The 72,089-nt window shown below is 25.7% G+C and overlaps 1 protein-coding gene across 1 annotated transcript; it reads right to left on the bottom strand.

Annotated features, from left to right (window-relative positions):
* Positions 1-2,047: 2,047 nt before the first annotated feature.
* Positions 2,048-44,481, bottom strand: LOC129618917 (trypsin-2-like). The gene is made up of 6 exons (XM_055533946.1): positions 44,327-44,481; positions 11,867-12,181; positions 3,581-3,762; positions 2,785-2,882; positions 2,587-2,728; positions 2,048-2,434 (listed from the first exon to the last, which is right to left on the bottom strand). Exons 1-6 carry the CDS (start codon positions 44,479-44,481, stop codon positions 2,220-2,222), a joined length of 1,107 nt encoding a protein of 368 aa, XP_055389921.1. The 3' UTR covers positions 2,048-2,219.
* Positions 44,482-72,089: the final 27,608 nt, after the last annotated feature.

The raw sequence follows: 72,089 nt of genomic DNA on the forward strand, positions 1-72,089 counted from the left end.
GTATTACTACCGATTTATCTATACATACTCGCATATGATTATGTGAGAAGTGTTCATTATGTAGATACATTTTGTTAATTAACGTACATATACTATACATTACACATATCCTTTTTTATTTTATGACCAAATGCTCTACATTTAAGTTCTTAAAATATTTGACACATACTTATATAATTATTTCACTAACGAAAGATTTATAGAAGTTTATATATCCAATAAAGCAAATATGAACATATTATAGAATTACTACATAAATGGGACACAGAATATTATACTCATATCTTAAAATTTTTCTAATTGTTGATGTTAATAGAATCTACTAAGACAAATTTATTAAAGGCTGTCTCTTTTCATAGAAATCTCAATTTAGGTCAAATGAAAGTGTAATCACGTTCGTTGCAGTTTGAAATTAAATTTTTAAATTAATTTAATAATATTTTTGCTGCGCATATTTACATATTTCCGAATAAAGCGTATAAACAGACTGATTCAGAAATTAAGTACCGAATCGCATACATAATAGTGTTGAAAATCAACGTCAAAACGGCTATATCTCTGAGATATGCATTTTTGTTTGTAATTATTTTGGGACACTCTGCATGTTACACAATTTTTTTTTGCAAATTGTGTATGGTTTTTTATTTATAAGAAGCAAATATGACATTTTTTGAAGTAAAAAAATAGTAGATTTATTACTGGAAATCTACATAGAATAAAAATTGATTTATATGTATGTAAGTACACACGTGATATACGTTCATATATGATTGCGTTTAAATTGAAAAGAAAGAAAAAAGTTTGAAGAGTTACATTTAAAGCACGTCAATAGATTTTTTTGTGTACAAAGAACGCTAAAAAGTTTACATGAATGTATGTATTCAAATATATTCAATTATGTTTCTATTAATCAATTACAATAAAAAACTTTAAATTAATGATCTGGTACATGTTTATTGCATTATCTTTCAGTGACGGGCGTAAGAATTTTAAAAAAGATCAAAGTGACAAAATCATTAATTATTAATATTAAAACAAAGCTTCTGTAATAAAAATAATTTGCTGGAAAAACTTCAAAAGGTTTGAAGATTTTATAGGTCAAATGCTACTTCCTTGCTTATAAACATAAGCGAGGAAGTAGCATTTAAATTGTTAATATGAAAGGCAAATAAAATTTTAAAAATTTTTAAAAGTATGTAAAAATTAAGTTCTCTTTTTAAATTTTATTTTTTATAAACAAATTTTAATGTTATTAAAATTAAATAGCTTAAGTATATTACAGTACACCCTTACAACTCAGGTATGAGTCGCTAATGAAATTTTTATCGTATAATACTTTATTGCGAGCAGTAAAAACAAAAAATTTCAATTAAAACTTTATTGTTCTTTTTTAACTAATTTTATTTATTTCAGGTATTGGTATTACGTTGTTTCCTTACATCGCCTAGAAAAAATGTGAGTTCTTAAAACACTTTATCAGTAATTTACATATACCTATATATGTACGAGTATGTAACGTAAAAGCATTTTAATTATCTGTAAAAATTGAGCTGCTTAAGATTTACATACCATAGACAGAGTGTTAATTAATTTTTGAGAGCAATTCAAATTACAATTATTTCTTTCATCATTTTAGTCATAAAGAATAACAGAAAACTTAAAATTATTGTAAGTAACTAATAAAGAAATTACGTACTTCTAAAATTTATAGAAAAATAATGAACTTTCAAAGTAATTTCGATTAGAAAATCAATTGAACATGTTGTATTGTTAAAAATACAAGTCTATTATTAAAAATATAAGTACAACTGTAGGAAAGGTAACACAATATAAAATTAATTCTCTCTATGTTGCCTCCGATTGCATACCTTTTAATTTAAAAATTTGTCTTTTATTTTAAAACTTAATATGAAGGATACTAGTAGAAAGAATCCATTAGGTCCATTAATAATTTTTATTCTAAATTAACATAAAATATTTTATTTGAATTGTAAGTTTTGCTAATGTATTTGATTTGGTCATAAAATATTGGCATTAATTATTTTTTTAATTTGAAATTTAACAATCGATTGCAATTTTTTCTTTTCTTTTGGTTTTACTCAATATTATCTTTTTAAATAAATTTTATTTTAGAATTTTCAAATTGAGATTTTGTTATTAATTACAAAAGTATTTAACAATCTTAATATTTTCTATTTATTTTTTAGTTACTTATGCTTCTAAAAATTTACATTTAATAACAAAGAAAAACAAATAAAAATAAACAATGAAATTCGACTGAAACCTAACATTCCAGCTGAATTTTTTTCAATCCAATCTTTATAAACTGCAACATTAGTATAAACTCCAGGGTAGCCTATTATTCCACAACCTTTACCCCACGAAACAATTCCATTGATAACACCATCGAAAATAACTGGGCCCCCAGAATCACCTAAAAATTTAAAATTGAAAAGATGAAAAGTTACAAACTATACAAAATAACTATAAACTATACAACTATAAATTATACAAAAATTAATGGGGTAGATGTGATTAATTCATTGACACATAACATAAAAATAATTCTTGAGCATTTTAATTTACCTTGACAAGAATCTTTGACTCCATTAGCTGCACAAAACATACCATCCGTTATTTCATTAATTAATTTGTAGGCATCCCTACATTCTTGATGATCTACCAAATTAACGGTGGCTGTTAATAAATACTGACTGCCTGCTGATTCCTTTAAGAATATTCAATTGAAAAATAATTTTTAAACTCTAACATGTGTGTTATTACCATTTCTGTTGCACCCCATCCAGATATAGTAAGAGGTCGTCCAGTGGTCAAATCATTTCCAGTTCTGGTAAAGTTTATAGTTTTAACGTTTGCAGTAACTAAAATTACATACAAAGTTTGTAATAACTTAAAAGTTGTGATATTTTTAAGGTAATATAGAAATTTTAATTTTAAGTATTTAGGTGTAAGTTTAAATTTGTACAATATAGACTGTGAGTTAAAGAACTTTAAATAAAAACTCTATGATATTTAAAAGAATAAAATTACTTCGGACTTTCTTTAGAACTAAATTCGCTTTTAAACTGTCGACAATATAACCTTCATAGATGTGAGATGTGATCAATAATTACTTTATTTAAAACAACAACAATTGCCTCTGATTAAATGTAATAGGAAAAATTTCAATCTGTAGATCTTTTCTTAAGATTTGATAATTCTATCTAAATATATTGAGTTTCATAAATCTCCACCTAAATATATAGGATCTACCAATTTGAGTTTTCCTTGGGATTTCTGAACGGTAAATCGAGTGCTAACGCAATTTGCATTATAAACATTTATTTTTTTAGAATAAAATTTCATTTTTGTAGAAAAGGAATGAAAGAAGAAAAAAAAACAAGAAAATTAAATTAGATTTACAAAATTGCAATATTCAAACTTGATCACTTTATAAATAGCGAAACCTAAAATATAGCAACTGAAGTCGATGAAATCAGTGAATCACAAAAATGTATTGTGATGTATATGAAAATATAGTTATATGATTTTCTTGTAAAACAAATGTTTCCTTACTTACGTTGGAATGGTGCTGTCAAAAGTAATATTCCTACATCATGCCTAAAGTTTTGCATACTGAAATTAGGATGGACAATTACTTTGCTTACATCACGAGCCTGATGATCTCCTCTGGAAGAACGATCCAAAATACCCATAACAGTTATTAAATCGCTAGGTCTCCATTCCACAGTTGATTTTGGTCTAAAAATAATAAATGATTAAATATTAAAATTTTATAAAACAATTTTAAGTTTCGATTTTGTAATAATATATTGGAAAGAATTCAATAAAACTTATTTCAACCAAGATGAAAACGTTTTACCTATTTTACCTAATTAGAGGACCTATAATCTTATCGAGGAATGATTTTTTTACTTCTATTTCCTGTTTATTTTACGTTAAAAAAAATTTAAAATAACCGATAGTTGTTTTACTTTGTCTTCCCGTTAGTTTGTTTTTAAAACTTCTGCGCCATTTAGCAGAAAGCTAAACTTTTGTATACAAATAGATCTTCATTAGAAACTTACTTTTATAGAAGAATATTTTCATATATTTTTATATAGTATAGAAGACTATAGAATTTGGTAAACAATCGTATATCCGTGAGTCAATAAGTCACAACAAATAAGTTAGATAGTCATTTGCTAACTTAGGTCTTTACAGATTACTAGAGATTTAGTTTCAGCAAGTAACAAACTTATATTAAAGAAACATAAATAGATGACATACCAGGCGGTTCGTTAAGTGAATTCATTAAGCACAAAACGTGAACTATATAACAAAAACAAAACTTTTCCATTTCATTTTCAATGAGGGACCATTTAAATTTTAAGACCATCATACTAAAAGCAGATAAGCAATTGTAATATGTATTTTTTGTTCAAAGAAAGATTTTTTATTATTTTTAGGTCAACAATTAATTAAATATTGAGTTAGTATATTTATGTATTTATATTAATGTTAACTTCTCCCTGAATTTCAAAAGGAGCCCCATTTGGACATCGTTGGTATATAAAATTTAGCAAAATTATTATCTTTCCAAAATCAACCTGTATTACGCTATGAGTAAAAATGCTTTGCGTATATTTTATCACTTATTGGAAGCTCTATATCATAGGTTCCCAAGCTTTTTTCCCTCGTAGACCCCTTATCGTGTTTTTGAATTTTTGATAGACCCCCTTAGTACTTATTTATTTAGATTCATAATTTTTTGTAGCCCCCTAGCAGGTCTTCATAAAACACTTTGGAAATCACTGCAGTCTATCTTATTCTTTTATAAATTCTATCCGTTTTTATACCCGTAAGAACGTATGTTCGAACGGTATACTAAATTTGCCTTACCGCTTGTAACGCTAAGAAATAATGGTCAGAAATATAGACTCAAGTATATGTTTTTGATCAGCGCCAATTGTCCGTCCGTCTGTCCCAACGATAGCTCAAACACTAATTTAGCTAAATTCACCAAATTTTCATAAATGATTTTTTTATAGTAAATACCAGAATTCTATTTAAATTGGATATGTTCAGGGTACTGGTTCGGGTAGCTGCCATACAACTTCAAAATTTATTTCACTATACCTCAGAAACTATAAAAGCTATGGTATTGAAATTTCACACAAGCAAATATATTAGTAGGGCCAATGTGTTTGATAAAAGTCGTTGAAACTGCTTGGCTCTTTCTGGTAGCTGTCATAAAAATTCAACAGTAATTTGGCCATATCTTAAAAAATATTGAATACACAGTACTGAAATTTTGCATAAATTAATATAGTCCCATAGTCAGGTATGAGATATTCATAACTCGCACGTAGGATAACAAATTCGTACGGCTATCACAAGGTTGACACGGTCAACTCTATTTTGTCAAAAGTTTTCGAACACGAGATTATCGCACTTACAAATGCAAGTGTCATAATATCTGTGAAAATAAATCTACGAGTACTTATCTCGTATTATTTTTAAATGCTGGCTTAGGAATTTCAAGTATAGGTAATCACATTTTTGACAAAATAAAGTTTAAACAGTGAAGCGCGTGCCCAAATTAATCAATTACTGTCTGAATTTCTTTATTAGTTGGCAAATATAAAAATATATTTACAAAGTGATGATAAATCACTAAAAATTCACTCTTATCTTTCTAGCTAAGGCAAAAATAAAATATTTTAATATGATTCATATTTACTTAAAGAATAACAACGATACTTCTTATATTCATTTACAATGAAATTTTTAGATATGTTTTCTTAAAACTACAACACAAGTTACCCTATTTTCCCTGTTTTTTTCTATTTGCACGTATGCAGAGTAAGTTATCTTAGGTTAAATTTCAATTTACTACAATTTTCAATTACAATCTTATTAAAAATCATTTTCAAATTATTAAACAAGTATTATATTATACAATTATGAATACTGGTTAATGAAAAGTAATCCGAGTTATTAGACAATGTTGAATCTATAAATTTAATTTCCAAATTTTGACTTTAATTCTAAACAGAATTTTATATGTGACGGTAAATATTTTTTTAAATACCGGATACATCTATAATAATAAACGATATATTGTATAAAAAATCAAATGTAAAACCTATAAATAAAATAAATAGAAGCTAGTAGAAATTTATGATCTTTTATGTTTTAATAATATTTACCCAACAATTAAAAGATTGATAATATTGTTGACACTACTTTACTAAAACGAAGTTTTTATATTCTTCTCTATAAAATATTTTTAAAGCCACTGTATAACAATAGTGTTTAAGACGTGCTTAAGTCCAAAATGTTAATTGAAAGTAAAATTGAATATTTCTTGCCAAACTTTCATTTGGAAATTTTTTTTTGACCATAGTCGATTCGAAATGCAAATAAATTGAAAGACTTTTCAGTGAAATATAAAAATAAACATTTTATCAATTTCTTTAGAATCCTACACGATGTTTTAAAATCACGTTATTCCCTTAAACAAGCAACATAATAAGTTTCCCATCTCATGCTTGTAATGTAGAACAAATGATTTGTAATGTAGAACTTTTTATTTCAGTAAGCGAAAATACTGCTTTAAAAAAATCTATGTGAGTACTACTTTATTGAAATAATTTTCATTCATATACGCATATTTTTAAACGATTGCATACCTTTAGGATGAGCACTCTATGCATTCTTTGAAAGAGGCATTAACATTATGCTATATTTCAAGGGTTAATTGCATGATTTAAAAAATAAAAATTATATTTTTTAGTGCCATGGCATTGGCCGTTAGCTTTCTGCACTTATAGAAACTTGAAGAAGCTTGCATTTTCGGAAATATAAAGTGCCAAAAATTCAACTTTAACACATTTCTAGAGATGATAATTTTTTTGTAACGAAGTCAATAATTTATTAGTAGGTATCTAAATCTAATTTTAAACTCCTATAATCTGAGGTCTAGAAGAAAACCGATATAAAAAAAATAGGAAAAAAACGAATTTTAAACAACGGTAAATTTTTTACGGTCATTTTCTTTTTTTAAAGTTCAAATATGTTGTATCGAGGTAGCAGAAGCCAAGGAGAAGAAAAAATTTTCTTTAGCTTTTTATCTTCAAGGGTGTAGAAATTTTGTAAACATGTCCACGGACGGACAGACGGACAAAAAGAGTTAAACTAATAAGTACTTTTGTTAAAAAAATTTTTGGAAAAAAATTCAATAGGCATAATATTCAATTCTTAATTATCTAAATTAGTAAATTTTGTTTACTTAATATCGGAACAAGATATCAAATATGATTTCTATTAAACATAAAACACGACAAATTTTCCAATTAAAAAATCAAAATTAAAGGTATTCACGGTACTAAATTAAAAGTTCAAATAAAACATAAGCTTAACTTGGTAGTGTTTTATTTTGTGCTAAAACTAATTCACGTAGAAGTTAGAAATTACATTTCAATTCTCATATTATAATGTTCCAAAACTTACATAAATAAACAATGAGATGCAGTTAAGACCTTATTTGTTGAAATTAAAGCTCCACCGCAAATATGTCCTGCACCAAATTTCTTTTGATCATTCCATTTCAATCTAATTGACACCATATGTTCATTACCTTTAAGTTTTGCTAAATCTCCATCAATTATTCTTGGTTCGATTTTTTTCATTCCAGTTTTATTAAATTCTGACAATTTTAATTTTTCTAATAATGTTACCTCAGATAATGTTTTATTTAAAGTTCCATTAACTACTTGTGAATTTAATTTATTAATATTAAAAGTAAATATTTGTAAAGCTATTAAAAACAAGTAACTAGACCATTTTATTTTGTACGTGGGTAGCATATTTAAACACAATTTTTTTAATAATAAAAAAGACTAAAACACAACAAATTAATTCTATTCACTATTAGGTTAGAAATCACACTAAAAGTACGTACTCAATTACGAAAAAAAGTAAATGAAATGAAAAGTATCGATTTATAATTATATCGGATATTTTATCACAATGATATCGGTAATTTTTATCAATCAAAAGTCAAGTTCGCTTATACTCTGTTTTTATAGATAAGAATTCGACATGATTGTATCATAAGAGTGAAATTCGATTCGAAACACTTACAATTAAATTTGTCTAAAATTTTATTTCGGCGTGCCTAGTAACAGAAAATATTTTGTAAAATAACTTGTAATAAGCGCTTGTAATTAAAATTGATTCACAATTAAAAAGTAAGGGTGTATGTAAGTACTTATTTTATAAAGAATTTTGATTTTAAAATAGTACAAAATTAAACCAATTCGGTTCCTATTATTCACTGAGATTTCAGAATTTTGACTAACAATGAACTCTAATCAGAAAACAAAATACTTAAGAATAACTTTAAGATAAAAAAAAAGAAAACAAATATTAGTCAGAAGTGACACAAGTTTCAAGTGACAATCAAATGCTTATGCCTAATAATTATCTGCATACCTATAAATTATGTATACTTTGTAAGAAACGAATTCCCTTTTCACAATACGAAAGTTATTTGTCTAATATTAATTACTTCATATTATATTCAAGACTTCAAAAAAAAAAACGTAATTAAAATTGAAATATTTTTTCTGTGAGAACCCGTTTAATATGCCACTTGTTTCATAGGTTTTCATTCTATTGCATGATTGAAGGTAGTGATTAGGTTTTCACTTCGAATAAATCTATATTATTTTCGAGAGTAAACGCATAGTTCGGTTCATGTGCTTTCTTATGTGATTCATGCTTATTTTACATAAAATATTATAAGAAACAGAAAAATTTTGCTGAGAAAATGTATTGGTATCTAAACGTGACTGATAAATCCTCTTTGTATAAACTTTTAATTTAATATTTTAGCAATAAATTTAGTGCATATCAAATTATATTTTTGTTTTGTTGTAAATTGAAAATGATAAGAAACAATATATAATAGTATAGAGGAAAACGTTGTTAAATGCTTGAAATTTTACTTATAATTCATAGGGTTTTTCAAATTTCACGTATGTATAAGGTATAATAAGGGCATCAATTAAAATTTGTAAAGAAAATTTATATTACATTTAATTAATAACGACCACATATCTATAATATTTTTCAAAAATGATTGTATTTGATAGAAAATAAAATTCATGAACTCGTGCACTGTAAAAATATTATAACTCAATTCCGTTTAGAAAATCCTTTAAAAATTTACAAAGTTACACGATAAAAACAGTTTAACTATGGGCATATACTGTTACAACCACAATAATGTTATTTCCTGCTGCTATTTCAATGGTGACTTGCACTCATTTGATTAGTAACATTTTTAATTAATCGTAAAATTTTGGGACATGTCAAGTCACTGGAACTGGTTCTATATTACACAAGTCGATTTAACATGTTTGATTTTCTTTTAAATAAAATAATAAACGAATTTGTCGCAAATTTTATATTATGTAAGAATTAAATTTGCTTGTATAAAATAGTTTGGTTGTATCAGTACAAGTTCCAATGACTATAATTTTCAAATAAGAATAAATCCTTGTTTTTTTTTTAAATTCTTAAAAATATTGCTGAATTTTTAGAACACGTTTAAAAACATTAATTTTCTACATGAATTGGTAGATTATATGCAACACATAATTTTATCCAGTTTTTTCCTCCTCCTGAAAAAAAGCAGTTTTTGGATTTATACTCATTTGAACGCCGACCATAAATGTATAAATACACATTATTTTAAATTTTTACATTAATAATCATTATACAGAAACAATATTTCTGGCAGCACCAATAACATTGAGTGTATTGAAATAGTGAATAAGCTATTTAAGATATTAGAAGAAACGTAAACTTCAAGGAAAAATTGAAAATTTCAACAATTTAATCCAAATTATATAAAAATATAAGAGAGTATTCTCTTGGCTAATTAATATTATTGAGCTACTTTAAATTAAACCATTTCACTAGTTTCAAACATTTTCTCAATCACTCAGCAATTTCGAAATTGTTTTCAATATTTTTACATGCAAGTACTCAAGCACTAATTTCACTTTATCAAATATTATAATTTAACAATTGAATTGTATAATTGATTTAATTTACATTGGTGATATTTTAAACGCGAGGAAAGATCCCAAATACTTTAGTTTACGTAAAATAAGTTAACACAGTTATTCGCAAAACAGTTACTCGCAAATTTCAAGAATTTCTCATCAAAAAAAGTAAAATGTTTTTCTTATTTTCATTTTTATCTATACACATATAAATTTCTGTCGTAAGAACTTCCATACGTGATTCACTAAATTCACACATTTTAAATATTCAGCAAAACATACAAGTGATACTTTTAAATTTATTATACGAATTCTTAAACATTGGTGATAAAAATAAAATCAAAAAAATAAACAAAAGGTACATGAAGTCAACAACAATATTATCGCGTTAAACATTATTGCTATATAAACAATTGCTACCGCTTCTAACAAATGTACTTTATAATGTACATAATAAGTACGTAAATTGAAGTTTATCTAAACGGGAATACAATTTGAATCAAAAAAGCGTGTACCAAATAAATTTTGACAATATTTAGTCGCACGATTTTACATACAAAGTTAATATTATAGTTTAGAAAGTACTACTCTTAACAGTTTATTGTATGGAAGTGCCTACTGCACTTGTTCCTATAAAAAATTTTCCTATATCATTAACAAATTACTTTTAATCTAATAAGCTTTAGTACTCGATTTGAAATTAAATTTTTTGGAAAGGTAATAAACGTAATAAATAAATCAAAAATTAATTTTTTTATATTTTTAAATCTCAGAGTGTAAAATTGACAAAAAATAATTAAATGACTTTAAAATTTGATAAAAAATGAGACAACAAAAAAAAAAATTAATAATAAATTTCAAGAACTTTAATAACAAAAATCGCAAAAATTATATAAAAATATAAGATTATATTTGGAATTAGATTAGATAGCCAAATTTCTTATCAAATTGAATTATTATTGTATTATATAAATTAACTTTTCATTGAGCTTTTAAAAGAAAATGTCCACGTTACAACAATGATTTGTTTTAAAATTTATTGACGAAAAATTTTTATTAATACGCTTGAATTAATCTACAGATATTCACCGGCAGATTCGCTAATTAAAGAGATATTTCATAATTCAAGTACGAGTATTCTATTCGAATTCCAGGCAACTTTTATTTCAATTTTCAATTTTCAAAATATGAGAAGGATTTATTTTAGCGTCTTAATGTGCACGTTAACGCTACCAAAATTTATAATTTTTCACAATATCCAACATTTTTCATAACTAATAGAAGTTAAATAATAAAATTAATAGAAGTTAAGATTATTACACTTTCAATAATAACACTTACATTTATGGGATTAAATTAAAAAAATTAACCACTAAGAATCAATTGATTTGAGTCTACCAAGTTAGTATTTTCAACGATATAATTTGACTTATCAACTACTTAATTTTAACCCTAATGTAGTACTCGTATACAAAAACCCAATCCTATGTATAATACGAGTATAAATGTATAATAAAGTGCTTTACACAAAACCCACATCAGGGCCGAATTAAGGAAGTTGTATTCGAACGATTTATATGATATGAAATTAGCATTACGCAATATCAATTTTATTATATGCCATATAAATACAAAATATATACATATTGGTTTCATACCACATTTACAAGAATATTTTTTTTTAAAACACAAAAAAAAAAAAAAATTAATTAAACGTGCTTTATTCACTAGCAGTTAAAAGAATTTGGAAGAAAAAAATTATATACGAAAAAAAATATTTAACTTACACTAGTAAACAATGTGAAGCAGTTAAAACTGCTTTTGGTGTAATTAAAGCACCGCCACAAAAATGTCCACTACCAAATTTTATTAGTTCATTAGGTTTATATCTAATTGATACCATATGTTCATTGCCTCTAAGTTTTGCTATTTCGCCACCAATTATTTTTGGTTCTGATCTTTTAATTCCAGTTTGATTGAGTTCTAATACAGCTAATTTATCAAATAATGTGATACCAAATAATCCTCCATTTAAGGTTTCATTTAATGCATATGAATTAGAATTTTCAATATTAAAAGCACATATTTGTAAACTTATTAATAAAATAAAATTTATTGATATTTTTTTAAACATTTTAATAATTAAGCGAGCACTTTAATATTACTATACAGTACTAATCAGACTAAGAATAATTTTGTAATAAAAGGAAAATTCGATGTGATTTGTAATTATATAGCTGCTAAAAATTTTAATGCAAATTCTATTATTTTACTATCGATATTTTCTTATCAATTAATATTGAAAGTCAAATTCGTAAAACCCTTCAAGATAAGGTTTTTTGTATCTATTTATGTATGTATGTATAACAAAAATAAATTAGTTGTAGACGAAAAGCTCGTCACTAAAACAATAGATTCCAGGTTTTTTTTAATTATCTTCTGTTTTGTTTTTTATTTTAATATCAATTTGGTTTATTAAATTTCAGGCTTTTTTACAATTTCCTACTCGTATGTATAAAATGATTATACAAGAAATAATATAAAATTTCTTTCACACTTGAAATTCATCGTCGCCACAATATGTCCAGTTATTTGAAAACAGAAATTGAAAAATACTAGTTAAGCTGTTTTAAATTTGATTATTTTGAAATTTTAAATTTTGAACGATTTTTTACTTAACTCCAGCATCATATTTTCAAAATACAACAATGAAAACGTGTATCATGTATGTATTTATGATATATTTACTTCTATGAAATTTCAATACCACGACTTTCATAATTTCTAAAATATAGTCAAATAAATCTTGAAGTTGTACCGAACCAGCTACCTGAAGCAATACCTCGATTACGTCTAATTTAAATAGGGTTCTGGCACTTACTACAAGAAATCATTTGTGAAAATTTGGTGAACTTAGCTCAATTAGTTATTTAGTTATCGCCAATCATATTTTTAATATAGCAAAAAATATGTTACTAAAATTTATGTGTAATAGACCTTCGATTAATGAAAATTACTTAAATATCAACTGATTTCTTATTTATAGAAAGGTCGAAAGATTTTAACTGGTAAATTTTTACCTATTAAATCAGAATAAGAATATATTTTTAAAACATATTCTTAATCCGTCTTTTAGACGTTCAAATAATTTGGTGTCTGCTCGATCATTAAATTTTTTGAAAAGTATTGCAATAATTTTTTCAAATTATATAAGAATGTACATAGCGAATTTCATTAAAATTTTCGATTTTTTCGTACGCAAGAGTTTCTAAACTTAATCAAATTTTGAAAACTATCATATTTTTTTTAAAAATGTTTTCCAATAAATGATTTTGTGTTGTTTTTTTTTCTTTTATCTGAATTCAAACAACAAGAAGAAGTAAAAAAAAAAAATAGTTGAATAGTTGAATGAACCAGTTTACTATGTTGACATTTAAGTTGAATACTAATATACGAGTATCTAATCAAAATGAATGAGTTGAGAGTGGTGATTTTGTAAATAAATTAATTATACTAATTATAATAATTACATTGATTTAAAAAAAAAAATGTTTTTCCTCTATAAATACTATACAAATACAAATCAAATTCGAAGATATGTGCCCATTAATTTCACTCCGTCCATCCGCCCGCCAGTCAGTGCACCTACTGTTTTTTTTAATAATTTTATTACGATTTTTTACAAAAATCGAAAACAGAAATTTATTTTACAAACAGATCCACTGCAAAAAACCGATAAAAGAAATATGGTATCAATTCCCTTCTCTTTGAAAGTTCTGAGCCCACATATACAATTTTTAAGTAATTTAGTATATTGAAACCATAAAAATTTTTTTAAATTCAGCAAACGCACAAGCCACGTGAACATTAGATAGACAAACCTCAGATTAACTCATGTAATTGAATTGACAGTTGAACATAATGAAATTAAATTAAGTTGAAGTTTCTTTTAATTTTTCTCTTTTCTCCAAAAAGTATGCAATAAATCTTTTAGCATAACACTATTATTTTGGCATTTTATTAATGAGTATAATTGAAAACGTTTTTTTTGTTCAAAATGAGTGTGCTACCGTTTTTACATCTGCACAATTCTTAATATGTGCACCAGGATTTTTAGAGGAGTAAGTTTTGTCTAATTGTATGTGTTCACATAAAAACATACACATACCTGCTCATTTGACACTTCCATTAAGCGAATACACACAAACACATTTCCAGAAATAAATTTGAAAATTAACTTGTCTCTTTTCTAATAAAATGACAAAAAACTACGCGTTTATTTTTTGGAGTATATCAGATTAGATAAAAAAAAAATTTTAATTCCCTATTTCATTAAAAAACACTTAATGATCTACATCTACATTATGAAAATGAAAGTAACATAAAAAAATATCCGTATAATTTCACATTTCGATTGATTTTTTCGTTGGTGAGTCAACAAATTTTAAGTGGTTTTAATGAGTTTTACAAAAAGATCATTTATAATTACAAACCTTTTACAAATGGAATACTTTTTGAAGTACATTTGTATATGTACGTAAATGTACGTAAAGTTTCATAGAAAGTTGAAAAGCAAGTAATAGTTTAATAGGGACTTGCTTTTTTAAATGCATGTTAAATAGGAACAATGAACATAAAGATTTCATTGTTACATGTACAGCGAGATAATCGTGAAAACTACAATTTTGAAAAACCTCCTTATATATAGAAATCTTACGTATATTAAAAAAATATAACAATATTACAAAAAATAAATAACCTGCAAAATGACATTCATTTCATAATTTAAAAAAAAGGATAGGAATTTTTCTTATCTCACTCTTACTGTGAAATATTCGGTACATGTTCGTAAAATAATTATGGTTTAATAACACTACAATATATTACGTCACAACGTATTCTCCCCAGCTTACTAATACAAATTTAAAAGTAATTGTAAGATAATTTTATAGTCGTTCCCAAAAGAAACTTAACAAATAAAGTAAAAAAAATTATCAAAAATATGCAAAACGATAATTGTTATCATAAAAATAAAATTATTATAATTTTTTAAGCTATAAAGCATATTAAAATGTAGATTAAATAAATTTAAATATTAAGATAAATTTTGTACTTTTTGGGAAAATCGACGCGTAATTAAGGAGCGGCGCAATTGTACAATTTCATTCAAATACTTTAATCTCACAATTTAGTTTAAAGCTTTATTAAGAGAAAAAATATTGTTTTATAAAAATTTAAGTTAATTCAAAACATTATTTTTATTACAAATCTTAAAGGAAATTTTAAGAGTTTTAAAAATTGAGGATCTAATTTCTTACTTAAATTTAAAACTCATCAGATGAGTGAAGTGAAAACCGGGTTAAGTATACTCGGACAAGCGCTTACAATTTTTATTTCTCTATTTAAAAGAGTAAACGAAAAGTTCAACGGATGAACGAAATTCTAATTAGTAATTGGGAATTTTAATTGGTAAATCCCAAAATTTTTTAATGACCTCTAATAAATTTATTAAAAATTTTTTTTAAATTTGTTTATCCCGAAAATCACTCACTATATGACTTTTCACCCTAAAATTTTTACAAAAGGCAAATTTTAATGTTAAAATATTGGGCTTTGTTCAATTTAAGAGCTCAATTTAGAACCAGGTTTGTGTATTTGCTAAATATGTAAGAAATAATAACCGTAAGCAAAAACAATTTTTTGAATATATTGTGAACAATCGCACAATTATAATAATCCATGCAACCACATAAATATGATCAACAATATTTTAATTCTAAATATATTCGCATAACCTATACAAATAGATAATGTAAGATATTACATTACTTATCGTTGCATTATAGGGAGGATATCCATGATATACATACGTGTATTTTAAAATATTTGCATGTGTATATGCCCCTAAATTTTATATCATGAATTTCTGTTATATACATACATATTACTATTGTAATTGAAACAAAAATATACAAAGGCACTTAAGAAAATTATCTATACAATATTTAAAGTGTTATTTTTCATTTCAAATTTATTTTTCCTTGGGTGGCGATTGCTCGTGTGTATGGCCCGAGTTCACGTGTATACAATAAGTGAATACGATTTGTGTATCACACGAATTTTAAATTTTCTATTTTACAAATTAAAGAATAATTATTAATGAATCTAATCTCATACATTCAATTGCTGTTAATTAAAAGGAAGACATTTTGAAAGTAAATTTAATAATGATTAGCCTATATATCATTGAGTACTTTATCAATTGAGTCATAGATTAAAATATAATAAACCTTTAAAAAAAAGTTCGAAGATATTGTTAAAATAAAAGGTGATACTTAAGGAAAAGGGAAAGATTTTATTTGAGTTTAAAGTGTGTTCAATGCAATTAATCATTCAAATGACGATATTCAACAGGATGACGATTCAGTAGTAAATTTAATGAACATGATCTCCATTTGTTTATGTAATGTTACATCAAGCGGTTAATTTTCCTGTTAGGTCGTAAAAGTAGCTCGCAAATTATTTTATTGATTAAAATGCTCTATTAGAGGCTGCGATAATTTTATAAATAATTGAACGAAATGTTGCTTGGGCGTATATCTCTCGATAACGAAGTAAAATTTGAAAAATAAAGCTGCAAATGACAAAAAACGATTTTTACGAAGTACTCAATTTGAAATCCGCTCATGCCTATAAGAAAAACCGATTGTAATTTGAAATTATCAAAATTTGATGAATTTGCAAAATATCCTGAAATTTGAATTGGCTTAGGGTGATTAAGAAATGCCTTTATTAAGCTGGAAATAAAATGTATAAACGTTTTACTGATAAATTATACAAGTCCCAATCTTTTATTAAAAATAATTAATCTACACCTACTTTACAGTTTTACTATTATATCAGACACTCAAATTTTTGCTCGCAATTGAGTTCTTAAATTTTTAAACTAATAAAAGAGAATTGTATATAAGATTTTATTAAATTTAGAAAAAAAAGCTACTTGCAAGTATGTTTTCCTGCAGTAGCAATTATAAATAACTTTTATATATTATGAAAATGGATGAAAAGAGAAAAGTACTGAAAAATTTCACATAATTTTTTGTCTGCTTAAAAATAAATAAAATTTAATGCGGTCAAAGTGGGTTGGGTTAACGTTAACATTTTTTATTCTTTATTTTTATTTTTGTTTTCGGTTTTATACGATAGACTTTACCTTTCTCTTTTATTATACACATAAATATACATATGTACGTATTTCATAAAATATTTTAATGGTACTCTGAAAAAGCTTTAAAATTTTTTTTTTTATTTATACATACATAGAAACTTACAAAATGTTAACATAAAAAAAAAAATTTTTTTTTGCGCACAACTGAAATATTTTTCAACTTTGTTAATGTAGTACAAATATTATGCACATTATACAAAAAAGTAAAAAATTAAAAAATACCGTTGCAAAAATGATAACAGTTTACAGTTTTCCCGTTTAAATTTTTTTATGAATAATAAAAAATATTGAAGAACACCAACATAACATACAACAGATAAGAAAGAATTACGATTAAATAACAGTTAAAATAAAATGTGTTGTACATACAACCTCTTTGTACCCTCAGACTTTCTTTGTTAAAGGTTTTAATAGAGAACAGATAATATGCAATACCGTTACAGTAAATGTTCATTGATTAACATAATATATATATTAACAGATTTCAATGTTGTTTGGTTTACAAAACACCTTATAATATTTGGTTTCTTTTACATACCGTCATTTATCAAATTTTAATGATTTTAAAAAGCTTTTTTGCAAAACCACATGAAAATACTCAACCTCGCTAAAACTCTTTTACATATCGGATACAAAAATATGATTACATTAATTTTTTTTTTTTTTCTTAACGAAAAAATTACAAATTTTTGTAAAAAATTAAAAAAGTAGATAAACAAATAAGATTATGGCAAATAAGATTCTTCTTGTTAAGTTTTTTACTCCTACAGTTTAGAGTCTAAATTTAGATTTTTTAGATTCTAGAGTCAGTTTATATTTTTACTTTATTAAAAATTCAAAGCAACTTATTAATATTTTGTTTAATACAATTTGTTATTTCCTTATTGTACTTCCGGCTCTCTCACTTTATTTTCGCAACATGCTATTTCAATAGGGGATTTAGCAATATTTGAATCTAGTATGGCAGTTTCCCGGGACGTCATTAATTTGACGATCAAGTCAGTTATATGAATCACTTTAATTTACAAATCGCAATCGTATGCATAGTTAAAGAACTCACCTTTATAAAATTGTCCTTACAATATGCAGTAAAAGCACATGGAAAATTGCAAAAAAATTTCAAAATTCCCTTCCGATTTCAATTAAAACAAGAATATCGAAATAGATATTCCTAAAAAGTGCCTATAACACGCTTAGACTTTTATGATCTCCATATAATCCATCTCCATCACACAATATAATATAAGAATTTCGTTTCAATCCTGAATCATAAAATTCCAGATTTAGAGAAATTTTTTCCTTAACTTAAACTCTGAATTGCAGCTTTGACTAATTTTGCTAATTTTTGTGATGTGAATCAAAATTTATGATAGAAATATCTCCTCCTCCCTTTTTTTTTTCAAAATTTCTCATATATCAATTTCGAATTAAAAGACTATAAAAAATTTTCTATTCAACTAACATATCCGAAAATCGGACTTTACGCATAATAATGCTAAATAGACTCTTTAATACACTCCAAATATAAACCCAAACATTTTAAATTTTTCATTGTTTTTATTTTTTTCTTACTACTTTTTTCTCTCTTTTCATCTTCTTCAATATAATACAACAACGACAACAACTTTATTTGAATAACAAATATCCTGTTAAATTTAGCTTAACAGAACATTTAAATCCTGTTAAATTTAACTTAACAGAACATTTAACAAAACTATTAAATTACCTGTTAATTTTTTTTAATTTAACAGGACCTGTTAATTTTTTTTTGTAATTTAACAGTTAAAAGAACAAAAATAAAAATTTTTTTCTTTATTTCATGCTTTGATTCGTTATGATAAGGCTATAGTAAAAAAAAACAGTACCGTTAGAAAAAAAAAATAACAGAATTTTTATAATAGTACACAAATATACAGGAAAAATTTTTTTTTTTAATTTTTTTATCGCATATGCACGTGTGTGTGTGTGTATGTATTTTGTAGGAGATTAAATTGTTTATTTACTTTTTATTTTTTCACAATATTTTTCTCTCGCATTTCAAACGAACACTTACAAATTGGTGTGAAGAAGACAAAAAACACGTGTACAGGCGGAGCCGAAAAATGTTTTGATTGCGCCGAAGAATGTTTACATTTAAAAAAAGAAAAACAAATCTCTTTTATTTTATTTCAGTTTTTTATAATTATTGTTATTGCGTTGTCTTTTATAATACCTACTTTTTTTTATAAAAAAAAAAAATAACGCCACAAAATAATCACACTGAATGTGTCGTGCTTATTGTTTGATTTTTTATCGTTTTTTTTTCTGTTTTTAGATTTTGTTGCTTTCTGGATAAGTTGTTTAAGTTGTTATGTCCATATATAAAAATTATTTCTTAACACAAAATGAGGAAAATGTTATTGCAAAAGAAAATTCATGAAAAATTCATACATTCTCTATGTACTTAAAATTGTTGATTGCGAGGGTGAAATGAGTTTTCACCTGTTTTTCTATTTACCCATAAACTTTGTAAGTCTTGATTGTATGAGATAATGAATGTGTATGTGCATATATCGATTCAAGATCGAAAGAAAATTTAAAAATAGTTACAAATTTCTTTTTATACTTTTAAATTTCGTCTTTTCTGATTTGAAGAATTGAAAGAAAATATTTACATAATTTACTTGTAGTACAGAATTTATATACAAAATTTAAAATACATACACATGTGCATACTCATATACATGAGAAGAGATAAAAAGAGGAAAAAAAAGTAAGGTAAGAACTTAAAAACCACAAATTGTGGGTGGGTTGGCAGACATAGTGTATAAAATAAATGAAAGTAATCGAGACATACTCACGTAACAGAAAATGAAATAAAAAAAAACGATAATATAAAAGAATAACTTTAAAAAATAAAACATTAACTTTAATTTTAATGGTATACAATGTTACATACATACTTATAATGTATTTGAATAGAAATATTAAAGTGGAGCTATGTAGGAATGTTAGTGGGTATATAAAAAGGGATGCATGCGCGATATTTATTTTTTTGTTTTAATTTCTCATTTACTACACTATTCTTAGTTTTAATGTGTATGTCCTTTTATTTTTGTTATAAATAAATCTGTAAAAAAAAATATAGCAAAAAAAATTACAAAAAAAATCTAAGATTCATTTAAGTTGGAAAATAAATTTTTTTTTTATTTTCATTATTATTTTTCTTTTCTATTACCAAAGTTTTATTATTTTAATTATGCATATCTATTGAGTGATCCATGCGTGAATAATAATTGCTGGACCTTGTGCTAAATAAATATGGGAAGGCTGTATTATACGTATATATTACATTATATGTTTATAGAACTTTGTTATACAGCAGGGTCGTATTATTTTTTCTATATATGCTTGTAATATAGATTGTTCAAATTTTTTATGTTTCAATTTGTAGACTATACATTTTCAAAAGTACTAATACAAAATAATAAGTGGATGTACTTGTTTTCGAACTACAGTCTGTTTTAAAGATATAGTCAAAATAACTTTTTAGGTCGTATGACGCTACTAGAAGGAGCCAAGCAATTTCAACGACTTTTATAAAAAACCCTAATAATTCGCTTGTACGAATATAATTAATTGCTGAGATATAGCCAAATAAATTTTGAAGTTTTATGGCAGCAACCCGAACCAGTATCTCGATCATATGCAATTTAAATAGAGTTCTGTCATTTGCTATAATAAATTATTTGTGAAAATTTGGTGAATTTAACTCAATTATAGTTTTTGATTTAGAGTTGCGATGGCACGAACAGACGGATAGACGGACGAATGGACGAATGGACGAATGAACGAACGAGCAGACGGACTGACTTGTTTAGGATGAACTTGAATCTATATCAGACCATTATTTCTTAGCATTACAAACGGTGAGACAAATTTAGTATTGGTTCGAACCGATATAGAAATGATAATCTTTAGATTGAGGTTTTGATTGGTAAAAAACAAGTAATTTTCTTAAAAATTTATGTTAATTTTTTTGACACTTAATATTTAACTTTTATCACTAACCTCACAAAGCATTTCTAAAAGTCTTCCCTGATTTAAATCAATGAAGAGAATGAAATTTTATCATAACATATCTACACAATTGCAACCATATACCAACTGACATTTTTATTAATTTTTCTATAATTTTGTGTCATTGTGTACATAAAATACATATATATATTTATCATTGTATCATAGGTACACAATGTACATATACATTCAAAATAGTATTATAATTAAACTCATTCTGAAATATTCTCACATCACCTCAATAATATTGTCATCCCACTAGTAATCTATATGATATACACTCGTTATATACATATGTGTTACATATATATATTACAATAATATATTGAAAGAATCCTTAAAAATCATTTAAAAAAATCAGTCCAGAATTGTAATTTTTTACAAAATAATTTTATACACATATCTTATTATTATACTTATGGAATATATAAATTTATAAAATATTTAATTGCAAAATAATTGTACAAAATGACAATGATATACCAACAGAAATACCTTATTATAAAGACATGCATATAATATACATATGAACGTATACACATACATGAAATATATTGAAAATAATACAAAAATTTAAAGTTGCTACAAACTTTTGACCAAAAAGTACGGTAGAACCAATAAAGAAAGGTTCGCTTGCATGGCCACCAAATTACACTCAATTACAATAATAATTTTTGTGTAGATTTTCGTAATCGTTAGAGCACACAATTTCATGGTATGTAAAATTTTATGGGATTCTGAAATAATTTCACATTACCTATGTATATTATGAGTATAATGCACATTTATATACTTTTGTGTCATAAGCATATGCATACGTTATATTATAATTGTCATTATACGGTCATGCATGTATATTTGTAAAACAGTATGTATATAAAATGCATTATAATGAATATTTATTTAATATTAAATTCCATTATAAACGTAGAATTGAAATCTTATATAATTTTATATTATATGTTTGTATATTTCGTTATAATAATAGTATGTGTTTGTACACTTGTGTTTTATGACAATTTGTAGTGAAAAAAGTTGATGGGAAATTAAAATTATAAAATTGATGCAGTACAAATAATTAAGTTGTTTCCAGAATGAATAAATTTAGTATAAAATTTTTAAATTTATTCATATATTTTTCTAATATATATTTACACACCTATAATATTCGAAATTTACATACATACATATTTTAAAAATAATTACGATTTTGTAATTGAATTGCTTGAGTTTCAAGCTTTTTTTCGTCAATGGAAACTATGATAGTGACTTACGAATTACGAAAAATATATAGGGATGTGGTTCACTTAATTTATTCAACTCACTCAAATTTTCCTCGGATTGAATAGCTTTTTTCAATAATTTGTTTTATTAATTCAAATAAAATTTGAAAATAAAATTGTCAATTCTGCATCTAATCATATATATGTGTGTGTATTGAAATTAAATTATAATCGTATTACGTAAAATATTTCAATTGAATATCGTGGAATATTCAATTTCCAAAATTAATGTAATGTAGTCACATATTTTTAGGCGTTAAATACAGTTTTCGCTCTTCTATATAATAATAAAAATAAAATCAAATGCTTGGAATATACAAAAAGCCACCATTTGTACATTTTAAAAGTACATACCTAAATATGTGTCTAAACTCCAGCTTTTGGAAGCTTTTATGACTAAACTATATATTTAGTTTTAACCTTTCCAATCCAGACGTACATTTGAGGCGCTCAGCGCATTAATGGCCTATCCAAAATTTTTCCATGAAAGGAGTTATTATGTTCAATAGAGCTGTAATGGCCTAAAGAATCGTTCTATTTTTTCAAAATACTTAGTTTATTCCTCTTTTTATTCTATTTTGACAAAATTTTGTTTTTGCCTTTTAAAAATTTTTTTAAAAATTAAATATTAACATTCAATCTCAATTTACTCGAAATGTCATTTTTGCAAGTACGCCACTAATGCGCTGGGCGCCTCATTTGCAATTGCATTTACAATTGCAGACTGAGTTAATCAAACTTTTTGCTCTCTCTGATCTGATATATTTTTCATATTACAATATTATAAATTAATTTCTACGTTTGGAATGTTAGTATTCTGAATGCACATAAATGCGACATATGTATATTGAAGCAAATAACATATTCTTATTAAAAAATTATTTTAGCAGAGCATTCTAGGATCTTATTTAATTTCGATAAAACCAAGACATTTCTGGTATGAGGCTGTATACAACTTTTAATTGCAATACGAATACATTTCGAAAAATATTTTGGATAACAATTCTGAGGTATATCACGTAACAGTCCCCAACTCTTGGAAATTGCAACTTACAAACAAAAAACACATGTGCAAGTAAATATTTGATCAAATAATTTTAAAATCTATATACCATGAAAGCTCATCATGACCAAATTTTTCACAAAATATTAACAAAAAATTGGTGAAAACAGTTTGTTTTTAACGAAAGAAAAACAACTGCACAGTTCGCAATTTATTAAATAAATGATACGAGTTTCTCTAAAAATTTCCAATGTATAAGATTCAGGTCTATTATAATTTTAATCCTATATTTTTGTAAGATATGTAATTAAGAATATGCTCGATTCTATTAATAGTTCTAATATTTTATAATAGTTGTCGTAAGACTTTTAAATTTTCTCAACAAGAACTTAAAATACAAGTTCCAAGTAGAATTTTAGAAAAAGTTCCTTTATTATTTTATTTTTTGTAACAAATTACCTTGGAATAAATTAACAATTTACATACCAAAGCTAAACTTTTACTTACATATTTATAGCCTTCCCAAAAAAAACCCTTTAACATACAAAATTATAAATGCGCCCAAATTTTCTTAAAAAATGGAAATATTTTTACATTATTAATTGGTTTCTTTGAGCAAATGTGAATTTTAAAATTAAAAAAACATTTTCACCACCCTTATAAAATTAGAAACACATTCTTATAAAGTAAATACAACTATCCAGTTAGATTTTAAGGGTCAATTCTTACTTGACTAGATTATGTTCCACACAATATACGATGAACTATCCGCATCCACATTCCAATTAGTTTTGAATGTTATGTAAAAATTTATGTTCTCTATTCTCAATATCCTTTTCGTATAATTATGTATTAGCATATGAAATAGACCCTTTTTTTTTTGGAAAACTTCGTATTAGAATTAAAAAATTAAAAATATGGGAAATTTTAACTTTAAAAAGAAATTTAATAAAAAATTGTTTTAGATTTTTTTTGATTCTATTGTGATTTCAAAATATGAGTAAATTAAACGTGTACCCATTAAATAATTTTCTGTAAGGCAAACATTGTACATTTTTCTATAAAATTTTTTATAAAAAAATTTATTTGCTTAGACTCTACTACTCCTTCCACTTCAAAACTAAATAATATTTCATTAAGAACATCATGTGTTAAAGTAACTGTCCTCCCGGTCAATAAACAGTGTTACAAAGTAAATGACCAAAATTATATGATGACAACATATTGAGCATACATAAATTATATTTAACTATATACGTTATGTGTACTACTGGACATCATAATGGAAAACACAAAATCAGGAATAAAATCTATCTGGTTATGCTTACATAAAAATTTCAAATATTCTCCAAAATTTATCCTCAGTTTCAGAGTATTTATTTAATTCCAAAAAATAAATTTTTTTTATTAAAATATTTTTTAATTTACATAATTTTTATTTGTCTTAAATTTTTTGTTTTTGTTTTTTTATAATTCCTTAGTCTTCTTGACCTTTTAAATCCTTTCAGTTTTAACCTCTTTGAGGCCATATTTTCCTATATATGGGAATGGGAAATTTAGTAAAAAGAACAAATACATAACAAAAGAAGATTTTTATGTATACACATATTTATTTAAGGATAAAAAAAACATTTCTGAAATTAACAAGATCTTGAATTATAATTATTATCATTGTCCGGCATAAGAGACAGGATAATGAATAGTTTTTTATTTTATGTAAGGAAATTTTAATTAAAGAATTTTATGTGACAAGAATTGAATATTTTAAAATGAAAATTTTTTACAGTTAATGTACCTTATTATTTACATTCTTCAATTCAGAAAGGAGAACGATGAATAAAAACTATTTTAACTGGGCATAAAATTTTCAATTTTAACAATGTATGTATGTCAAATTATACAATGTAAAATATTCATTAAATGATAAAATTATAAGACTTGTTTTTCAAATAAATCACAAGAGCAGTGCGTATATTTGTATTCATGTCCCACGGTATTAAGCATTAATATCTATTTTGGATTGAATACAATTTGTCGATTAATCATTGCAGTGTCGACGGTTGATTATTGCCGAGGCTTCTCAACGACTAGCCCCAATTCTTTTTTTAGACAATTGATTTTTAGGCGAAATTTAACTCAAACATAAAACAAAATGTACGAATATTTTTAAATATTTTACCCTATAACTCATATTGCATCAGTTAATGGACATAATTAAATTGAAAATCAAATTATGTAAGTAGTGGTTACGTGTGTGCTAAAACAATGAATGTGCAAATTTCTTATTTTGAGAAAAATGGAAGTTCATTGTTTTGACACACAGTGTCTTTTCCAAATTATAAAAATTGTTAGTTTGGACCGAGTAAAATAACGATTTTGTAGATGAGGGTGACTTTGATAGTTTGAATACCATAATTTTTCAAGAAAAAGAAAACAATTTGGAATCAGTAACTCGAAAACTTACGAAAAGGTTTAACAATATAATATTAATCTTCCGCACGTTATGGGTTTAACAAATTAATAAATGAATTATACAAGATCTTCTCGTAATTACCATTATATAGTACCTCATAAGTATTTAAAATTTTTGTATGGAGCCAATGTTCACAGCTAAATGAGCTCCGAGCTGCAGACATTTAAAGTCAACCTTGACTGTGTTTTTTTGGTTTTTAAAATTTTAAGTAGAATACTCACATAGAAGACGATAAGCGCAGATACTCACTCTATTTTTAATTAAACACAATGCAGTTAATGCGTGAAGTCGTTCTCCTTTTTTTTTGCAAAATAGCTTAGCAAAAATGTATTTAAATTCAATAAATTTTATTGAAGATAATTTTGTGTTTTGTCCAAAAGTTCGTAAAATAATTCTTTGTACAATAAGATTTATATACGTCTTCTGTACATACATGTTTATACGTTCAGTTGCGTTTTGTATAAAACTTTTTGAGCCTCCACATAGTCATACACTCTTATTTTCAATTATTGTTTTAATGCTCACTGTACAACATTTTTAGTAATCACAATTTTTATAAAGATTGCCACACACGATGTTTTTACAGAATTATGTTAGCAGTTTCGTTAAAGTTCAAATAAAAGCAATAAAATACATGTGTAAATAAAAAATTACGTAAGAAAGTGCAACACTAAAGGACTCCAATTTTTCTAAATATAAATAAAAAATAAAAATAATTAAAGGAGCCTTTACATAGTTTCTTTGGTTTTTAATATAGCGAACGCGATTTTATTATTTTACTTTTTTGTTAATAAACAATTATAAATTTTTTCCTTAAAGGAAAATAAAAAAACATACAAAAGAATAATTTATGAGAGCATGGCGGCAGCGGCGGCGGCGGTAGTGTTTACAATAGCATTATTGTTTTCTTTTTGCTTGTACATTATTATGCTTTATAAATGAAAATTTCCTAAATGAAAAACTCTTTTGTTGTGGTGTACAATTTGTTTATGTAATGAAAACTCAAAATACGGAAAAGTTTTCCGTGTGCAACTCGTTAAAAAAAATTGTTCTTTGATCTTTACTCAATGTAACTTTTTAGGGAATTTTAATTAGAAATACTTTGGTTGAACGTTCTTTTATACTCTATATTATATTAGCGATATTTCCTAATAACAAGGAGTGCATATAATTGAAATTATTTTAATATATTAAGGAAATTTGCTTCATTATAGTCTATGAAAAATTTGTTATACAATTGCGATTGAATTTTACTATTGTGTACTGAAATTACTGAAAAAGATACCGAAATTTTGCAAAAATAAATATGGTAAAATGGCAGGTGTATTCGTTAAAAGTTGCAGAGATCTCATGAGCCTCTGCGATAGCTTAAATTATTCAGCACATAATTTTGAAAATTTGCTCAATAAAAGTTGAAATATTTCGACTGCTTGTAGGAGCTGCCATAAAACTTCATAAGCTGTTTGTTCATAGCTCAGAAACTATTGAACCTATAAAGCTGAAATTTTGAGCAAACAAATTTAGTGATGTGGCAATCATTTTCACTTAAAGCTTTAAAAATTAAAACTTTTTTAGGTTACCTGGTTTTATATGCTATATCTAGGTTTATATACCATGTATGTGTAAAATAGCACTAGACATAAAAAGTACGGGTTGTTTGAAACTGCACGTTAATTATCTCCGACATTCAAAATCATTTTTTCGTACAGATATCACAGAGTTGGCACAGAGAAACTATATTTATTCCCGTTTTTCATTAATCTGAATATAATTTCTGCCATATAAACCGCTCGCCCGGTAAACAGAAAGTCCACTTTTCTATTACTTTTTGTGACAGGTTTGAGCCTGTATTTCAGGTAATGAGTTCTTCGGGAATTTTCAAATGTTGTTGTTACTTTTCAAATTTTTTCGTTCATTCAAAATAGTCATATATTATTGTAAAAATTATATTTAGGCAAAAATATTAAAATTCGAATAAAATAAAACTTATAGCAACCAACAAGATTCATTCCTTCTTCGAAAGTTCGATGTCTCTATAGAAAACAAATTGGCTGCCCTTAGAAACCTGTTCATTATGATTCACTCAAATCTAGCACACAGTGTAAATTCATATCGTGTGCAGACGGATGAGCGTCATATTCGAAAACTAATTTAAAAAAAAACAAGTAAAAACGTTTCAGTCGGTATAAACCGATTGAATTATACCCTGCACCTTTCATCGTTGCATAGCAATTATTCGAAACTGTGAAACCATTCTATAGAAACTTCAGAAATATGTCTGACTACAAGTCCAAAAGATTAAGCTTTTGTGAGGTGCAATTATCCCATTAAAACTTTTAGAGCATGTGTAGAATAGAATTGGACACATGTATACAAAATTTTATATTTATAGCTTTATTAGTTTGTGAAATATTTAAAATAAACTCTTTGAATTGTATGGCAGCTACCCGATCCCGCTGTCCGAATTAGTCCAATTACAATAGGGTTCGTCCTTGGCACAAAAGAAAAAATTTGTGAAAGTTTGGTGTCGATTGTGTTATTCGTTTTTGAGTTATCGTGCGATCGGACGGACGGACGGATGGTTGGACATGTCTAAATCGACGCAGAATTTGAAGGTGAACAAGAATATATATATATATATATCCATACCGTAGATGACTCCTTCAAGTAGTTACAAACTCCATACCAAAGTTAATATATCCTTCACGAAGTGCAGGGTATAAAAACTATGTTATAATGTTATTAGTGCTAAGAGTAGCTTTTTTTCACAATAACGTTACTCGTAGGGTTCTTTACTACGAATTTCAGTTTTAATCGCAGCATGTGCGTAACTCAATTCCTCAGTATAGTTTTCATATTTTAAAATTCTAATTCTTCAACAATATATTGTAATAAATTCGTTAAAAATGTCCTTAGCTCGTATTAGCTTTATTATTAGTATTATTAGTTTTATTAGCTTTGAAAAATTAAATTACTTTGTGACTTCAACATTTTATTATAAAAAAAAATATTAAAAAGTATTTTAATCGTAAAATCTTACGAGATTGGTATAATAAAAATTCAAACACCTGGAATATTATTAATTAAAACCGAGATATTAAAAATATCCTTTTTTTGAATGAACACCTTAATTCAAATTTTACATACATTCTATATTTTACATATTGAGTACATTGAAATTTTAAAAAAGAAACTATTTTTATAATTAACTTAAAAACATAATTAAAATCAAGGATCCAAAAAGTCGCCTTTTTATACAAATACTTTTATGGATCATGAATTTTATTTTATTTAAGTTTTTTGTTAAATAAACTGCTTGCTGTCACTAATGCTCTTTTTAATTCACATCCACATATTCAAATTATTAAGTTACCATCTTTCAAAGGACATAATTATTCCTCTTATTTATTTTAAAAACTAAAGGTAATTAGTTTTTTCCATTTAATTTCACTTTTTTATATTGTTTGTACCCGTATACACAATTTAAAAGAATTTAAAATAGTTTATTTATTTTATTTTTCTTTTATGTATTTTTTATATTAAAATAATATATCCTTGTATCCTTCTTTAAATTTTCTAATTTTTCAAATTAAGATTTTCATTAAAATAGAAAAAAAACTATGTATTTATATATTGGTGCATGGAAAGAAAGAGTGTTTTCGATACAAGATTATGGTGAATACACAAAAAACAAAATAAAATAAAATAAAGAAAATCTTGGGAAATAATATATTACAGGACTATAGAAACTAAACTATTCAAAAAAAAGGAAATTTAAAATTGTTCCGTACAGTAACGTAGCATAAGAGTAGCATATTATTATTATTGTATAAAAAAATCATTAAGTTAAAATATTAAAATAATTAAAAATTGTGACAATGTTTTACACATGTGTGTACATTTCCTTATTGTGACTCATATTAAGGCCATCAGAATTTACTGGCATTAAGAAAAAATATTAAATTTTTTACAATAAAATCCATTCAAAGCCTGAATTTCCTATAAGATTAATGTTCTAATCGTCTAAAAAGTAAAGTTGTTTCTTTAATGAGTAAATTGTGTTTTTTTGAATTTTTAATTTGGTCTAAAATAATAAAGCAAAAGAATTGAAATGAAATTTCAAATGTCGCAAATTGAAGTTTTACTGATATCTTGAATAAGTTATCATTATTATTTTTAATAATATTGTATAAAATCAAAATATTTTCACAGCCCATTTATTCAGAATTAGCAATTCCCAGCACTAACCCTGTAAACGACTCATTATAGTGGGCTATGTGTAGTTACGAATGCTTATAAATATTCGCAGGTGTTCGAAATATCAATGCTGAAATTTTATATAAATGAATAAAAAATCAGAGCTACTTATGGAACAGTGTGGCAATCAACACACAGCACTTAAAATCATTCATTATTACGGATATCACAGAGGTGACATGGTCAACTCTCTACCTATTAAAGTTCTTTTATTTTTCAAAAGAGGCAAATTTAAAAATTTAAAGCTATTCTTCACCCTATATATTCAATTTCTCTTGATTTGAAAGGTCTATTGCCTGTATTAAAAATCAATTCTATTGTAAACTTATCTAAATTTTCGAAATAGTAGCTTTCTTTTTCAAATCTTTTGAAACGATCTGAATTTATTCTACTTTTGCTTATAATTATAAATTTTGTAATGAAAAATTTAATTATATAGTGTTATTCTAAGTATGCAAAACTTAGGCAGTTTTCCTTATTACCATTTCTACATACATGTGTATTTTAAATATTTTCACAATTTATTATAATATTCAAAGAATGTAAAATGAAAATAAAACCAATGAAATCCTTGAAAACAATTAATCATATTCACTAAATTAGAAACACTATATGCATATACATATAATATAAATTTGTAGGTAAATTATTTGTAAAACCATATTACATTATAGAATATTATACATATGCATATGTATTCTTAAATATACTTATATTGTTGAATAGAGGAAACTCATTATTTTATTCCGGAACTTAAGTTAATTTATTCCCCAATCAATCAGTCCTGACTTAAAATTATAATAATAAAAATTAAAACAATAAAAAAAGGACAATTTGTAAACGTAAAGGACAACCCTATAATAATATTCGTATACGACAGTATATAGTCTCCATATGCATAATATTAATTTCAAATATAATTTTAAATAAAGGATAACAGAAGCAACATTATTATATTTAAACATTTTAAAATTCTTACATTTATGTACATTGTATGTATGTAGGTGTATAAAGCGATGATGTAAATACAAAATATAACAAAATATTTTAAAATAAGCAAAGAAAAAAAATTTTGGAAAAAGTCAAAAGATAAATGATTCTGGCTATACTTTCATGTCACTTCTATTAGTTAATATCAAAATATATGCACTCCTTTTTGTACACTGTACATACGACAACTGTAATAACAAAAGAATGAACAAAATTTTTAATATAAATTTTCTTTCTTATATTTTAATTTATAATACACAAAGACCTTTATTCTACTCATATATGTACACACGTTACACGTACAACAAAGAATGTAAAAATTTAATAATTTAAATTTTGAAAAATGTCCGATATTAAAAACACTTTTCCCTACTCGTCCTACTTATTTTTATTCAATTACATTCAGTTGACATTTCGCACAATAAATCCTTAGAATTGCATACACAAAAATAATATACACAAATCTCTTCAAGGATTCAACAAAAATGCTTCATACAATTCTCGAAACTAAAAGAAATTATAATATTATAACAAACTCACATATGAATATTATGTAAATTGAAAATACTCACATCTACATATACATATCTACATAAACATTTATAATAACAAACAAAACAATTTGTCGTCCTTTATCAACATTAATATACACACATAATATGTTGATTGTGAGTTGATGATGGTTTTAAATTGGACACCTTTAGGGAATGCAAAAAAATATGCAACAGGCTTCTTTTTCCTTCATTTTTTTTTAACATATAACCAAAAAATTATACATATATACAATTTAACAAGGATTTTTACAAATGTATATTCTAACATACAAATATACACGAATTTTATATACAATATGCTAAAATTTTGCATTATATATGTAAAAAATAAAAATTTTAGCCTATACAACAGCTACTGTACAATCTACATATACTGGATACTTATAAAAGGATAAGAGTATATAAAAGAAACAATAACAAAAAATAATAATAAAAATTAATGTGTGAATAAGTAAAAACAAATCAGACAACAAAATATTAGTAGGCATACCATAAAATTGAGTGAATTAAAGAAAAAGGATATTTTTTTTTATTTTTTTCTTGTTTTATTTTTTGTTCTTGTTTCAGGTTGTATTAAGAATGCAAAAACGCATTATATTAGATTTATAAACCGCATACACGACAGACAACTTATATACAATATAAGTATGTACTTTTGTTTTCTTTATATACGAGTATATGTGATATTCAAATAATTTTTTGAATATTAAGGAGAAAAAAGTGATTAAAAGAAAAAAGGATATTTTTCATTTAATTTTTGTAATATACGGAAGAATTATAGATTAAATATTTTTATGCTTATTTAGAATTTTTAAAATTTGATTAAAAATTTTTTTCTTTAGTTCAAAAAATAGGTGAAAGTAAGTTTATTGTAGCGGCATTTGTTTTCAATCAATTCTGATTCAAATACGGAAACAGGAAATGTAATAACATTAAAATTTTGGTTCACTAAGTTTTTATTAATACTAAATAATCAATTTTATTTGGAATTTATAAATAGCTACTACAATTAGTTTGTCCGTCAAATCAACGCAATTTTCTGAAATATTGGGTTCCTAATATTGGGCTTAATAAATTTAACAGTTTCAGTTTTTTGAAATTTGAAATAATACACAAGAGCATATATGTATATATAAGTATGGTATACATGTACGTTATGCTCATTTCACTGTGAACTGGTAAGGATTATATATGTATTTTGAATTTGTGCTTAACATCATCAGAAAAAAATTAAATTTTCAGCTATGTTTTGACTAGTACCATATAATAATAATATATCTATGTGGCCAGGAAGCAGAAATTATTTTACAAAATATTGGGAACTGAGCAAGTTACAAAAACAACTCTTAATGCTTTATGTTTTCGAAGAAATTGATTAATCTCCAATTGAAATATTTTTTTTTGAAATTTTTGAATATTCTTTGTCTCAAAAATTTGAAAAAAAAATTTCCCTCATTTTAGTTGGTTGTTGGTTGACGTGACCGGTGCAGCAGGTCCACCGCACACCAATTAGCAAAAATGTGCCGTTTTGCTACCAAAACCCCATGATCATCAGGCTATCATTGAGCGTACGATTACGGGTGGCCTATTTTAAATGTCCGATGACCCTTATTTTATTTGGTATGTTTTTAAAAGCGATATACATTATGATAATTTGATTATTTTTTTACTTTTTTTATACCCATCACCTTCGTGAAGGAGTCGTGTCCGATATAGACATATCTATCCAATATAGACATGTCCGCCAAGCTTTCGGTTCGGGTAGCTGATATACAACTCAACTCTATTTAAAAAAAACCTAATAAAGTAATTAATATCGAATTTTGTACTGTTATGTCCAATTACATTTTACATAAGTATATTATAAAAATTTTAATAGAGTGGCTGCACTGGTTCGGGTAGCTGCCATACAACTCTAAAAGCTAATTTTAAATATTAAGAAAAATAAACAGGTCAGATTCTTGAAACTTAGCATTCGTGAGTTTAATTATATACACATACAGCTCAGACATATCCCTGAGGTTTCTATAGAGTGACTTAACAGGTTCAAGTATTTGATACACTATCTAAGCTTTTTTGATTATAACTTCCGTTCCAAAAAGATAAGGGCTTCAAACAAACAGTTTCTGAAAGGTCTAGTAAAGGGCTTATCTTTTTCGGAACGGAAGTTATAATCAAAAAAGCTCAGATATAGAAACTTCGTGAAAATTCGTTAAAATCCCTGTTCGTTGAAAACCCTTGAGATTTCGCACCCACTCCGGAACAAAAGTTTTACCCATTTTCGACCCTCTAACCAATGGTATGTTTATGTATACCTTTCTGAATCACCCTGTATGTAGCTTTATTCTGGCCATACACATTTAATGCTCCTTTCGTAATATGAAAGTTACTAATTAAAATAATAACAAGGTTACGGCGTGTGTATTACGGCGTATTTATGCATATAAACAAAGCTACGAATTTAGCAATCTTATAATTAATCTCATTGAAAAAAGTATTGCTTTTAAAAAAATATTCTTAAATTTGTTAGCTTTAGCGAAAATATTTGTAACTGTTACTAAAAAACGCAGTTAATACTTTCAAGCACCCGTTATTAAAATGTGCAATTTATCTTCTATAGTTGAAATAAGAACACATTTTACATTCTACAGGAAGTAGAATGTAAAATGTGTTCTCCAAAAACAAACAATTAATCAAAAGTTTTATAATATTATTTGTTATACTTTGATCCTTGAATATTTACACTTACCACCTAGTAAATTAAAATTTTATGAAAATATTATTGGACACATTCTGTGAATATTCACGATGAATAGAGAAAGTAAATAAAAACAAAAATATTGAAATTTAAAACGTCTTAAACTTCTTCTGTTTATTCAAATTTATTTATTTAGAGAAATTCACTTTTTCCATCTTTTAAATATCTGCGGTATATCAAATAAACTTCATATGTGGCCTATTTAAAAATAGAACACAATAATGTGTAAATACGAATGTAAGAAAAGAAAAGTCAAGTCGCCAAACTGTCTGATTTGGTCATAAAATTGTTAAACACAATAAATATCCACTTGAAAATAACAAAAAAGGAAATATGGGTTATTTTGTTTTTGATAAAACCAAAGCTGGCAAAAGCATACAAGCATACAGATCCATACACATTTATAATCGACCTCTGACTGATTCGCAAGTGATGTGGAAATCTTAGAAATTTATTTTACGATGCCATGTGTGTGGCCTAATTTATTTTTCTTTTCGATCTTATATAGCAGAAAAAATATGTTCATTTCATTTCTAAAACAAAACATCTTGCCAATATTATCGTTAATCCATCTACATTGGATAATTTTTTTCCTCTTTCATTAAACAATTTCAATTTTACAATTTAATATTAAGGGTACTTGCTTCATTTCATTCATAAAAAAATATATCCGGAATGTATACAGAAAAATTCGGAAGAAACATATGATTTCAAGCATGATTAAATTTAAAGAAATCGTAAATGAAGACAGACCACTTAAATTTGTTAACATTATAAATTTTTTATTAGATATTATATAACAAGCATTATATTGCACGAAGAAACTCAGTAAAATTTTATCAAACAGCGTAGATTTTCAAAAGATAATTGGTTGTGATTTTATGGTTATTGTACGCCTCTTTTACATTTTTCCTTCAATTTAGTCATATAAATAGTTATGCTCACATTTCAAAAGGACTAATTGAACTGAAGTTCTTTCTATCTAATTCATTATCGTAGAAATCTAATGTGTTCAGCACATAAGCGATAGTAAAACAATATTTTTTGGTTTAGCGAAAGAGTTGCACAAAATTATAAAAATGCGTTTTTCAAAATTTTAAGGAAGTCATAGTAAGCTTGACCAAAAGTGGAAACCCGATTTCCGAGCAGGTATAGTTCCAAAAAATGATGTAATAAACAGCTTGTTCATTATTTCAATAACCGGAGTTAAAATATTCAATTTCAAGGGAATTTATTGATTATTTTTCTATAAATAAGCAAAATGTGAATAAAGCCCTTATTAAAAACACATTTTCTGAGACCACGGCCAAAATAAACTCACATATGAAATTTCTTCAAAATCAGTTCAAACTAGATGGAGATACATAATAGCACATGCAAAGAAACCAAAACCCCGACATCTTGCTTAAAATAATTTATTTACTTACTAAAATAATTCATTTCTCTATCATGGAAAAATTCGTTCATGTTGAAAATTTAATATGTAAAATGTAGTGCTATAATCTCAATTGCATAAGATCAAGGCGATAGATAATAATTAAGTGCTTGTTTTGCTTGTGTTTTCTATCTATGTGATTCATAGTTCACTTTAGCAATTATGGCAGTTCTTGTTGCTTTCGAAGCCAAATAATTCAGTTCAAAGTTTACGTACGACTACAAAGTGAAGTTTTGAATTATAGACCCATATAAATAGCACAATACCAACTATAGAAAATTTAATTAGAACAGGCAAATGTTATTATTAATAATTTTTCGCTTTCTTATAATAACTATGGATTTTTATCTAAATTACAGAAGAAGTAGTAATTATTGCATAATATTTTATAATTCTGACAACCATGAGATAACATTTAGGTAATTAAAATTTGTAACTTTAGCTTTATTATGTCTGTAGATCCACTGCTTCCATAGTAATTTTAAAGTAGACTTAACTTGTTATTGACTTACATAACAAAATTATTAAAAAGGATAAAAGATAGTACACACAGCCACACATGCCCAATAAAATAGTTTATAATTTTAACCCTTCATTTGAAGTGAAATTTTTAAAGATGTCGCCGTTATATTTGATTTATATAGTTGAATAACGGCTATAAATTCCAGTGGGAGTATTGAAATAAAATGAATGAATGGATGAAAAAAACCAAATTAAAATTTAAAGTATATGAACGGTTTGTGTCTAAAATAATTTTAATATGAGAAAATGTTAATAGAGGGAAGCTGTGTTGCATGCGCAAAAAAAAAAAAAGAAAATTTTTTTTCAATCCTTTTTTTTTTAATTTTTTTAAATTTTTAATGCTTTTTTTTTAATGGGGTTTTTTCACTTTTTTTTTTCATTTCTTAAATTGGAATATAGACTGGGGAAAAACCAAATAATGGAATACGGTGTAAAAACAAATTTTCCAATTATTATTCTCTTTTTACATAAATACACACACAAACATATTATATGGGTGTATGCCCCCGTACTCATATGTTCTCATAGTTGTAGAGTTTTTATGTATGGCGGTATGTTGTTCACATCTATGTATGACTATAGACAATAATGTATACGTATAACGGTATATTGTAATATGAGATTTGTGTGAATGGAAGAGTTATAAAAAGAAGTCATAAACGAAGATACAAAGTAGAGCAGAGCGCATGGAATGGAAAAATGTGATAAAAAGTTTTTTTTTTCAACATTGTTTATGTTGTTTCTATTTAGCTCTTATTTAATCTATGATATGTGTTGTATATGTTAATATCATTCTCATTTAAAAATAACAAAATACAAATTATCCATTTGTATATTGTGTATATGAACTATATATGTATATACATACATACATATATTTGGATTAATTTAAAGGGAAAAATCCCTTTTCAATAGAAAACTATAGCAATTTTTGTTGGAATTTCCTATAAGTGACTTTAAAATTCAACTTAATTTACTGATGATCATGTGACTGCAATGATTTAAGCGGAAAATTTATTTTTAACATGAAAATAAAATTTATAATGCATTCATGTTTTCTATAAATATTGTTTTGATTAATTTAAGCCCGCACATCGTTGTTTAAACAATTTGCATGCGAACTATTTTCATTAGTGCCGTCGCTAAAGTTATTTTTTTCATGACTGAATATTATTTGCACTTATGCATGTTATCAAAAAATTCTGAACTCACACATTATATTTAAAGGGCTAGAAGACTAAATGTGGACCAATGACATATGGGAATGTAAAAGAGCTCATCATATCTTCTTTGAATATAATTATTTAAAATTTTTAATAATCAAGTATGTTCAAGGAAACTTACAAGCTAGACGTTAATTAACATGTGTAACACAAATAGAAATTTAGTTCGAAATTAGCAAAAGAATTCTGGAGAAAATTTTTAAGATTTTTGAGTATAATTAGTGATTTAAAAGTTATTGTTGGTTTAAAGTTTGGTTAACAATTTATTTTTAATATTAGATAGAAAATTAATGGTTTATTAAAAATTTAGGGTCTTGTTATTCTGAAAAGTTAAAGAGCACAAATTTTATTAAAATTATTAAAAATAAAGTATGACACCTACACTTTTAAATGAGAATTATCTATTCAATTGGTAAAAGAAATAAAAATAAAAAAAACGCTCAACAAGTTGGAGAAAAGTGTTTGTTATATTATACTAAAATTTATAACATAATTATACGAATTCCAAAGAAATCAGAATCTTAAGTACAAGTTATATGCTATTGTTTATAAGAATTAAACAATATGGGTTAATTGGGATAAGATTCATTCAGCTACTGGTTCTAACTTATATAAGAACAAAAAAAAAACTCATTAAGTTCAATATGTATAAAACTACAATATTACGTAGAAAACAGTCGTTAAAAAGATATGACCGTAATTTTAAGGAAATTCAAAAATTTAAAACGCGTTTGTTGCATGACATGCATTTTTCATGTTCCTACAAATTGTTAGTTTTGGATTGAAAATTTCTAATTTGTAACATGAATCCAATAAAGCACGGACAGCCATGAAAGCTTACCTTAGTTAAAATTGTTCCCAGAAAATTTTGGCTTAAATTTGCGTTTACTATTAAAATGACGTAATAATGCTTCATGTAACGGAAAATTTTGGTTTATGTTAAAAAATAAGAAAATTCTGTTCACGATACAAAAGCAGGTTCAGGTTTAGAAGAATTTCATCGTATGGGATTCCATGTTATAGGTGCTGTATAATTTTCATATGTGTATTTGGAAAAGCACTAACCTAGAGTCACAGAAAAATTGTAAATATAGAAGTCATTCAGCTTTAACGTAGAATTTTATCAAATTTTGTTTTCAAATTCAAATATAATTTTTGCTTGTTGTGAACGATGATTATTAAGCATTATCGTGGTTTTCTCAGCAATTTCGTGTATAATATAGATGACATTGGACAAACAGTTGCTTAAACTTACAATTTTTTTTAGGCAAAAAATAAAATAACACAAATATTGCAACGCAAATGACTAAAATAACCCAAAACAACTGAAAAATATCCACATAACTCCAGAATTTTTTTTGGATGAAACCAAAATCTTTTCAGCTTTCAAATGAAAATTTATTAATTTTTTTTGTTGAATTGGACATATTTATTTTTTTTATACAGGAATGTTTATATTTTTAAGAAAATAAACGCCCAACAAAAATTTTATAACTTTGTTTTCATATTGATGAATAGAATTTTGGGGTATAAAACCAAACAGAATCTGTAAGGTAAACCTTATAGGTGCTGGGTTTGTCATAACAATGGCCATAAAAGCTAACTATGTTTTCATAATACAAAAAAAAAAAATTTCGGCCTTTAAAGTCAAAATAACAATCTTTTGTCTTGTTTCTTCAATAAAGAGAACAAATTTTTTTTTAACCATTTATCATTCGCAATTGATTCTAAAAATTTGTAAAAGAAAAATACTAATTTTATTTGTAAACATTTTGGAAAAATAATTTTTTTTTCTTAAATTAACAAAAAGGATTCCAAATTTTTTTGATTACGATTTCAGTTCAGTAATTTTTGACAAAAGAATAGTTCTTAGAGTCTGAAATGACATTAAGGGAAAAAAAATCAAATGATAATGACTGCGAATTTAAAAAAAAATTTTTCTAAATATTTTACAATAGTGTTAGTGTTGTAAATAAATTTGTTTTTATGCAATAAAAAAAAAATCGCGCCCTTTCTAAAAATCAACAAACATGAATTAGGACAAAAGAGTATTTGTGTATAGAAAAGGTAAGCTGCACTCAAATATTAAAGAAGGATCGGTTTTTTGTTTGATCTCGAATGCAGTTTATGCGTCAATTGTTCCAAAAGATATCTTAATGTTCTTTTTTGTTTTGATTAAATGAATGTACTGACAGCATAAATTGTGTATTTACTATATGTATATATGTATGTATATGGTAATGATAATAAATTAATACGAACATCTTAATTCTTAATTTTTTATAATGAGCTGTACATATACAGAATTCTTTTTAGCAACTGTATGACATTTTAATAAAATCATAAAGAAAAAATAAATTGTTTATGCTTTCAATTTAGATTCTTTCCTTAGAATAAAATTTTTAGAAATTTACCCTACGTATTTTGTTGAAACAAGTACTGGGAATTAACGGTTGAGGTATGGAACTTTAAGGTTGAAATATTAGCAAATCTAAACGAAGACTGATGGAAATTGTCAGATTATATTCCAGAACCGAGATTTTGAAATAGTTGCAAAGGAGATTTTGTATAGCAAAGAACTTTGAATTCGTGACTTTCATATTGTAAAAATTTAGGCAAAAAATTGTCATCCGTATTATTTATGCAGAAATATTGGCGAAACATTAATTCCATACTGTTTAGAACCTGTTTTGAGTGCAAAAAAGAAGCAGATAATCATCTGAAACTCGATACTATTTCTAAACTTTCAGAGTACCCTCTTACAAGTTGGTTGACTTTAAGACGAATTGACAAATGTTAAATTCAAATGCGAATCTCATGACATACTATTTTGACAATTTGAAATTCAAATTCGTTTTATAATATTAACTAAACTATTCTCTGTAAACTTTTAACATTGCACAATTTAAGTAAAAATATTAAAGTTTAAGAGACTGCTTGAAAAAGAGGCTACAATGAGTAAAATTGTTTACGTAACTAGTTTTCTGAAATTATAAGACACAGTCATGAGATAGTGAAGGCTAAATAAATTCACTTATCCAACTCTAATCCATGTTGTTATAAACATTAGTGTTAAAAAATTTTTAATTTAATTGCGAAGACGGACAAATGCAATATGATAATCGGGTTTTGCTCTCGCAGTTATAAAATTTTTATTGCTATTGACTCGAACCTGAATTGCTTTAATATGATCAGATGAACGAATTTCATTATTCTTTATTCTTACTATCTGATTTTCGTCAATCACATAAATTAAACCTTTTAAATGTTTGCCCCACCTCTGCTCCCGCCCCTGCCCACTTTAAGTCTAATAATTTGTGTTCTCAATTATTTTCTTAATAATTTGTACAACTAGTTTTCATATACATGCAATTTATTGGTTTTATTAGTCAAACTGGCACTGTATAAGATGTACGAATACCTTTAAATTGTACGAAATTATTTTTCGCTATTACTTTTCACTTAACGGAATCTTTTATATGGCACTCACTAAAAGAAAAAGCCGTTTCCTATATTAAAAAATCCTTTAAAAATTATGTGGAACAAATTTTAGCTATGAGACGCAATATTAAATCTATCCTGTTTTTGGACGGATTCAAAAACTTAAACATGAAAAAAAAATAACAATGTCACCTTTTTACATAATAAAATGATTTTTAATACAATTCTTTTCGTATCTATCCTTTTTTTTTTAGAATTAAAAAATTGTCCTCAGAAAATCAGTTTTTTTTCATTCTGCTTTTCTTCTTGTAAATTTTACATACAGGTTAAATAAAAATGCCGCAAAAGCTATAAACAAAAAATTTTTCAGCTTCAAAAAAAACGAATGAAATAAAAAAAGAAAATATTGCGAGGGCAACAATAGATTTAAAGTATAAGAAGCAAAAATTAAAGGATAAAAAAAAACCAGAATTAAAGAAAGAAAAAAATTAGAATCCATTGATAATGTTAAGAAATTGGTTTTTATAACTCCAATATTCTCATCTGAACGTTATTGAAACCAGAATAAGAACAAAAAGAAAAGATTACATAACATGCCCCTGGATATAAGACAATAATAGAAAAAAAAGGATATGCTGCAACTACACAACTATACCATTGATATTTTCACATCCTTTTTTTTCTCTCGTTCCTTGACAAATATTGTGTCATCGATGTTCAATAGAACTTGGAATTTTTTTTCCTTATTTATTTGTGTTTTTTTTCTTTGTATTTTTTTGTATCAAAAGAACAAAACAGGACAAAAATTTTTCTTTTTTCCCTTTTTCGTTTCCTTTTATTTCAAATATTTATTCTTTTCGCCTCTCTTATTCTTTGGAGCTCAATAATTTCACCTTTACTGATACTGTTGCTGCTGCTGCTGCTAATATTGATTCTCTATATGTTATTGTTGTTGGAATTGCAATAAAATTCAAAATATAAAAAGTTGTAAGGACATTAATAATTTTTTAAGTTTTGTGTTTTTTTTTTCTATTTTCAATTTTGAATACATTTTGCTATTTTTAATTTTTAATTTATTGTTATCCAGTTTACATTGTTGTGTAATAGAGATGTCATTTCTTTCAGTATATCACCAATTATTGTTGGTGTATGCCAGTGTTGGTATTATGATTTTGTTTTTTCTTTCTATTTGCTATTTGCTTTTGCATTGTTTCATTTAAAATGTGCCCCTATTGTTTTTCTTTTTTTTTGTTCAAAATATTCTTTTTAGTATCCTTTAAGTTTTTCTATGATTTTTATTTCTTAATTTAAAAGGTAGACGTCATGTCTCCAAATGAATTTATATATAAGTAAAGGTATGACGTGAAGAAGGTCCAATTTACCATACATTCATAAGGCTTACAGAAAAGAAACAATTTATTAGGTCGTATGATGGTGATTCATTTGTTTTTGGAAATCAAAATTTCGTTATATGGTCAGTTCTAGTAAAAATTCAATAATTTTCTTCACTTTTTTTTTATTGTTCAAATGTTTTATAAAAAGACGGCAATTTTGACAATGACAGAAAAAAAAAATTTGTTCTTTTTGGCCAGAAACAGTAATAAAACATAAGTGATTCTCTATTATCATGATAAAAAAAAGACAAGAAAAAAACAAGAAGAAAAATAAAAGGATAAATTTTTTTCCTTGCACATAAAAGAAAGAAAACTTTTTTTCTTCTTCTTCTTCTTGTTCAATGTCCATTTACAGTTGTCCTAGTTGTCCTTTTAAAATATTTTGTGATTTTATTTTTTTTTTATTGTTTTGTTCTTGTTAAATTGTCATTATAATCAGCCGATTGATTGTGCAATGTTTGGTAAATATTGACTTTTTTTGTGCAAAAAAAAAAAAAACAAAATTCAAAGTAGAACAAAGGCAGGGCGATGAAATAAAATTTTGGATTTTTTTTAGGAAAATTCGAACAATAAGTTGAAAAAAATTTTAATTGAACAATAAAAATAATGTAATTTTTATTTGTACACAATATCTATATGAGCCTTTCAAAAATAAGGTCTATTTAAATTTTGCACAAATATTTGGAGGCGGATTTTTTTATTGTAAATATTTTCAATGTCTTATTTTCCAAACAAAAAAATAGCAAATTACTTTAAATAGAAAAATATTTGATAAATTGCAAAATATTTCTCAATAAATTTGTTCTTTTTGCCCGCCATTGTTTGCGTAGAATCGAAATTGATTCTAAGTAAATTTAGACATCATAATAACAGTAGCGAATAAAATCTTCTTACCTAAGGTAGAGTCATAGCATTATTTTATTGAAAAATAAAGAATTTTGTAGAATTTTTGTGTGAAAAAATTAAGCCCCTGAAATAATTTTAAATTGATATTAAACCACATTCCAAATAAAAGTTCATTCCAAATTCATCAACAGAACCAGAAACAGAAAGAACGAAGTTTGATAAAACGAAATTTTTGAACCGAAATTTGGATTTGCAGCGTTCATTACGCCCATTTCTATTGCCCATTTTCCCCATGACGGGAAAATTTTTGAAAAACTTATAGAACTTCTCAGAAACACCATGTATTAAAGCACTTGAACTGAAGTAGAACCTAACTAAACTCTTTTATCAAAGATAAATAATTTTGTCGTCCACAGGAATCGTTTGAAAACTATGAAAATTAAATATCATAAGAGTTGGACTTTCGGCTTTAATAAAATACTTATATAAGAAGGAGCACACTTTTAATTAATGACAATGGACGTTCTCTTTAATTTGTATTATACAGTATGTAAGGTAGTAATTTTCATAAAACTTTCTACCTTGTTATGAGTAATGTTCGTAACACTGTGATTTGCTCTTAACAATCTAGTTGAATTTGCGTTTGCAGTTCTGACTGTGAGAGATTTTGTTATAGTTATTTATTTATTGCAGTAAAACTTGAAAAACAGCGCTGCCAACCAAAAATTCTGTCAACTAATACTTGATGTTATGAATATAAAAGCAGAAAAAAATTGTATACTGTCGATTTAACACAAAATCTTTTGTAGGTCTACCAGCAAAAACAGAATGTTTGCTGCAGCAAACTACAAAAATGTGATGTGCCATTGCAGATCTTTCTGTTAGAACTGCACACACGAGTTCATACTGACTACGTCTCCAATATGAAACTCCCATATTTAAATTTGAAAATAATGCTCGTTCAACACTTTAATGTTATAATCTAAGCGATATGTTTTTTTTTTTCAATTTAATTATTAAGAGTTGTGCTGAAGAGGGTTAATCTCCATAAAAAATTTTGACTTTTTAACTTAATTATAGAAAGCATTTAATACACATATAATTTAAAATGAGTACATATTAATACACATAAGTATGCAAAATTATGTGCATACGTTACAGTTGTACAAAATATTTATAAGAACATTACAAACATATATAAAAATTTACATAATTTCTTTCAACACTTTCTACATTATAAAAACTATTGATGACTTATGAACCAGCACCTACAATAAAAAGGGAGAACTGTTTTTTGTTTTTTTCGTTAAAATAATAAGCAGGCAAGCTCCCGACTGAAAGTGACAACTGGGATTTAACAACAAAAAAAAAATTTTTTATAATCTGCTCCCATTAATAATAAAAATTTATTTATATTTTTTTTTTTGTATATTTTCAACCCATGTGGCTGCGATCATTTACCTTATTTGTGCAACGTAACGCATTGTCATGTTCTCGCTTATGTTTTTATGTTAAAAATTTATTTATGATTTTCTTTATGTTTTACTTTTATGTAATTTTGTGTATTTTAAAAATAAAAGAAAACGTGACAATGTCAAAATATCCGGATATAAAATAAATTTTTTTTTAAAATGGAAAAAGAATTCCGAACATTTCAGGCGTGCCGCAATAATTCACCTATAACACATTAAGAATCATTAGTTTTCCTCTTAAATAATAATATCTTGTATACGTACTTGTATACGTATTATTTAAGTATACAGCCATAACAAGATATATATGTATGATCTACAAATTATATTGATAATGTGGTGTTGGGGTAAATTACAGAAATTAGCATAAGTCTATACTTATTGTGCACAAAAATTGTTAATATATTTATGAGAAAGTATTCGTATTTAATAGCTCCTTATTGTTAGTTTAATTCTTTATAGTTTGTTAAAATTTAATTTCGTTCTCCTATTAGGCTTCTGGATTAAGATATGAATGTGAAACTGTAAAATCTTTCTAAACCAATATTCCTGAAACCATTTGCTTTTGTAAGTAACAAAAAATAAGATTTTCTTTAAAATTATTTAAAAATCAATAATAGAAGTGTATTCACAATATTGCTTTTTTTATAATGGGTAATAAGTAAGTTCCACGAAGTTCGATATAAAATCAAAAATAAACCTAAATTAAAATTGCCATAATAAAAGCAATTTGTTACAATTAGAATTTTAATGAATTTAAATTTTGTATATTTGAATCAAGATTATAATAAAAGATATAGATAAGACTGTTAAAGTATTTGACAAAAATTTATTCAATTCCAAATTATTCGAAAATCATAGCTCGAAGAATATCATGAAGAACAAATAATTATAAATTCACAGTAGTTTTCCATATTTAAGAAAACAATATCAATTAAGAATAAATTCAATTATGCTATCTGACGACCTTAAATCATTATCTCTAAAGATACATAAAACATATTCAATCACCCTATCCTTTAACTACCCGATCACCCTAACTATCCTTGACAATACCGCATTTGTATATTATAAATTTACTTACAGAATATTACAAATATTCGGGTAATTGCGAGAAAAATTGGTTCGAAGGTGGGTCTTTGGAAGTGATCGCCTTAAATTCTGGACTATGGTTCAGGGCAAACCTGGAATTATACTTAAAAAATGCAATTAAGAATTAAAATTGGCAATTTTATTTTGTTTTAAAAACAATTCATAAATTAATGTATGGCTTATAATGTATTAAATCGATAAATAAAGCAAAAATATTATTCTTTATTATCAATCGAAATAGTTCTAATATAACAAGACATTTTCACCAGTCCAGTTTGGCATTTACTCACTCAAGAAAAGCAAGCAAGTATACAATGCATTCTAAAGTACTGGAAAAGTATAATCTTTGAAATATTCATTAAACATACATACGTACCCTTCGAGTGAGCGTTACTTCCAAAACAAATGCATTTACGTCTTATATTTTGGAAGGTGCCGTACAAAAGCCTAAGCCGATATTTTAAAATCTTTGTATGGCAATTGTGTTGTAAGTTAAGATTCTTCATACGAAGAAGAATACCCATCTCTCATACAGTCAATGATGTTCAATAACCTTTTTTAATAATTAATTTAAAATAATAGTTGATTTTCTCAAACCCGAAAACCATTAAGTTATTTTATCATTATTCCAATAAATATTTTGACATTTCGTATTATTTTGAATTATAAGAGGGTTGCTAGTCAAAAATAGTCAACTCATCTACTTTATTTTCACCTAAGATTATTAGAACCAAACTATTCTACGACTACTTAATATTGAATTCAAAACTACATTTTTGTTCAAAGACAATGCTTTGAGATTTTCCAATTCTGAACAAAAATTCGAAAAGAAAATGAAAATTCTTTTTAAATTATAACCAACAAAATTTAGAAGCAAAAAAAAAAAATAAGTTGTGAACTAAAACAAACCAATAAATTTTCCCAAAATACAAAATTATCTTAACCCGAACCATTTAATCTTAAATGAATAAAATGAAGGAATCAAAATAACAAAACAGCTACAATAGGAAAAATAAAAGAGTTTTCAATCTATTTTTATAATCCGTATGAATCTGAAAAATGTCACTTTTTTTCCTCCAAAAATAATAAACAAACAAACAAATAAATAATAAACAAAAACAAACAAACAAACACTCTCTTAAACATTAAGACGTGGTATGGCAGTATTTAGCATAAAAGTCACAAAAATGAAGAACGAATAGGGGAACGAGTGGATACCGAATATAAAGATAAATGAAAAAGCGAAATATTTAAACCATAAAAATGTCTTAAAGGGTTCTGCTTGTCTTTTTGACAAAATCACATTAAATTCTTTTGGTAGAGTAGATGAGTGATCTTTATTTAAAGTTCAAAGACAATTTAATGTATTTGTTTTGATTTTTTCATAAATTCGAATGTTGAAGAAGAAAATTGGAAAAACTTGAAAAATTTTCATATACGAACAGAGTGAAATTTAATGAATATTTGGAAAAATCCTTTGATTTTGGAAACAAATTTTCAAAGATTTAATTTTTATAATTACAAGCGAAAAAATGGAAATTAATTCAAATTTGTAGTAATGCAATCTAATCTAATCTAACCAACTATACTAGTCATATAAGCCCTAGTATAATAATGCAATATAGCAATAGTTATAAGGGCGGAATATGTTTAGAAACAGTTTATATCACTGTATAGATCATTAGATTTATTGTGTTCAATATTGCATTGATAAAGTGCCTATAATTCGAGCAAAGTTTTCGGAGCAGTAAAACATACAGGACATTTGTAACGAATAAAAGAATGTTCAATTCATAATAAATTTAATAATATTTTGCAAAATTTTTTCAATTTTATTGAGAGCGATTCGATATTTTTTTTCAAAATCTGAGCTTTAGTTCCGGAATTTTTTAGTATTTTGCTAAATTTCAAATATTTTTCTATTTTACAAACCCAAAATGAAAAATAACAATTAAAACACTAAACATTACGTGTATTGGTATAAATCGCTTAATATTTTAATTAACAAGATTGCCCCATTTTAATTTTCATTTATTTTAATATAGAAAAACAAAACAAAAAAAAATTACATAAAAAATACGTGATTTTCCAACAATAAAATAAAGAAAAGGAAAAAATTTACAACAAAACACCATACCATAAAAGAAAACAAAGAAAATTTTTGTCAACTGTTAATGTGCGGATAGAATTTTTCCCTCAGGGGTCATTTCGTTTACATTTTTTACACAAAAAAAAAAAAATATAAAAAAAATTTTCTTTAAATTTCTTAAATTTAAAAAATTTTTCCCGAATTAAAAGAAGTAAAAGTACGTATGTCACAACAAAAACAAACACACGTACGCACAAAATATTTAATTATAGCTACGCAAAAATAAAAATAAATACAAAGGTATACACATACATTAAGGCGCAAACATAAAATAAACAAAAAAAAATTTCCCTTTTTAATTTTCTTTTTAAAATGCAACAATAAAAATGAATTTTCTTAATGTTTTTCCTTTTTCATTCTCTTAAACTCGATGTTAAATTAACCTAACGAAGAAAATGCCGCGGAACGACAAACAAAAAAAAAAGAAAAATCGCGAAAAATAAAAGGAAAAAAAAATAATCACAAAGTTCTTAATGAAGATATTTTGAGTTCCCCACAAGTTTTAATGAAAAAAAATTACGCATAATTAAAAATGGGCGAAAATCTCATTTAGCATTAAGAATAAAAATTAGAAAAAAAAAGTAAAAAGTTAAGAAAAATCCTTTTCATATACCTAAACCCCGTATTCTTTGCAACCGTTGAATAAAATCCCATTATTTTTAAACGAACTTTGGTGTAAAACATCTTTTACATAATTAAGAAATTAACAGGATGCGCCATAATAACTGTTAAATACTTAACTTTAAGTATTCTTATTTATTATATTACACCCAGGGAAGAGTTGAAAAATTCTTTATAGTCTGTATAAGCCTCTAATTAATAGCAAAAGAAAAATGATAAAAAGTTTTGAGAAAAAGTAAAATTCCTTTAAAATACTCGAGTGAGTTTCGTGTCTTTAACACTAAAATTATGATAATAGAATCTTATTATGCGTTTTATTAATAATTTTAAATGACACAAAGTCTATAATAAATTTTTATTCGCGTTGTGAGAAAACAATGTAGGCTTTTGACGGTTTTATAAAAATAAAAGTTACAACTAAGTACTTTTGTAATAAATTTTACCCGTTAATTTGAAGCGTGTAAAAATATTGACGGGTAAGTTGTCTGTATGGTGACATTTTACTTAGACAATTTGTTAATGCAACGTTATAAGATTAAGGCTCATCCAAGTGAAATAAGAAGAAAGAGAGTAAAATAAGATGTTAACAATTAAAACAATGTGGTAGCCCGAATATTCTGTAAAGAGAAAAAACAAAAAAATAGAAAAAACCCTTGGGAATTTTTCGCTATCAATTTCAATTTTTTTATTTTTCAAAAAAATTTTAACCCTTTAATAGAGTTAAAGAGGCATAGATTTAATAAAACAGATGGTTAAAGTAGAAAAGTAGTTATTTTTAATTAAAATATTTAATTTTTTTAAATGAGAGTCGATAGAGCATTAAAGAGATTTATTTTTCGGATTTTTATTTTTTTTTAATATCAAACAAGTTGTTAAGAATATTGCGAAAAGGAGGAAAGAAACTATAGGCTTTTACAGTTAATCTCTTTCTAAAAATGAGTGTATTTAATTTAAAATAAAAATTAAAGAGAAAATTGAGAGAAAAATAGATAAATTTTAAATGAGAATTAGTTTCTACATTCAAAATGAATTTTTAATTATTTTATGGTCCAATACATTATTTGTTGTCTAAAATCAACTCTACATTACATACAATAAAGATATTACATACAATAAAGAAATATGCTTGTCGTTTTTCAGTTTTTACGACTTTATTCGGGATCAATTAAAATTTTCAACATTCAATCTAAATTATCTGTAATTATAAAATATTGATTTAGACCATTCAATTTTTATTGCAGTTTTGAAAAGCCATACTGAACTTGTAATTTGTGATATTTTGGCGGAGTAATATTGAACATGTACTTTATATAATGCAAACAATTAGTTTAAAGTTGTATCTTTTAAATGAGTCAATCAAGAATTAAACAATATAAGTATAATATACCTATACATGCAAGCTATTGCTTTATCAATTCAAATTAAAACTTAAATCAGTTTAAAACTCTTTGCTGTAATAGTATAAATTTCATTAATACAGATGGGGTCAAATTTTGGAAATACAAGTTAATGTTCGAGAGACGCAACTCGTTTATCTTTTTGTATAAATAAATTCATTAGTAATTCTATGATAATCGGTAAAACGGGTATAAGTCAAAATTTTCTCAAAATGAGATAAGTATGCAGATGAATTAAAAATATTAAAATACATATGTATTTGGTCAAAATATCGTAAGTTTATAATGTCTTTTACAATGCCTAAAAATCCGTCATATACGCAATGTTAAGTCATTGTTTTTAAGGCAAAATAAATTTAAAATATGTAATACGTATGACACATGTGTATTAATATTACAATTTATAAATATTTATTAATATTTTCAACGAATATCGTAAGTGTTACAAAAAAAATTTTATTAAGGAAAAATCTTTCTTTTGACAAATGCATACTTTTGAATTACTTGTACTTGTATTCCCCGTTATCATAGAATTTATGTGACAATAATTACATTTTAGAATTCTATGTAATGAATAATTTGAATAAGCGCTTTGTTGAAAAAGATTCAAAATTTTTAAGTCACAATTACTGACAGCAATTTTTAACTTTGTTGTTCTCAGGCTTTTAAAAATGACACTACCAACACGTGAATTACAAAATTTATTCTTCCCAAATATTAATTTATATTCCATAATATAACTTAAAAATATTTTCTATTTAAAAATTATATTTTCTATCTATCTATGTACCTCCTATTTAATTGAACGTAAAAATAATATTTGCAACATTTTTTTTTTAAAACAATAAAATTAACTTGTCAATACTCTTTACATTTTTCCAAATGAAAATTTAAGACACCTTTCCAAAAGCTACATATATCAAACATTTCTATATACTTACATAATTATATTAAAATTTTTATTTTAGAAATTGACGTCAAACCTATATTGTAATCATTTTGAATGTCTATTCATTCTCTAAGACAAACTAATATTGCGTGACCTATTGTATAAATTTGGAATATCGTAACTTTATATATAAAGAATAAATTTTAAAAAATTTTTAGGTAGTAGAAAAAATAAAATGAAATACTCAAGTTCTTATTGAACTTATACAGCTATGAATACGTTTTGTTTTTTTCAATTCAATGAGCAAAACAAAAAAAAAATCACACAACACAACCGCACCAAATATAATCAAACAGTTAAAAATGTAAACCTCGCAAACCACGTACCTACCTATACAATTTTATAAAAGTTTCACCCAAAAAAAAAAATTCAATTTTTTTTTTTATTCTTAAGTGTAACTAAATTTCTCTCCACATACATACGTTACATGTATATGTGCATGTATAAATTCAGTTTACATGCACAATAAATAAATATGCAATTGAATTCAATATTATTTATGGGTATACAAAATGCATTTAAATTTACCCCATAGTTGAATAGCGTTAGTTGTTTCATGACTGCACATTGCATTTCAATAATTTTTTTTTCTCCTTTTTTACTGTTTCTCTTCAACTCTTTTCTTTTTGATTTTGTTAGCAAAATTCATTTTATGCAATTCGCGTTTACTAAATTTTTTTTTCTTTTTATTTTTGGTTTTGTGCACCCCTTCCGTTTGATATTCGTTAAATGACTGTCACTCAATTTCAGGTTTAAAATAATAACAAAATACAAAAAATAAACTTATATATTATATTTTGCCTTGACTGACTTGATGGAGTGCTGCTATGTGATCACATTTTCAAGGATTTGATAATTATTCACCTCATTTTATATTATTCGTATGTAAATTTGCAAGTAATTTTTATTTTCATTTTATATATGACGTATGTACTCGTATGTATAAATGTTTTGAATGCAAACTTATACTTAAATCATTACCAAAATTTTCAAAAAATTTATTATGCATGGTAAAATTAAATATATCTACACTAGCATATACATATTTGGAAGTATAAGTAAGTATTTGTGTGTGAATATTGAAATAAAATAAATAGAAAAATTTTTAATTTATTTTAAATAGATTTATGCAATACTATAAATGGAATAGCATTTATTGTTCGTCAAATGACATGCAATTTACGTTTACAAGGTAATCTTCTCAAAAAAATTATTTATTATACATAGAAATTGTGACTCATTATTTGATTGCCTCTAATTTTAAGGATTATATTTAAAATCTTGTTTATGTAGCGCATCTAATTACGTATGTTTATCTATTACCTTTGATCAAAATTTTTATTGGCCAAGTCTGCAGCCTAAGCCGAAATTTCAAGAAATCTCTGTATTTGTGTTGCAATTTAAGTGTACTCTAATTGTCATTACTATGTCTAAAGAACAACCACGTCCTTCTCATAAAAATTACCAAATTTTTAAATAAATATTTCAAATATCATAATTTAAATTAAAAAATTCTAAAAAAATTTTCTTCAATTCAAATAATTTTAAGGGGAAAAAATTAAAAGTGAAGTTTATTCAATTAAAGTGAAATTTATCGAAAAATTTCAATATCTTAAAATAGATATCGAAAATTTAATTGAGTTTGAAGAAATTCCAATAAATGCTCATAATAAATGCTTCTTAATACGACAAGTCAATCACAAATAAAATTAAGAAACAAACATTGCAGCTCAAATTAAGCAATTCGACTTAAATAATTCTGTCAATTTTTTTAGTAACTTGAAGATTTTTTTAAGAAAATGCGTTCATTTTTAAATTTATTCGTGCGGTCTGGATTAAAACTATTGATTTTTCTCAATTTATTTGTATAAAATATAAGTTGAAATCGTATTGAACACTAAAATCTAAAATAAATTGGAAATTACGATAACGCATACTTCTGAAGAGTACTACACCGCAGTATTTTGAATACTACATCGCAGAGTTTTGTAAAATAGAAATTATTTTTAAATTTTATAATTTAATTATTTATACTCAGAACTGAATTACAAAATATATTTTCTCAACTTAGCAAGTTATTCCTTAAAGCCACAGAATTTCATGCTTAAACGGCAGCTACCAATTTAACAACTTTAAATTTTCGATCATTCAGCTACTATTTCGTTTTTTCGCCGATTTCACAAATGGCATTTTCAGCGTCTCAACAAATGGAATATTCTCACATTCGTACGGTATACTGAACATAACATCATTAAATAATAAAAGTATTTTTAAGCCCTGCACCTTCTGTCAAATAAATATCACAAACAAATTGGCAAAACAGCTCACATTTATTAAATCAGTCCAATGAAAACTTGTACTTATAAAAAAAAAACAAAATCTACTGCATTACATTTTGCAAAATAATTTCAAATTAAACATTCTTTAGAGTAAAAAATAAAATCAGAATACCCTACGAATAGATGGTATTAAATTTTTATAAACAATATAAAGTCATTGTACCTCTTAAATAACAATATTATTGTTCTGTCACTGTATTTTAAATTGTTCATTGAAAATTTAAATATATTGTGGAAGCACGCAAAATGATGTATGTAAATGCTTAGCTTATAGGTAACAGCAGTAACACTAGGTATATCAATTGCCACACCAATATCTAATTATTGTTAATAATCGATTCGAAGCTATAGCGTAGTGTCAGTGCGCTTTCACTGATAAAATGCATAAAATATATCTTGGTAATATTGTTGTTGTTTTTTTTTGCTTTTTTATTATTTTCTGTTTTATACCATTATTATTATCGTAACCTTTTGTTTTTTTATTACCGACCGTATTGTGTAAACAATAGGTAGGTTATGTGATGGCAACAAATTTTGCATATCGAGTTTTCGGTGGGAATGCACTTCTCCATAGTAGGGAAGTGTAAATAAACTATTTTTAGCAACCTGTCGGTCTGTCGGTCTGTCGGTCTGTCGGTCTGTCCGTCTGTCGGTCTGTGTGTGCACGCGTGTATCTCAAGTTCGGCTGAACCGATTTTGATGAAATTTTATATGTAAGTTTGTTTCCACCATGGCACGGATCGATCAACTTTTGGTATATATCAGGCCTCGGGAACTGCACTTTTTAGCGGGCCTGTTTTACATTTTTGAACATTTTGAAGAAAGTATTCAACCGATTTACTTGAAATTTTATATATAAGCTTAGCTCGACCGTCCGCAAAAATTCGTATGTTTTGGAAGAAATCAGGCACCGGCAACTAGACGTTTACTACGGGCCAAATATACATTTTTGTGTATATAAAGAGAAATAATCAACCGATTTCATTGAAATTTCATATATGAACTCCTCGTATTAAAACAATGAACATATAAATTTTTTGGAAAGATCAGGGCTCGAAAACGGATTTGCGGGCCGATTTTACATTTTTCACCATTTTGAAGAAAGTATTCAACCGATTTACTTGAAATTTCATATATAAGCTTTTCCCGATCATACGCAAAAATTCCTAACTTTTGGAAGAAATCAGGCACCAGCAACTGGGCGTTTACTACGGGCCAAATATACATTTTTGTGTATATAAAGAGAAATAATCAACCGATTTCATTGAAATTTAATATATAAATTCCTCATATTAAAGCAATGAACATATAACTTTTTTGGAAAGATCAGGGCTCGAGAACTGATTTGCGGGCCGATTTTACATTTTTCACCATATCCACAGAACAAATTGATGGAATTTCTTGAAATTTGATATTTGAGTTCTGGTTGTTACCCAAACTTTACATTTTTCTAAGTATGTTAACTATAAGCTTACTAATGTCCTAAAAATTGGAAAGAAGTATTTAACAGACATTTTTATAATATTCTGTAACACTTACATTTAACTAGACAATACACAATGCGGTCGGTTATGTGCTGACCACATCAGATTTTTTTTTTTTTATTTTTGGTTAAAACTAATTGGGAAACAGTGTGTGGATTCTATAATGTGCATTTATATAAATTATTTATAGTATGCATAAATGCATCGTACGACAATGTATATTCAGAAAGGGCTTAAGATGTAAACTATTATCATATCGATATTATGTTTGGTTTTGTTTAAAGAACCTATCACACGGTTATGGATGAATTAACAAGCGCGAAATGAAACGCTGCGAATTAAAGGTTTCGCTCCGTTGATTAACTTAATTAAACACGGTTATTTTTATTGCCGTCTCCGTATTTTGTTCTTTTTTTCGTCTCTATTGTCAATTTTTCTTTTATATATTTTCGAAATACAAAAGCAAAAGGCAAATAAAAAAATATTAAAACTTTAATTGATAGATAAATTGGCTCTCTTATATTTTTTAAAAAATAAACAATGTTACAATAATAAAACGGGAGAATATTAGTAATTTCTTAATTGGAAAATATAATAAAAATTGAATATCAAATAGGGAAAATTCGAAAAATATTTTAAGAAGAATTAAATTGTCTACATTTTGTTTTAGCTGTTCCTTTTCAAAAAACAAAAATAAAAATTTGAACTCTGAATTGAAAAGGAAGCAACTGTAATTAAAATCGTTGAAGTAGAAGACCAAGACAACAATTGAGGTTAATAAATAAAATTTATGAAATTTTTATATTTATTTCAATAATGGCGATTGAGTTTTTGTAAACGTTGATGACAAACAGTTGGTTTGACATCACCGTTTGTTCGGACAAAAGCTAAAATTATTTAAAAATAGTTTAATGCACAAAATTAATTAACCGTTTTAGAAAATCTAGTGTTTTCAATTATTTTTCATATTAACAGTGGAAATCCAAAAGAATTAATAATATGATGTGAAAAATTTTATTCAGACCATATTTAATTCAACTAATTGCCAATTCCAAAAACAAATTATAATATGTAAATATGTAAATAAATTGTGACCAGATACCAAAACAAAATCCGATCTAGATCATGTTCATATTGAAGGCTTTGTAACATTTAATTATTGATTCGGTTCGCAACGAAGACGTTTGCAAACGTGCAGCTAAAAGAAATTTTACATTTAAGAATACAAAATGAACTGTATTATCTGCTAAATATTGCATTGCGCGAAATGTTTTCTCAACTATGGACTCAATTTCATAGAAAATGAACTTACATAAACATAAATTAGCTATATATTAGTTTGTAAGTGATCAGTACCTGAATCCGCATAAAATTTGAATGCATCAAACACCACGAATGACTACTAAAATAATATGTTCAGAATTCGAAACCTCGCGTAAATTGAATTAATTTTTTTTATTAGAAGAAATAACAAAATTTCTACTTAAGAAATAAAGAAAATAAGAATTATAATCAGCATAAGTAAGTTCTATGAAAAAGGACTCCAATACAATAATCCGTTTTTTGCAATAGGCATATAAAAAAATAATATACAAGAGTAATTTTTGGAAAAAAAATTATTTAAGTTTGTTATTTCAATTTCAGTTTTCGTCAATTTCGCCGAAAAATTTTCACCTTTAGAAGCCGAATATTTGAAAGTTCGTACCTATACAGATACTTTTGAAATTTGCTCTTAATATTCACAATATACTTGAAAACCACATTTTTTTTTGAAATATTTTCTTAGGACCATTTCATATGAATTTTTTCTAAAATATTATAAAAAAAATTTAAAAAACAAAATCTGAAATTCAATTTAACTAATTGCTTTTTATTTAATTAAATTAAATTTACAAATACCTACTTTTTGTAGCACCTTACTGCATAGTTTACTAGTTTAAAATAGAGTATTGAAATTTTTACCACTAGAAAAGGGTTTACCGATTTTACCAAATAAAATAATAAACAAGATGACGTAAAATAAACAAAAAAAAATGAAATTTTCTATATTTACTCTTAAATCCAAATTCTTAAATTATTGTTCCTTTGTCGCTAAATAATAAAATGTCCTTGTTAATAGTTTTTTTTTTTCTTCTTATCCTTTAATTATGTGAATGTTATACACCTGAATAATATTTTATTATATTATGGTTAACAAATATTTCATTAGTAAACACGACTTCCTAGAATCAATTTGCATCGTAAACATAACCGATTTATTTGGAACAACTCCTTTTTACATAATAAATCGCGGTATTTTTAGCATTTGAATATTAAGCAAAGTTGTCTCGTATTTATTTAGGAATTGAGTTCCTTACTTGCAATTTTATTCTTTAAATTATTATTTAAAATATATGTATTTAGTAGAGTCTCAACAATATACTTAACATAGTTAACGCAATAGACCCCGACAAAAATCTTACAAATTAGATTTGCTAAGCATTCACAGTAAAACCTAAAAGTAAAACATTAACTTGCAGGGTTACAAAATCTCGGCAATACTCGCAGTTCAACATTTCATTAATTGAAATCACTTTGGTTTTACATTGACTAATACAGAAGCTCTTGGTTGTTTTCTCTAACTAGAAGAAATTTTGTAAATATATCACTTCCAAACAAAGTGTTTTTGCCATTTGAGCTTCCACATTAAATGCTGTTAAGATTCTAGTCTCACCTGAAGTAATACAAGCTCAGTTCTGTATATGTCCTTATTTATTAGTTGAAATATGCACCGTATTAATGTTTAATGCTAAACAGAAGTCTTTTATCATAGCAGTCAATTGACTACTTTAAATTTATACAGGTTGTGTGGGATTAGGGCGTTGGGGATACATTGGGCTGCGTAGATAAGATCTTTTATGCTCATCTGCATTTCAATACAAATTTCAATTTCAACACAATTCTCTTTACAGCAATTTATAACCAAATAACAGTACACATTTTTTCAATCTACAAAATATTTTAGAACAAAATTAAAATATTTGTAATTTGTATTGAAAGTTTTTTGGGCGATTGTATATTCACTTATATTCATTCTGGTGCCAAAGTTGTTTTTAAAAATCTCAGCTATAACACACTTATGAAGTGAATTTTTGACATAAAACCGATTAATTTGGATCAATGTTACAAATTAACATATAGCAATTGCAGATAAGAACAGTGTTTGAACATTAATACAGAAAGGTTTTGATCTGATTAAGTGCATGTGATTCCGTAAATCTTATAAGCTACTTGCTTAACTCATCTATGTTTTCGATCATGATAATTTACGATGTTTAAGTTCATGACTATGAGTCTTATCATAGTCAATATCTTATAGTAGATCCGAACAAATATAAATTTAAATTATAATTAAATATTTTATCATAAAATTTTATTATTTCTGCATTTCGAGAACTGAATATTTTTTTTTAATTTTTATTTCAAAATAACTGTAATAATTTGAACCAGGTCACAATTTTTTTATCATTTTCAAAAAACTATTTCGGTTTTTTTCTATTTGATGTTTGAATTTTTTTCGCTTTCCTTTTTTATTAACACAAATAAGCAACAATGAAATTAAAAAAACAAACTAAAAAATTGAAAACAATGCTAAAATAAATTTACAAAAGAAAAAGGAATCGAAAGGATAATAAAATGAAATTTCTGTGAATCTTTGAATTTTCCTTTTAATTTTAACTCTTTCACATTTCCTTAACTCTTCCTTAACTCTTTCGCGTTTTTGTTTTTTCCTCTTATCGAGAATTAAAACAATTGAGCCTAATAAAAAACCATTATGCGTCTGTCATAAAAAATGTTACAATTTTTATCAAAAAAAAAAAGAGAAAAAAACAGAACAAGGATGTCGTACAAAACTATAACTGTATCATATTTTAAAGGATATCCTTTTTTTTAATCCTTTTTTTAACTCTTTCATTTAATTTGAGTTTAAAAGGTCTAGCAAAAAAACAGTAATAAAATAATTTTGAATGTTTTTTTAAGCTTTAATTGTTCTCAGAAACGTTCTTAAAAAATTTCAACTAAACAATAAAAAAAAATTATTTTGGAACAGCGTAAAAAAATTTTTTTATTCTCTTTTTTATGACGATAGCGGGTAAAAAAATTATCTTTTAAAAATAATAATAAAAAATAGTGCAGAAAGGGTTATTTTTAAGGTATAAAATAAAATTAAAACGGAATTTTTTAATTATATGTAACGTTCCTATGAAAATTAGAAAAAGTTCACGGAATCATAAGAAAAAATTTCTTTGTCAAAGTGAATTAAGCAAAATTTCTTTGTATATAGGTGGGTACAAGCTAGTTCTTCATACAAAAAATTCTATTCTAATAAAATAGAACAAGATTTTATTAAATTTAAATATGCACTCTGTTTAATTAGAAAATTTCAAATTAGTTCCAATCCATTTAAATTATTTAAAAATAAAGGTCTTAAAAAATATCAGTGAGCAAGTTTTCAGCAAGTACTACTAATTTCACAACTACTTTTTCCAACAATTTGTGTTAAGCAGCAAATTCAAGACATTCAATTCAAAGATTTCTTATAGGTAATTCTTTCACTTGAAACATTTCACTAATCTTTATCATCATTAATCATTGAATTATTACTATTCTATTACACGATTAAACTTACAAGGTGCTAATCGTGTATTTGTGCAGTAAAGCAGTGTTATTGCAATATAGATGTCATTAATTCCCCATGCAGCTGTATAGTAAACGTAACAGCCGTATAGTAAACGCCCTCTATACGTCTCCCATGCTCACTCGGCTTATCATAAGTAAATTGGGTAAGAAAGTAGAAAAAATCGATCTAAAAATAAACACATGAAAAACGAAGCTGATGAAAATTAACAATATTGAAAATATATCAGAGTTTGAAAACCTGGGCACCAAAATTATAATGGATGCGGGAACTGCTAAACATATGGACATAGGGTTGATAAGGCTAGGTTTGCATTCGGTAGGCTATGGACAACCTGGAACTTAATTATCATAGCACACCGCACCAAAGTTCATTAAGAGTTTTGTGTGATGACCAATCATAATCCAATAGAGACCCACAAAAAAAGAAAATGAAAATCGATCGGCCACATTCTACGGTACCCTTTAAAATCGGTTGCGTGCTAAGCTGAAGAGTGGGCAGAAGTGTGGAAATTCCAACAGAGATTTGGAGGAGAAGTATACAGAAAGAAATAGATGACTTAGGCAAAGCATGGGCACAAATAATGAGATTGGCACGAAGCAGAGAAAATCGGAAACGCTATTTTTATGCCCTATTTTCCCTAAGGGAAGAACAAGAAAAGAAAAAAATATATACATTTTTTTAGCTTTTATATTCCTAAATCGTTTGTTTACATAAATTTCATAAATATGCCACCCTTGCCTACAATATTAAAAATAAAAAGGATGTTTAATTCAGAGACAATTGATATACAAACTTTAGTTTACAGCAAATATTATATAATTCATCTATTCGTTATCATAAACACTGTGTATAAGAAGACATCGAATACCCTCTAATATAAAATAGTACATAATTGGAAAAAAATAATTATTGACAATTTTATTTTATTATTAAAAAGTAATCATTCACAAAATTACCTTAGAATACTGTACAACTCGCCGTACGAACACGTAACTATGAATATACCACAACAATTATTAAATATTTTATGAACTTGTTCATGCCTTTGTAACTCGAATTATGCTAATTGCATTTCGTACGTATATTATAACATTTTAGGATAAGTGTGAAAAATTAACTTAAACCAAAGGCTAACTAGATTTTATTGTTTTCATATTAGTATTTAATCAGCACATTCTTACGCATTCATTAAAATCGAAACATAGTTATAACTTGTTTATAAGAAACTTTTGTTTTCTTGTTTATAAGAAACAGAATTAAATAAAATAAGTACGTAGGCTTCTTTCCATTTGAAATATTCGGATTAATCTGTCGGCAAAAATATTGATTGTTAAAAACAAAAATTATAAAATAAATTTACCTTATTTTTATTTCATTTGAAGCATTTAATTGCAACCTGTTCCTACTTTGATATTATTTTCTCTTTCCTCCTATGTTTTAATTTTGTGTCGCATCGCACTATATATACCCTTTGAATTCCAAAAACAATAAAAAAGAGTTACATTAATTTATGTAATGAAATGAAACGAATTAAAATGTTAAAGGATCAATCAACTTATTTTTAATGTTAAATATCCAGCGGCGCGATATGAACCGTTAATAAAATTCATTTCCCTAATTAGGTTGAACTAAAGTCAAGGTGGGCTCGCATGTTACGTTTATAAATTTAAATGTTTTGAGAACATATGGAAATCTCATTAAAATTTAAAATTTTCAAATCTTTTTTAATTTTATTACACTTTCTTTCAAAAATTTGTTAACAAATAAATTCTTTTCAATAAATTTTATTCTAATATCAAAAAAAAAAATTGTGGAGTGGATTAGTCAATGAGTGAGTAAAAGGACTGGCGTTTATGTTTTTTTCACATTTTAAAAATTTCTTTTTATTAACGATTAAAATTACAGGTGACCGACAATGAAAACCACCATGTTCATGCTGTTAAAAATATAGGCAAAAGAAATTGGAAATTTTTTAAATTTTTATTATCAAAGAAAAAGTTTTAAATTATAATTAAAATTAATAAAAATATTATAAAGTTGTTTCTATTTTATGGAAATTTAAAAATTTGTTAATATTTTACCACCGTGATAGTTGAATTTTGTGGACATTATAAGTCAAAGAGTTTAAAAATTAGTTATTTTAATATTTTTTTAAAATAATTATTAGAATTCCAATTTTAAACAGGCGATCATAAGGGTTTTTTGATATTAAACTAATTAGAATTGAACTAATTTAGCGTGAGTATGCTAGTGCGCCTTTTGTTTCAAGTTAAATATTTCTAGTACACTTGTATTTTTTAAGTTTTGTATGAAGCCCTTTGTTGGAACTATCATTTTTAAAGCTTATGGTGATATCAAACGGAACAAAGTCAAACAACAGAACTAATTAAAAATCTAGAATCTAAAACTGTAAGCAATAATAAATTGAACTATGTCGATTTACAATTACTTTTCTTTCTTAAAATAGATTGTTTGATTCTGGTATTGCTTCCAAACAGTCATTTTAACAGTAAATAATTTATTATACAGTATATTCTGAAAGGTATAAAAGCCTCAATAAGAGCCTCAAGACCAGAAAATTAAATTCCATAGAAACAAAGCCTCAGTCAGAATCAATTTATTCAAATAAATCAAATTTAAAAATTTTAAATTATTTTTGGTAAAATTTGAAAAATTCTTTATAATCTGATTTTGTACAGAAGAATAGTTTTCCATTACAAAATTTTCCATCAATTAATATTAATATTTACAGCCACACTTTCAAATTCCAGCTACGTTTCCCAAAATAAACAAAATTTAATCAACTCTTTTGAAAAGCGTTAGAATTGTGCGAATTACAACACATTTTGCTCGATTAAAGGCATCAATACAAAAAAGACCAACATTACCATAACATTCTTTTCAGCTAAATTGAAGTAGCAAGATAAGCCTGAAGACCTAAATTTAACGCCGTAGAATCGATTTAAATCTTAACCTTTCATTGCGGAATTTGTAAACAATTTTGTAATGCGAAAGTTACCTTAACAAATTTAGAAATATAATAATGAACTACTTACATTACAAATTGCAAATGCATTATAAACATGTCACGAATACCTTTTAGTAGACAGATAGGTTTACATAATAATTTTTTTTCTCTATTTCGTTAAGGTTATAAAATGGAAATTTATAAAATTAAAATTTTAAAAACCGATAATCCGGCATAATTTTCTTTGATAAATTTAAATTTATTAAGATGTTTGAGGTTGATAAGAACAAAAAGCGTTAAAAATGTGAGTCTTTACAAGTTATAAAAGATCTTTAATTCTTAAAAATTCAAATTTTTTATGTCAAAATTTTTTTTTTAAAATAAAAATAAATTTAATATGGTGGCGTTTAAATGAATTTTAATAATGAAGTTTTTGTTAACAAAATGTTGTTTTGATTTAATTACTTTCTTTTTTTTTACAGTAATTGGCGGTTTTCTTTTGTCGGCAACATCCTCCAAACATTATATTAAAAAAAAAATTATGTTTAAGCTGAGATTAGTTTAATAACATAGGACGAGTTTAAATTTTTAATCTAATATCAAAGGAGCTCTTTGTTTTATTATCATTGCTTAATTTTTTATTGTTAACTGTTGCTGTGTGTATTGTGGGACTTAGAATTAAAGTTATTTTCGTTTTGTGAGTTTGTTATAACAAAGTAACAATAACTCATTATAAATTCAATATAAATTCAAATATTTCAAATTCATATTGGATCTGTATCTGGAACACTTTGTTGAAATTTTCGCAATTCGAGAACTTTAAGAGAAAAACTTTATGTTTTTGTTTTAGAGGTCTAATCTTAAGGTTGACCGGATTCATGCATATAAATTGACGTTGACAGGCTAAAGATCTTTGAATTTGCGTTGAGTTATGATCTCTGCTTATGTCAGTAATATTTATTGACATTATGGAAGGAATTATTCTGTGAAAAAGGTTCTTTGTATTTAACAATAACATTCACAGAGTCAATTTTAGAAGAGTTAGAAATTCTTATTTAATATTTAAAAATCTCTGGCCGAAAAACCAAATTTTATGCTTATTCCATTTTTCAGAAATTCACATAAATACGAATTAGAGCTGATTACAGTCCATTCATAGAAATATTTCCTTGGCAGAATAGTACAGATAAATATATTTCTTGCATTTTAGTGTATTCTGCAAACTCTTCTATAATCGAAGTCTACATAACGAAGAATAAGGCGAATGCTTTCAAAAGCATTAGCCCTAAATTTGTGAGATCTCATTTTTGAATGATTTCATGGTCTTATATATGTATATGTAACACTTAAGGTATTCGTTTCTTTTTCTTGCAGCTTAAACTTCATTGCCTGAAAAAGTTTTTGAAAATTTCAAACACTCTACTTAAATTAGTTTTATTTCCCAACTTGTGAATAAAATTTTTATTCACAAAGCGCCATTAAAGCCATTAATCTTCAAAACAACTTACTTATTTCATGTAACTAAGAAGAAAATCCTAATTATTTGTATAAAATCATAAATTTATTTTATATTTTAAATGTAAAACTAAAATTCCGGTAAGAAGATTATACGAATAGTTCAAACAATATCATTAAAGACAATCTACCGATCATATACACTGCATTTTTAGGCACATTTAATTAGTCTGCCTTTTGAATTCGTCTATTGAATGAAACATATTCATTCAAATTAAAGACAACCAGATCAATCTTCATATTCTTGCCTTAATGTCTTATAATATAATATAAAAATTTGAGTTATGATTGTGTGTATAAATTGTCACTATTTTAATTCATAAAAAATTTTCTCATCGAAATAATGCCAATACTTGCATAAAAAGAAAATTATTTTAGAAATTCTTGTGTAGAATATTGCCATTCAATTTATACTTTTATCCTTTAAGTAAAACAACATGAAAACGATCTCTTCTATTTGAAGAAAGTTTTATATAATCAAAATATTTCTTGAAATATTGAATACGTCTGTAAATAGTAGCTAAAATTTTCAATGAGAAAACAAGAAAAAAACGTATTACTTTTGTCTTCTCTACTGGCTAAAAACACATACACGTACACATAGTTTGTCATCCTTTTGATGTTAAATTAAGGTACAGGCAATTTTTCAAAGAAATTAAGACGATGTACTCGTTATACAAACATATAGTATGAATTTTTTTTTGTGTCACCACAATAGAGTTAACCGTGCGTAATTTTGTCACAAAAAACCGCCTTTATACATTATCCTCTTATACGATTAGAAGGATATGAATTAAAAATTACAATACACATAAATACACTTTAAAAAAAATATAAAATAGCTCTTAGGTATAAGTTGGGTGTATCCTCATTGTAAAAATCTGATCCATCTTATGTTTTTTTTTTTTGATTCACATATACCTTGTCAATACTAAACAAAAACAAGAAATAAATGATATACTTGCTTAAATCCTTAAAAGGATAATCATACATCTACCTGTTTAATTACATTAATATAATAATATGTTTATAATACTTATAGCATATACATTCAGATTAACATACTTACATACATTTTAAATGAATTACAAAATAACATTTGATGTCATCATTTTGTGTTAAAATTTTTGGGATCACATTCGACTCTATATTCATATTCTATACGAGTACTCTATAAAAAAAAAAACTATACTTTTATACAAATACAGAAAGAAGATGAAAAGGAAGATTTTATTTTATGTATTGCTTCTCTTTTTATGCTATTAAAAGCAAATATGTGGGTAAATTTAATTTAGTCTATAAAAAATTATGCAAGCAAAAATATAATGTACTTATCAACTAGATCTTACGGAATTACTTCAAAGAAATTACCTAATCTTATTGTATTTGAACATACAAACATCAATCTATATGAATAATTTTTGATAGTTTTTGTTTTCTTTTTATTCAATTCAAATATTTTTGCTAAAAAAATTGGGCGATACCCATAGTTCTTCATACAACTTTTATTTTTTAGCATATATTTTTCGAATTTGTAAGTTTTACTCCAGAAACCTCTTATGAGATACTTTTGAAGGTATTTAATGAAAACTGAAATAAGTTTTTAAAATTTCGGAGGATTATAAATTACTCGTATATTTAATATATCGTGTCGCAATTGTTGGAGTAGCTCATTGCAATGGTTTGTAAAATAACTCATCTCACTTTTGTAACTTTAGTCTGAGGAGCTCTTATTTGCACAGCTTTAAGTCTAAGTTATGAAAAAGATCTAACATTCTCTTTCTACAATATAATTTTGCATAAATTTAGGAGAAATCTTAGAGAAAAAATTTTCGATAATTTATACTATAATGCAAAGCTCAATTTGTATTACTTAACAACATTTAGTAATGACATAACGGTATTTTTTGGATAAAATAACGGTAACAGTCTTCTTTAATGAAAGTTCGATAGAGTTAATTGTGTGCAAGAAATAGTAAAATTTGAGTTATAGTTCGGGAAGAAGAGAAGTTACAAAGAAATTTTATTGTAGTATAAACATACTTATCGCAGCCTATAATTCTTTAAGTATAATATTAATCCGCGTCGCCGTGTAAGAGAAAAATCACTTCAAAAATTATTTCGAGACAAGTTTAATTTGAAGGTTCAATTCGGACATATTTTTATAATCGTACGAACGTATGTTCGAGGGACTCAAATGTGTGTTTTTGATCAGCGTCGAATTCTGAGTCGATTTAGCTTTGTCTGTTCGTCTATCTGTCCGTCCGTCCGTCCGTCCTGCCATACAACTCAAAAGTTATTTGGCATTATCCCAGAAATTATTGAAATTATAATATAAAATTCTCGTGAAAACAAGTGCATTATTAGGGCTGTTATGTGTGATAAAAATCGTTAAAATTTCTTGACTCGTTATGGTAGCAGCCATACAACTAATAGTAGTTTGGCCATATTTTGGAAAATATTGAAAACGCGCTACTGAAATTTTACATAAATTAATATGCAACTTAAAGTCATAGTCTGTCCCATAGCCAGCTATGGCACTTCAACAGGAGTTGAGTAGATTTTGGTAAATTTTGAAACAATATGCTCCACGATCATATTTGGTATCCTGCGATTTTTGCAAAAACAGGTCTCGTGAGGACTGTTTCAGCCCTGAAATGTTCAAGTGTTGTAATTATTAAAACGTATTTTTTTCGCCCTATTTAGCTCAATAGGTTTAAATTAGATGTTAATAATTTTTTTTTATTTTTGACTAAGTTTCATAAAACATAAAAAATAATTTAAATTATGTGCGGAGTAGATAAAATTAACAAGGATCAAAACTTGATAACTTTTAGTATAGCGAAAGAGCACAAGCTTTTCTAAGCTACAATAACCAAAATCCATAATTTAAGTATGGACCCTGTATTTATTTGTTATGATATAAAAATTCCTCATTTTATTTATCTCATTATATTCATGTTTTAATGCAACATTATTACTATTATTATTATCCGAAATTAAATCTGAAATAATTTTATTTTTAATTCCCTTAAAAAATCTACCACAAATATAACATTTAGCCAAAAACAATCTAGATATAACGCCACATACATTAAATTCCAAATATTATACATTTTATTCCTATATCACATTTAACTTGTGTGAGTATATAGAAAGAAACGTCAATGCCCACAATCATTTCATTTCATATAAAATATAGTTTTGTTTTCGAATTTATATAACGCGCTATTAAAACCATCAAAGGCGACATAAAATTGAATGGAAAAAATGCTTTTATCTATTAAAATTTAAGAGCAATAATAAAATAATGAAATGAGTTAATGTCTGTGGGAGATGTAAGTAAAACTTTAGACTGGTTCCATCAACTTTTATGATAATCCTTCAATATACTAAAATTCAAAGATAACTTCTGAATGTGAACGCAAATATGGGAGTGAAAACTTCAAATAAAAAATTTGCCTTATTAAATTAGAAGAAAGTTACTTTTAATGGTTTTTTTTTTTTGGTATCATGGTTAGGTAATTGAAGATAAAATTTTTCCAAAAACGAATTTGAATTTAAGAAAACAATGAATAAAGGAATTACTAGTTTTTTTCTTGGCTTTCATTACTCTATAGTATTAAATAGTAAGAGCCTCAGTTACACCTTTGAACAAATCACTTGCTAACGAGATTTCTAAAAAATCAATAATGTGATTCATTTTCTTAATCATGTTTGTGAATACTTTGTGTATGTTATATGTTTGATTTTTTGTTGTATAACAAGTGTTTTTGTTGCGCAGAATGTATCGCTTACTGCACAAATAATATTTTTTCATTCCATTTTCATTCCATTGATGACCATAGATAAGATTTTATAGATTTGCATAGATAAAGTTATTCTGGCGCATGATTATTCATCATTTTATCAGGATGAAGTTTTGTTTGAGCTACCCTTTTAAGTTAAAAGCAAGTTATCCGTAAGTAACTTAAAAATGACTGAACTTATATAAAAATCCAGTATATTATTGCCAAATACCCACGCCAAACAATAAAATCTAGTACAGACTAAAATTTTGACTACATTTAATCGAAATATCTTATTTCATATAAAAATTACAATATCTACTCCATCCGCCAGGCCATTGCAAAAGCAAATCAAAGAAAATAAAATTTAACTTTTATTTTTTTATTTTTTTTTTCGAAGAATTGATTCACTTTATCGCTTTGATGAATAGAAATTTTGACTTTTTTTTTTTTTTTTGGAGAAATAACGATGAAAATTATGTGCTTCATAAAAATCTATAAAGCACTAGGATTCGCGCTTAAAATTTATTTTTCTTTTCCTCATTTCACATAATTTGCGAAAAATACACAAATACATTTTCAGTTTTTTTTTTTTGTTTTTGTTTTCGTGTATTAAAATAAATTTGAATCATAAGGATGCAAGGATTTTCTATCTTTTAATAATGTTCTGCTTTTATAAATTTTATTCATTTTTCCATTTTTTTGTTTTTTTTTTTTTCTTGTGGAAGGTTTTTAAAATTCTTGCTGAATATCTTTTTCATCTATTTAAAATTGACTCGTATTCAACGATATGAAGCTATTTCGCAGCACAAAAAAAGAATCTAAAAGCAAAAACATCAAATAAATTTCAAATAGTGAAAAAAAAATGCTTTTTGATATCTTCATAAAAATCCCTTTTTTTATCGCTAAATTTGGATGATAGCGCGTTCAATATATTAGTGTGGATGGTTTTGGAAAAAAACTTAACAAAAATGATTATAAAAATAAAAAGGGGTGATCCTGTTTTTGTAATTACATACTACCTAGATTGTAAATTGTAGATTGCTTTGGCTGTCAAGAGGTGCAGATGGTTTGGGCTGGGCTTTCTCAATGTTAAAGAACTCAAGTCCAATTTCTTGAGGGATATCAGCGAGTATTTACTTGGAACCGTGATAGTTTAAGTAGGATATATGAGGGCTACAATAAACCATTGTTGTCTGCAGTTATCAGATGGGAGGAATTCCTTTGCTTATATCTAGCTTCAACAACCTACAATCTACACATGTACTAGCTTAAACGATATGTATAAGAATTCTTAAGATAGCAGTCTAGTTATTTAAACTCATTCACCTGACCGCTTATCAATAAAAAAAATTAATATTTAAATCCAATGTTTGAAACATTATTACCTGTAATATTGGTAATAATAATGGTTTTTTTTTGCAATGGATGACAAGCTCTATTCCCTTTTCAATTGAATAAATTTATGAAATCGCTGTTACAAACAGTAATATGTAACGTAAACTCCATGTAAATTGAATTGAAATATAATAATTCATTTGAATTTATGCTCCTTGCACATCATTCTCATTTGAAATTATTACAGAACTCTTCATCGAAAATAATTAGGCCACAATCTGAAATAAAAACCTCACTGAAAATTTCTAAAAAAAATCCCTTAGTTAAGTGAGCATATAGAGTCATAGTTGAATTCAAAACGCAAAAGAAAACGCACTGGATTTTTCGATATATTATAAAGAGCTTCTAAAAATTATTACGGAAATTTAAATTATTACGGGTAATATAAATTGTTGCCTAGTTTCAGAATTTCTAAAACTCATATAATTTTTTAAGGTTAACAAAATTAGTTAAAATTTAATTAAAATTTCAAGTTTTAAGACAAAATCCGGGAACTTTTACTGCTCATGTGTACCCGCAATTTAATTAAAATGACAACTCCGAAATTTTTCTTATGGCAATTACATAAATGCTCAAACACAATAAAAAAATAATTTCAACAGTTCTATTGAATTTTTTAATCATATTACGAGTACAAATCGCATTCCTCTATTTGTAATCCAACGCTTTTTTAAACTATTTTAAATAATTTATTTAAGGAGCGATTTTTGTAAATTTCTGCGTGCTTGTCACTTGAAATAATTAAATTTTCCGCAAAAGCTTTAAAACAATTTTTGAAATGTAGTAGATCACTTAGCATTTATTAGGAGTAAATATGTGTAAATGTGTATGTGTAGACCCTTATACATATAAACTCTAATAAAGTTTAACAAATCTACTGTCTTTTCGATTTCATTTTATTTTATTTTTTCTCATTTCTCGGTTGTGTATTAGTTTAAAACAATACAAAGCAAAAAAATAGCAATAAAAAAAAAAGAGAAACAAAAGAAATTTTATCATCCTTAATACTCATAAAATACACTCCTTTTTTCCTTTTATTTTTGTTCTCATATTCTTATATTTTACTGTACGGCCTTGGCTTTTGTACCATTTTATATATACACACAATATTTGAAATTTTTTTTATAGGTTCTTTTAATATCTTCAATATTCTAAGTTTCTCTACCATAAACATTTGCATATTATATAATGTACATAACCAAATATATACAAACACACACATTTTCATTCAAATTATGTACATTTTTACGTACATATCCACACATATCTATGTATCTATATAAAATTATAATATTAATTTTTTTTGTCTTTTAGGAAATCTATACCCAAGTATAGATCAACACATAAAAGAGACAAAAACACTTTATATTTAAAATTGAAACTTAAAGGATATACGTACGATAAATAAAGGTATGTATATATATATATGGATGTAGATATTTATATACCTATAAAATTTATATATGTAGGTACCCAATATTAAACCGAAATGGATACCAAAAAAGAAACCATAAGAGTTGAGTTCGTTTTGTGGCACCCAAAATGGTTACCATATAAGGTTTGGTATTTGTGTGTGCGGTAACAATTTTTGGTTTAGAACTGACTTGATTTTATATTGCAAAAATAAAAACAAAAAAAAAAAAGCAATAAAATAAGAAAGAAAAAAATAAATAAGTAGTCTATATCTGGGATTTAAATTCTTTAGAAGATATTTTAGAATCACTTTTGAACATACACACAATTATTATATATTGATACGCATAACAGTAAAATATATTTAGAATATACAAGTACCTACAATTATATGTACATATATATTGTATAAATACAGAGACTATCAATAAAGATAAAGGACTAAAAAGGATAATTTTTTTTTCTTATTTTCGTTTTTTTTGTTTTTCTTTTGACAATTTGTGTATTTCTTAAAAAAAAAAAAGAATTTTAAGTGAAAAAAATTGAAAAAAAATTATTCTTTTTTTGTTTTCATTTTGTTAAAAAAAATTAAAAAAAATATTGAATGTGTGTCAGAGACATGAGATTGAAATGAGTGTAAAAAATTTAAAATTTAAAAACAAAAATTGATGAAAAAAAGTATGAAATTTGAAAGTGAAAAACTCTATAAAATATTTTGTTCAGTTTTCGAAAAGTTGAGGGGGAAATATTAAATTAAAATAAGTGCTAACAAAATATTATACTGAAACCATAATCAATAAGCAGAACACTAATAAATTTCATAAAATGATCTTTCAAATTTTATATTAAGAGTAACCTAAGAGTAAATTAAGAGTAACCAACAGCGCTTCCATATTGTAAGATTTATTTGATTTGTGAGATTTTTTTAAGGTCTGCCATATGACCAGATTTCTTATCAAAAATCTTAGATTTCTGAACGTTGCCAGATTTTTCACATCACTTAAGAAACCACTTTGAATTTCTCGCTTTGTGCCTTATTATTACTTAAACGGTAATTCAGTATTTCAATAATCAATAAATAGAAATATTTGTTGTAATTAAAAAGACCCCTTTGGTACAATAGGTGAAGGTTGATAATAACTTGTTATGAATTCAGGCAAACAACGACTGTCTTCTTAACTAACCGAATATTAATTTTGGTATTTTGATATTGTTTTTAAAGTTAGGTGATTTTATGTACCCACAAGTGACGCTTTATTTTAAATGGAATTTTGTGCT

Source organism: Condylostylus longicornis, unplaced genomic scaffold (genome assembly GCF_029603195.1).
Source record: "Condylostylus longicornis isolate FDR11 unplaced genomic scaffold, ASM2960319v2 ptg000010l, whole genome shotgun sequence".
NCBI lineage: Eukaryota > Metazoa > Arthropoda > Insecta > Diptera > Dolichopodidae > Condylostylus > Condylostylus longicornis.

Excerpts from the sequence above, each read along its gene's own strand:
- LOC129618917 (XM_055533946.1), bottom strand. The coding sequence starts at position 44,481 with ATGGGAGTTTCATATTGGAGACGTAGTCAGTATGAACTCGTGTGTGCA. Across the intron at positions 3,763-11,866 it reads GCTTCACATTGTTTACTAGT|ACCAAAATCAACTGTGGAAT; the intron begins GTAAGTTAAATA and ends TATTATTTTTAG. Across the intron at positions 2,435-2,586 it reads AGTCAAAGATTCTTGTCAAG|GTGATTCTGGGGGCCCAGTT; the intron begins GTAAATTAAAAT and ends TTAAATTTTTAG.